Source organism: Coffea arabica, chromosome 1e, assembly GCF_036785885.1.
Source record: "Coffea arabica cultivar ET-39 chromosome 1e, Coffea Arabica ET-39 HiFi, whole genome shotgun sequence".
Classification (NCBI taxonomy): domain Eukaryota; kingdom Viridiplantae; phylum Streptophyta; class Magnoliopsida; order Gentianales; family Rubiaceae; genus Coffea; species Coffea arabica.
This window is the reverse complement of record NC_092311.1, coordinates 20419242-20491330: the sequence shown is the minus strand read 5'-3', so window position 1 is coordinate 20491330 and position 72089 is coordinate 20419242. Positions and strand designations below refer to the sequence as shown.

At 38.2% G+C, this 72089-nt stretch overlaps 3 protein-coding genes across 3 annotated transcripts; 2 read left to right on the top strand and 1 right to left on the bottom strand.

The window, feature by feature from the left end:
* Positions 1-20624: 20624 nt before the first annotated feature.
* Positions 20625-48779, bottom strand: LOC140008882 (zinc transporter ZTP29). The gene is made up of 12 exons (XM_072053787.1): positions 48447-48779; positions 28570-28628; positions 28223-28315; positions 28044-28133; positions 27847-27928; positions 26097-26152; positions 25933-25989; positions 22631-22671; positions 22409-22476; positions 22246-22302; positions 22031-22148; positions 20625-21127 (listed from the first exon to the last, which is right to left on the bottom strand). The coding sequence occupies exons 1-12, from the start codon at positions 48508-48510 to the stop codon at positions 21082-21084; spliced, it is 831 nt and encodes a 276-aa protein (XP_071909888.1). The 5' UTR covers positions 48511-48779; the 3' UTR covers positions 20625-21081.
* Positions 48780-63552: 14773 nt separating this feature from the next.
* LOC113723529 (uncharacterized) lies at positions 63553-64917 on the top strand. The gene is made up of 2 exons (XM_027246593.1): positions 63553-64164; positions 64303-64917. The coding sequence occupies exons 1-2, from the start codon at positions 63553-63555 to the stop codon at positions 64915-64917; spliced, it is 1227 nt and encodes a 408-aa protein (XP_027102394.1).
* Positions 64918-66562: 1645 nt separating this feature from the next.
* On the top strand, positions 66563-67881 carry LOC140016320 (uncharacterized). Its single transcript, XM_072069850.1, has 2 exons — positions 66563-67031; positions 67244-67881. The coding sequence occupies exons 1-2, from the start codon at positions 66563-66565 to the stop codon at positions 67879-67881; spliced, it is 1107 nt and encodes a 368-aa protein (XP_071925951.1).
* Positions 67882-72089: the final 4208 nt, after the last annotated feature.

Genomic DNA, 72089 nt, shown 5'->3' with positions numbered 1-72089 from the left:
CTAAGATTAATCAAGAGAAAATATTACAGTTCCTCCAGCAAAAGTTAGGTGAATCGAAGACAATTCAAATACTACTAGTATTTTGGACATATGATTTTGGAAGTGAAAAGAGTACATTTAAACCAAAGGACATAAGTAAAATATTTGGAAAACTCATGCTCACTCGTAAAACTTTGAAATATCCATTTGAGTCGAAGAAATGAAGAAAACGTATTTCTATTAGTCGTAAATTTCATTTTTTCCAAGTGTACAAGTTTCGGCCAGATTCGACCTTATATACCTCGATAAAAGAGGACGCAAATATCCTAGATGGTTCATATGGTATTTGCTCTCAAATCGTTACCTAATCCTCGAGTGTAAATTTGGGCAGCACACCCTTTGTATTTACCTATTTTTCAACCACTTATGGCTTCATTATTTTCCTCAATCAATCCCAAAGTCATACACAATATAAATTCATCACAATAGCTGTTCAATAGGCTCAAAGTCGTCCAAGTACAAGATTTAGCTAGGAAAATGACCGGAAATAAGCTTTAAGCTAAGGAACCAAAAAGGCAGATTCACCGCTACTTAGCCTATCGGACATAACCGAAACTACGCTTATTGGATTGAAGTGAAAGTTATACCGTTTCGAAGCTAAGATAGAGGGCTATAACTTTGATGAAGACTACTTAGTCCAGTTCTCATCCTAAATATGTCAAAGTTATTAAAACAACCCCAGATTTTCCAGTTCGAAGCTCACTGTGAAATTCAACTAGCAGTCCTGATTCATTCAATCATATCTCAGCACACACAACTCCGATTCAGGTAATTCCAAAGCCATTTGAAAGCTAATATACAAGGCTATAATTATTAAGAAGACATCGACACCAAATCAGTAGTATTTCCGGCCAAACTAACCAATTACAAAAGCTGATTATCAGTTTCGGACAGAAACAGGGCAGCAGGGGTATTTCAGTCTTTTCATAGGCTACGTTGCTCCGATTGGGCTGAAATTTTGTAGGCAACTATAAAAAATCATTATATACAACTTTCATGTTTTATACTAAGGCCAATTCGGCCTCTAACGAGGGGTAAAAGTACCAGGCAGAATAGGAGAAATGGAAACCCTAATCTGGAATTTTCCGCACAACATGGAAATTTTCCGCATTTAGCTACAATTTACGCACTATAGCTTCATTCTAGACTATCCCAAGCCATCATCCATGGCCACACAATATAAAACATATAAAGATAGAAAAATCAAGAATAAATATAAAATTCATCAAAGCTTCACTTCCAACCATAAACACACCAGAAAGCATCTTATTTAGCCACCAATGCCACTAATTTACCACTATTAAGAACAAAGAGAGGATTTCTTCACAACTCACCTTACAACTTAAGAAAGATAGCAACTTAGCACTTCCTCTTGCCAAATCACTCCACCAACTACTTCAATACCACTTAGCAAAGGGATTTTATGGAGAGTTTTGGAGTATAAACGGTTAAGTTGTGAGATTGGGCAAGATTAAGAAGAAGGAAGTTGGAGATTTTTTTCTCTTTCTTTGCTCAAGAAGTTCGGCCAAGGTGAGGAAAAAATGAAGATGTTTTTAGTCAATTTTTTGGTTAAATGGTAAAGTAAAAAAGTTGGTCAAACCATCCTCAAGTCACAAGGTGACACTTGTCACCCCTTTTTGTTTGAGCTTATCCTTTTGTCTTCCAAGGTTAATCCCTCTATGCATCCTCTACTTGGCTCATAATACCATGTAATATAATCTCTGTCTATATAACTTAACCTAATTGGCCGCATTTTATCAAACTTACCGTACTAGTGGGTCCCATAACCGGTATACGCTCTTAATTTCTCAAAAACTAATTAATACTAGAAAAATAATTTTAGAACTATATTTACTCATAAAATTATCTAGAAAATTTTTCTAATAAAGAAAATATAGAAAAGGCATGCAATTAAATAAAATAAAGTATAGAAAATAAGAAAATCCACGGGTTATCACAAATGGGCTCAAGTCTGCGACATTAAAAGTCGCGCTAACATTGTACTCCCCAGGTAGCTCTAATTTGTAGGCATTATCATTGACGCATTGGAGCACTCGAAAGGGTCCATCACCCCTTGGGGATAGCTTCCCTTCGCGTTGCTTGGGAAATCTTTCTTTTCTCAAGTGTAGCCACACCCAATCACCAGGTTCAAAGGTCATCTTGCGACGGTGCTTGTTAGCTTGCTGGATGTATTGCTGCGTACGCTACTCAAAAATTGCATGACCAGCTTCATGTAACCTGCGCACAAAATCAGATTTCTTTTTCCCATCTAACCTTGTGTGCTTAGAGGAAGGTAAGGGTGCCAAATCAAGGGGAGTCAGGGGGTTAAAACCATATACAATCTCAAATGGTGAGTAGTGTGCTGCACTATGAACAGTTCTATTGTAAGCAAATTCCACATGTGGCAAACACTCATCCCAAGATTTAAGATTCTTTTTAATCAAAGCCCTGAGTAATGTTCCAAGTGTGCGATTGACAACCTCAGTTTGGCCATCGCTTTGGGGATGACTTGTGGTTGAAAACAATAATCTAGTGCCAAGCTTAGACCACAAAGTCTTCCAAAAATAACTCAAGAACTTTACATCTCTATCACTAACAATGGTTTGAGGCATACCATGCAAGCGAACAATTTCTTTGAAGAACAAGTTAGCAATACGAGATGCATCATCAGTTTTGTGACAAGGGATGAATTGACCCATCTTAGAGAATCTGTCAACTACCACATAGATTGAGTCATTACCCCTTGGTGACCTAGGTAGGCCCAAGACAAAGTCCATAGACAAGTCTACCCAATGATGATGTGGAATGGGCAATGGGGTATACAAGCCATATAGGTTTGTTTTAGACTTGGCCTTGTGACAAGTGGCACATCTACCAACCATGCGCTCAACATCCCTACGCATATGGGGCCAATAGAAGTGTTCTTGCAACATTGCTAAAGTCTTAACAACACCAAAATGTCCCATGAGGCCGCCACTATGTGTCTCTCTAACCAAAAGATCACGAATGGAAGAATTAGGCACACACAACTTATCTACATGGAAGAGGAATCCATCATGCAAAAAGTATTTTCCATGCGGGTTCTTAACACAAGCAGCATATATGTCACCAAAATCATGATCATGTGCATAGAGTTCCTTAATCATTTCAAACCCTAATAACTTAGAATCAAGAAAAACAAGCAAGAAATGTCTACGTGATAAGGCATCAGCTACCACATTCGATTTACCAGTTTTGTACTGAATGACATAAGAGAAGGTGTTAATGAAGCTTACCCACTTGGCATGTCTTTTACTCAATTTTGGTTGCCTCTTGAGAAACTTCAATGATTCGTGATCAGTGTGTATCACGAACTCCCTAGGGCGGAGGTAGTGTTGTCAGGTCTCCAAAGCCCTCACCAGTGCGTACAACTCCTTGTCGTACGTGGGGTAGTTTAAAGCAGCACCTCCCAGTTTCTCGCTAAAGAAGGCACAAGGCCTCTTGTCTTGCATGAGGATGGTGCCAATACCTACACCAAAAGTATCACATTCAATTTCTGTGACAGCCCTACCTCCCCCTAAGGTGAACCAAAGGGATCGGCGGACCGCCTGTCCTGCTCTCGCCAGGACTCACTCACTCACTACAGTCCTCAAATAAATTACAAAGTAAATCCCAAATATACATCACCAAATCCTCCATGAATACATATCACAAGCGCGGAACGTACACATACACTCGTTCAATTCCAAACATACATACAATCCTAACTATTACACAAGATGAATTCCAAATCCAAACTATACACGAGATAATCCATCCAACCACACGAAGAACTTAATACAAGCGCTTCTCTTGCCTCGAGCCCTGTGGGGAGAAAATATATTTTTGGGGTGAGCTAGAAGCTCAGCGAGTATCCAATAAAATCAGTAATCAACCAGTTTCACAATAATGCATTAAATGAAAGCATGAATCAGTGATCAAATGTATATATGTTGCTCTTGTGAGCCAGTGAAATCATCGTACTTAGAACTCTAACGCTCAAATGGATCCAGTTAGTCAAACAGTACAAATGAGCCATTTGCTCCAAATAATCAGGGGTGGAGATGTTGGTTCTAAGCACACGAATTTCAAGTACACATTTGAGCCAAAATATGTCATGGTCCACATGCAAGCACTCATGATATGCAATCGAGTATGCAATGCAAGAAATAATTTGAAAAGTAACTTTGCAAATGGTTGAGGAATCACTCACCAGCCACGGCTCAGGAACCATCCATCATAGATCATTGCCTGGATCAAGTCCAAACCCTAGATCACAATTATCATGTCAAGCAAGAGGAATTCTAAAAGCATCAAGTTCCTACCACCTTTTGGCATTTTAATCATAATGGAAGCTACACTTATCTGATTGAAACGAATCTTATGGCGTTACGAAGCTAAGACATATACCAATATTTTTTATGAAGACCTCCAAGGTCAAATCATACATATTCATGGTCAAAACCGAGATCTTAGAGAAAAGTGGAAAACTGGCCGTGAAACAGGGCTTATAAGCAGTCAAGGGTATTTCGATCATTTCACATGCTACAGTACTCAAAATGATCTGAAATTTTATAGGCAGGTAGCTAACTCACATATCTACAACTCTCATGTTTAGTCCAACAACTGGTTTGGTCTAAAACATGGAGAAATGTGCGGTCCAAGTTGAGTCCAGAAACATGGTAAACGGAAATTACACTTCTAAACTAACCCTTGTATAGAACCACAAGTACACATATGAAATAGAAGATATACCACATATCTAATTAGGCCACAATGCCCCTTCAATATGAGCCAATTGATAGTTCCAAAACCAATCATAATTAAGCCCAATTCTAACCCCTAACATTGATATGGACCTACACAAGCTAGAATTTCCGTAGGCAAGTGAAACTAGCACATATAACATCAATATTTCACATAACAAAACTATCAAATGTTCTCAAAGATTGGACAGCACTTCCCCTTAAATTTTCTTATTTCCATCCTACAACAACACCAATACCATCTCAATTCAACCACATATTCACATACAAATCATAAGCTATAAAACACACCTAATTAGGGCCACAACACCCTTAAATCTTAACCAATTAAGAGCTCAACAACCAACCATAAGAAAGCCCCAAATTTGAAACCCTAATACTGAAATTTTCCGCACAAATCTAAAATTTTCCGCAAACCATCACACTAATATACACAATCTTCATTTTACACCATATCAAGTCATCATTCATGGCCAACCAATAATTATTATATAAAATCATAAAAATCACCAATAAAATCCAAAATTGGTTAAGCTTTACCCTAAACCATGAAATTATCCACAAAATAGCATATTTAACCTCTACAAACCACTAATTCCACATTAGTAGGAACAAAGAGAGAATTTCTTGATAACTTACCTTATAACTCAAAAAATATGGTAGCTTAGAGTTTTCCCCCTTCCAAACAACTCCACCAACTCCTTTATTTCTCCTTAGTGTACACTTGTACGGAATAGTTTGTGATTTCACCGGTTAAAACTCAAGATTTGAGCAAAGATTAAAGCTAGAAAAATGAAGAACTTTCTCTCTTTTCTCTCTATGATGCACGGCCAAGAGAATGAGCAAGAATGGAAGATATTTCAGCCAAGAAACAAGATAAGAATGAAGGAAAAATAGCCAGTCAAACCTGGCTGCAGAAGTGACACGTCACAATCCGGCCAAAATCTGGCCGGATTCCAGGCCAGATTCAAGGCAGTGGCGATTCAAATTTTTTTTCAAAACTCCAAGACAATCCGGCCAGGTATCCGGCCAAGAACTGGCGGGATTTCCGGCCGGATTCCCCAAAAATATTTCTAGTCAGAAATTTTTTCCTTTTCTTCTTCTTTCGGGCGTCACAATTTCAAAGGTCTTGTCAAAATTTGGTAATGCTAAAACAGGTGCATGTGTGAGTTTGTCCTTGAGGGTAAGGAATACTTGTTCTTGGGCTTCTCCCCAATGGAATTTATCATTCTTCTTTGTCACGGCGGTCAATGGAGCAGCAATGGTGCTGAAGTCTTTGACAAATTGCCGGTAGAAGCCCGCCAATCCATGGAAGCTACGCACCTCAGGGACGGATGTTGTAGTTGGCCATTTCTTGATGGCCTCAATCTTGGACTCGTCTACTTTGATGCCCTGTGAACTCATAACATAGCCTAAAAACACAAGTTCATTAGTACAAAAGGTGCACTTCTTAAGGTTGGCGTATAGACGCGCCTCTCGAAGTGTATTAAGAACTAATCTCAAATGCTCCATGTGCTCATGCTCATTTCGACTATATATCAAGATGTCATCAAAATAGACAATCACAAACTTCCCAATGAAGTGTCTCAAAACATGGTTCATTAATCTCATAAATGTACTAGGGGTGCTAGTCAACCTAAAGGGCATGACTAGCCATTCATAAAGACCATGTTTAGTTTTGAAAGTTGTTTTCCATTCATCGCCTTCTTTCATTCTAATTTAATGATAGTCACTCCTTAAATCAATTTTAGTGAAAATAACAGCACCATCAAGTTTGTCAAGTATATCATCTAGCCTAGGAATGGGATGACGATATTTAACAGTAATAGCATTAACGGCTCTACAGTCGGTGTACATGCGCCAAGTACCATCCTTTTTGGGGACAAGTATCATAGGCACAGCACAAGGACTTAGACTTTCCTTTACCCAACCCTTACCTAATAGGCCATCAACTTGCCTTTGAAACTCCTTTGTCTCCTCAGGACCCATGCGGTAAGCCAGTTTGTTGGGTAGTGGTGCTCCAAGAATCAGTTCTATTTGGTGCTCAATCCCTCGAATGGGTAGTAAACCATCAGGGACCTCATCAGGGAACACGTCCTCGAATTCCTGCAAAAGAGCAACCATACTCGAAGCAATGCCTTATCGAGCTCAGCAACATCTAAAAGCACATGTTTGCAAATCATGAGAAGTACAGGCTGATCAGAATTCAATCTTTCTAACATCCTTAACCTTAATGATCATGTTTTGCTTCCTAGTGGTGGGTTTAATGAGTGAATGGTCATGTGTAACACTAGGTGTGCTCACTTGACCCTTGGTCGATTGCTCACTTGTAGAAGTGGAGCATTTGCCAGCGTTGGCCGCCTTGTGTTTCCTCTTTTGCCGATCCATTTCGCACTCCCTTTGCAATTTAAGTTTGTCCTCATATACTTGTGCAAGTGTGAGGGGTGTTAGGACCATGCGTTTATCATTGTGCAAAAGAGTGTACTTGTTTGCCCTACCATCAAATGTGACATGTTTATCAAATTGCCAAGGTCTTCCTAGAATGACATGTGTCGCGCATGCATAGGTACAACATCACACACAACTTCATCAATGTAGTTGCCAATTGAAAAAAGAACACGTACCTGTTTGTAGACATGTACCTCACCTTCTTCACTTAGCCATTGGAGGCGGTATGGATGTGGATGTCTAGTGGTAGGAAGGCCCAAGCTCTCAACCATTAGTAAGCTTGCCACATTGGTGCAACTCCCACCATCAATGATGAGACTGCACACTTTATCACTTACTTTACAACGAATGTAAAATAAGTTTTCCCTTTGCAATTGCTCGTCCTCCTTGACTCGGGCGGTTAGCACTCGTCGGGCCATCAAACACCCTATTTCCCCTTGAGTAGGAGAACATTCTTCCTCAGCCGAGTCATCCTCCAAGCAATCGTCCTTGATCAATCCAGGTATATCCTCACAATCATCGTCATCGGAGACGATCTCTCCATTGTGAGTGACTAACATGATCCTCTGGTTCGGACATTGGGACTGGATATGTCCAAACCCTTGGCACTTGAAGCGCTTGATATCTCCACTCCTAGTCTTAGGAGTCTCATGACGTGCCATAGAAGTGGACCTGGATGCATCAACAACTTTGTTAGGGGTAAAATTAGAATTTCGATTAGGAGCATTACCTTGAGCTCGGCTAGATGAAGTTGGGGTAGCCGAATTTCCAGCTTCGTGGGTCGCTCTCCGTGGTTGGTTGCCCCTCCATGAAGTCGAGTTGGAAGTTTGGAAGGTACGGGCTCCTCGCCTCAATTTCTTTCCCCTCTCGGCCTTGATAGCGAGTTCAAGAAGATCATGCATGTCCAAATAATGTTGGAGCTCCAAGGCTTCTTGAAGGTCAGGGTTGAGACCTCTAAGAAACCTCGCCATGGTTGCTTCACTATCTTCTTGAAGGTTCGCCCTCATCATGGCCATTTCGTTCTCCTTGTAGTAGTCCTCCACACGCATGTTACCTTGACTGAGGGTTTGAAGTTTGGAGTGGAGATCATGATTGGAGTAGCTAGGGACAAATCTCCTACGCATCAATGCCTTGAGTTCTCGCCAAGTTCGGACTTGTGGTTCTCCCATTCTCCTTCTTTGGGTTCTCACTTGGTCCCACCAAACTAGGGCGTAGTGGTGAACTCAACGGTGGCAACTTTCACCTTTTGTTCCTCGCTATAGTAGTAACAGTCGAAGACCATTTTGATGCGGCCTTCCCATTCCAAGTAAGCCTCAGGTTCACTTTTGCCTTTGAAAGGGGGCACTTGAATTTTGAGTCCCTTGAGTTCGTTCTTAGGCGTGTCCTTTCCAGGCCTCTTGGTTCTCTCGTCATCTTCACTAGTCGAGTAGTCTTCACAATTTGCCTCCTTGGTGCCATGGTTACTCCGGTTGTGAGACCGAGAACGAGAGCCTCGTGTGAGACTCCTAGATAGCTCCACAAAACTAGTGTGCAACTCCTCCATTTGTTGCTCACTAATTCGCTTGAGCTCGTTCTTCATGGCGGTGAACATCAACGAGTAGTCTGTGGTCGGTTGATTTTGCTCCATGTCCCTCTTTATGCCCTACAAAAGGTTAGTAACAACAACACAAGTATATCCTCACTTCACTCCCTTAGTGTATCACTCAATCTCCTGTGTATCACTCAAAAGCACTCTAATGGACTTACCAAATACCTTTACCTGTTGGGTTAGATAATTGAGAAGGCCGCTCAAGTCCAATAATTGTCACCAACTTTTTCCACAAGAGTAACCAAGAAGGTAAGACACAAATGTGGGTGGAAAATGAAGTGGGAATGGACGAATTTGGAAGGCCAATAGTGGCGGACAGAAATGGAAGTGCGCTAATGGGAACACAAAAGAAAGAAACCCTAGCTTCCTAAAATGTAGGAGTGGGTTCCTAGAATGTAGGAGAGTAATCCTAAAATGTAGGAGAGTGTTCCTAAAATGTAGGAGAGAATGTAGGAGAGTAGCCAAGTGAAAACAAAGGAGTTATCCAAGTGTTTTACTTAGTTTCCTAAATTGATTTGGAAAACAAGTTAGTTTTGGAAACCGTTTAGAAAACCTTTTCTTGAATAACTTTGATTAGCTTCCAAATCCCAACCCAAGTCGGGTTTCCTTAGTAAATTTCGGTCCTCCCCCTAAACCCTCTTCCCAAGTCGGTGGAGATGGCTTATTAAAGCCCTCCACTATAGCCATCACTTACACTCTCGAAGAAGACCAAGTGCAATTCGGAATTTTTGGTCTTAGTGCTCAAGATAATTCGGCTAATGGTCAAGGCAAGAAGATGGCGTCTCAAGAAGATGCAAGCAATGTCACTCAAGCTTCCCCCCAATGGGCTGCTCAAGAGTTTCTCAAGAATTTTACTCTATGGTATTGCTTTGTTTCTTGCCACCCGAATGCCCTTTCTTTTTTCCTTTTCGTTTCTATTTTTTTTTTTATCGTATCAAACAAATAACACAAATAGCCTGACCGAACTGGAATAAAATTCCAGATTTGGTTCGGTCCACAATGCACAAGTAACGATCAACAATCCCTCAAGAATTCCCACGCAAGTTTCAAGAACTTCAAGAATTTCCAGTTTGATTTCAAGAGACTCAAGAAACCCTAGATTCTTGTAGATTTCCTTCATGATTCACAAACACCAACTAGTTTTAACAAAAATCAGTTTTGAAAATTAAGCAAAAAACACTTGGACAGATTTGAAACAAAGAAAAGACCCTAGCGCAAGACAAACCCTAGCCACCACTACTAGAGTCTCTTTTGTTTCCTTGTCGCTCACGGACAGTTTGGAACTAACAACAATAACACACGAGTTGGACAGAAATTTTGATGCAACAAAGGACACAAAGTACGGTCAGATTGTCAAGGCAACAACCGACGCATGCATGGACAGATTTGGCTCGATAACTTGAGCAACACCCGGACAGAATTTTGTTTCTCTTTTGATGAATACTAGCGACTCAATAACAAGGACAAGTGCAGCTACACGTGGAGATGATACGGGCAGCATGCACGACACAACCACACGAACAGAAATTGATGGCCACGAAGCAACAAACGACTCCGGTCAGATTTCAACCAAACGACTAACACGACAAGGGAAGAACAAGTGCGGACAGATTTTGTTTTTTTTTTTTTGAAACAATGCAGCGGAAAATAACACAAAAATCCTACGACACAACTACGAAAAACAAGGATATAACGAAAGATACCTCCACCTAAGTTCTGATACCAACTGATACGGTCCTCGATCAACACGTATCGAGACACGTAGTACGCTTGCCCAAGGATCTAGCGAGGTTGTCCAAGGCTTGGATTGCGCGACCTAAAACCAAAACGGATGACACGAATTGGTTGAAGGTGGTAGAACGACGACTCCAATTGAGGTGTTTACTCGAGTGGATAGGTCGGTAGAAAAATCTAGGACAATCGGTGAGATTGCTCAAGAACCCTTGCCTAAGCAAGTGAAAGGATAGAATGCTCTCAATAATTTGAAAAGAAACAAACCAGAATTTTATTATAAAAATTGTGTACCCGTTAACCGTACAAAGTGAGCCTTTATATAGGCTAAGGGGCTAATGAAACCCTAGGAAACTAGCTAAAGGAGTGTCGGCCATTCTTTGGACAAGGTGGGCCGGCCCATGATTCAAATGAAATAATCTAATCCAACTCTAAACAAGTGAACCTAACACTAGGCCTAAGGCCTAGTCGACCAACCCTTCATGGGCTCTCTTCGTGGGCTTGGATCATCATGTAGACAACTTGATTATCTCCTTCCAAACCTTCAATATCCCGATGGACTCCTTGTTGGTCTTGAACATTTCGCACAAGAGCTTGAAGGGACTCCTTGAAGCGCTTGGCCCGTGCACGTGTGACTAGGCCCAATGGAACTCGAACTGGATCATTACTTGGGTTAAGATCCGTGCATACATCGGTCCCCTCCATTTGAGGACGCCAAGGAATGGGCTCAAGTCTGCGACATAAAAGTCGCGCTAACATTGTACTCCTCTGGTAGCTCTAATTTATAGGCATTGTCATTGACGCGTTGGAGCACTCGAAAGGATCCATCACCCCTTGAGGATAGATTCCCTTGGCGTTGCTTGGGAAATCTTTCTTTTCTCAAGTGTAGCCACACCCAATCGCCAGGTTCAAAGGTCATCTAGCGACGGTTCTTGTTAGCTTGCTGGATGTATTGCTGTGTACGCTTCTCAATATTTGCACGACCAGCTTCATGTAACTTGCGTACAAAATCAGATTTCTTTCTCCCATCTAAACTTGTGTGCTCAAAGGAAGGTAAGGGTGCCAAGCCAAGGGGAGTCAGGGGGTTAAAATCATATACAATCTCAAATGGTGAGTAGTGTGTTGCACTATGAAAAGTTCTATTGTAAGCAAATTCCACATGTGGCAAACACTCTTCCCAAGATTTAAGATTTTTTTTAATCAAAGACCTGAGTAATGTTCCAAGTGTGCGATTGACAACCTCAGTTTGGCCATCGCTTTGAGGATGACTTGTGGTTGAAAATAATAATCTAGTGGCAAGTTTAGATCACAAAGTCTTCCAAAAATAACTCAAGAACTTCACATCTCTATCACTAACAATGGTTTGAGGCATACCATGCAAGCGAACAATTTCTTTGAAGAACAAGTTAGCAATACGAGATGCATCATCAGTTTTGTGACAAGGGATGAAATGAGCCATCTTAGAAAATCTGTCAACTACCACATAGATGGAGTCATTACCCCTTGGTGACCTAGGTAGGCCCAAGACAAAGTTCATAGACAAGTCAACCCAAGGATGACGTGGAATGGGCAATGGGGTATACAAGCCATATGGGTTTGTTTTAGACTTGGCTTTGTGACAAGTGGCACATCTACCAATCATGCGCTCAATATCCCTACGCATATGGAGCCAGTAGAAGTGTTCTTGCAACATTGCTAAAGTCTTAACAACACCAAAATGTCCCATGAGGCCGCTACTATGTGTCTCTCTAACCAAAAGATCACGAATGGAAGAATTAGGCACACACAACTTATCTACATGGAAGAGGAATCCATCATGCAAAAAGTATTTTCCATGCGGGTTCTTAACACAAGCAGCATATATGTCACCAAAATCATGATCATGTGCATAGAGTTCCTTAATCATTTCAAACCCTAATAACTTAGCATCAAGAAAAACAAGCAAGAAATGTCTACGTGATAAGGCATCAGTTACCACATTCGATTTGCCAGTTTTGTACTTAATGACATAAGAGAAGGTGTCAATGAAGCTTACCCATTTGGCATGTCTTTTACTCAATTTTGGTTGCCCCTTGAGAAACTTCAATGACTCGTGATCAGTGTGTATCACGAACTCCTTAGGGCGGAGGTAGTGTTGCCAGGTCTCCAAAGCCCTCACCAGTTTGTACAACTCCTTGTCGTACGCGGGGTAGTTTAAGGCAGCACCTTCCAGTTTCTCGCTAAAGAAGGCACAAGGCCTCTTGTCTTGCATGAGAACGGCGCCAATACCTACACCAGAAGCATAACATTCAATTTCAAAGGTCTTGTTAAAATTTGGTAATGCTAAAACAGGTGCATGTGTGAGTTTGTCCTTGAGGGTAAGGAATGCTTGTTCTTGGGCTTCTCTCCAATGGAATTTATCATTCTTCTTTGTCACGGCGGTTAATGGAGCAGCAATGGTGCTGAAGTTTTTGACAAATTGCCGGTAGAAGCCCGCCAATCCATGGAAGCTGCGCACCTCAGGGACGGATGTTGGAGTTGGCCATTTCTTGATGGCCTCAATCTTGGACTCGTCTACTTTGATGCCCTGTGAACTCATAACATAGCCTAAAAACACAAGTTCATTAGTACAAAAGGTGCACTTCTTAAGGTTGGCGTATAGACGCGCCTCTCGAAGTGTATTAAGAACTAATCTCAAATGCTCCATGTGCTCATGCTCATTTCGACTATATATCAAGATGTCATCAAAATAGACGATCACAAACTTCCCAATGAAGTGTCTCAAAACATGGTTCATTAATCTCATAAATGTACTAGGGGTGCTAGTCAACCTAAAGGGCATGACTAGCCATTCATAAAGACCATGTTTAGTTTTGAAAGTTGTTTTCCATTCATCGCCTTCTTTCATCCTAATTTAATGATAGTCACTCCTTATATCAATTTTAGTGAAAATAACAGCACCATCAAGTTTGTCAAGTATATCATCTAGCCTAGGAATGGGATGACGATATTTAACAGCAATAGCATTAACGGCTCTACAATCGGTGCACATGCGCCAAGTACCATCCTTTTTGGGGACAAGTATCATAAGCACAGCACAAGGACTTAGACTTTCCTTTACCCAACCCTTACCTAATAGGCCATCAACTTGCCTTTGAAACTCCTTTGTCTCCTCAGGACCCATGCGGTAAGCCGGTTTGTTGGGTAGTGGTGCTCCAAGAATCAGTTCTATTTGGTGCTCAATCCCTCGAATGGGTGGTAAGCCATCAGGGACCTCATCAGGGAACACGTCCTCAAATTCCTGCAAAAGAGCAACCATACTCGAAGGCAATGCCTTATCGAGCTCAGCAACATCTAAAAGCACATGTTTGCAAATCATGAGAAGTACAGGCTGATTAGAATTCACAATCTTTCTAACATTCTTAACCTTAATGATCATGTTTTGCTTCCTAGTGGTGGGTTTAATGAGTGAACGGTCATGTGTAACACTAGGTGTGCTCACTTGACCCATGGTCGATTGCTCACTTGTAGAAGTGGAGCATTTGCCAGCGTCGGCAGCCTTGTGTTTCCTCTTTTGGCGGCCCATTTCACACTCCCTTTGCAATTTAAGTTTGTCCTCATATACTTGTGCAAGTGTGAGGGGTGTTAGGACCATGCGTTTATCATTGTGCAAAAGAGTGTACTTGTTTGCCCTACCATCAAATGTGACATGTTTATCAAATAGCCAAGGTCTTCCTGGAATGATATGTGTCGCATGCGTTGGTACAACATCACACACAACTTCATCAATGTAGTTGCCAATTGAAAAAGGAACACGTACCTGTTTGTAGACACGTACCTCACCTTCTTCACTTAGCCATTGGTGGCGGTATGGATGTGGATGTCTAGTGGTAGGAAGGCCCAAACTCTCAACCATTAGTAAGTTTGCCACATTGGTGCAACTCCCACCATTAATGATGAGACTGCATACTTTATCACTTACTTTACAACGAGTGTAAAATAAGTTTTCCCTTTGCAATTGCTCGTCCTCCTTGACTCGGGCGGTTAGCACTCGTCGGGCCACCAAACACCCTATTTCCCCTTGAGTAGGAGAACATTCTTCCTCAGCCAAGTCATCCTCCAAGCAATCGTCCTTGATCAATCCAGGCATATCCTCACAATCGTCGTCATCGGAGACGATCTCTCCATTGTGAGTGACTAACATGATCCTCTGGTTTGGACATTGGGACTAGATATGTCCAAACCCTTGGCACTTGAAGCACTTGATATCTCTACTCCTAGTCTTAGGAGTCTCATGAGGTGCCTTAGAAGTGGACCTGGATGCATCAACAACTTTGTTAGGGGTAAAATTGGAATTTCGGTTAGGAGCATTACCTTGAGCTCGGCTAGATGAATTTGGTGTAGCCGAATTTCCAGCTTCGTGGGTCGCTCTCCGTGATTGGTTGCCCCTCCATGAAGTCGAGTTGGAAGTTTGGAAGGTACGGGCTCCTCGCCTCAATTTCTTTCCCCTCTCGGTCTTGATAACGAGTTCAAGAAGATCATGCATGTCCAAATAATGTTGGAGCTCCAAGGCTTCTTGAAGGTCAGGGTTGAGACCTCTAAGAAACCTCGCCATGGTTGCTTCACTATCTTCTTGAAGGTTCACTCTCATCATGGCCATTTCGATCTCCTTGTAGTAGTCCTCCACACTTATGTTACCTTGTGTGAGGGTTTGAAGTTTGGAGTGGAGATCGTGATTGTAGTAGCTAGGAACAAATCTCTTATGCATCAATGCCTTGAGTTCTCGCTAAGTTCGGACACGTGGTTCTCCCATTCTCCTTCTATGGGTCCTCACTTCGTCCCACCAAACTAGGGAGTAGTGGTGAATTCAACGGTGGTAACTTTCACCTTTTGTTCCTCGCTATAGTCATAACAGTCGAAGACCATTTCGATGCGGCCTTCCCATTCCAAGTAAGCCTCAGGATCACTTTTGCCTTTGAACGCGGGCACTTGAATTTTGAATCCCTTGAGTTCGTTCTTAGGCGTGTCCTTTCTAAGCCTCTCGACTCTCTCGTCATCTTCACTAGCCGAGTAGTCTTCACAATTTGCCTCCTTGGTGCCATGGTTACTCCGGTGGTGAGACCGAGAACGAGAGCCTCGTGTGAGACTCCTGGATAGTTCCACAAAGCGAGTGTGCAACTCCTCCATTTGTTGCTCACTAATTCGCCTGAGCTCATTCTTCATGGCGGTGAACATCAACGAGTAGTCTGTGGTCGGTTGATTTTGCTCCATGTCCCTCTTTATGCCCTGTAAAAGGTTAGTAACAACAACACAAGTATATCCTCACTTCACTCCCTTAGTGTATCACTCAATCTCCTGTGTATCACTCAAAAGCACTCTAATGGACTTACCAAATACCTTTACCTGTTGGGTTAGGTAATTGAGAAGGCCGCTCAAGTCCAATAATTGTCACCAACTTTTTCCACAAGAGTAACCAAGAAGGTAAGACACTAATGTGGGTGCAAAATGAAGTGGGAATGGACGAATTTGGAAGGCCAATAGTGGCGGACAGAAATGGAAGTGCGCCAATGGGAACACAAAAGAAAGAAACCCTAGCTTTCTAAAATGTATGAGTGGGTTCCTAGAATGTAGGAGAGTATTTCTAAAATGTAGGAGAGTGTTCCTAAAATGTAGGATAGAATGTAGGAGAGTAGCCAAGTGAAAACAAATGAGTTATCCAAGTGTTTTACTTAGTTTCCTAAATTGATTTGGAAAACAAGTTAGTTTTGGAAACCGTTTAGAAAACCTTTTCTTGAACAACTTTGATTAGCTTCCAAATCGCAACCCAAGTCGGGTTTTCTTAGTAAATTTCGGTCCTCCCCCTAAACCCTCTTCCCAAGTCGGTGGAGATGGCTTATTAAAGCCCTCCACTATAGCTGTCACTTACACTCTCGAAGAAGACCAAGTGCAATTCGGAATTTCTGGTCTTAGTGCTCAAGATAATTCTGCTATTGGTCAAGGCAAGAAGATGGCATCTCAAGAAGATGCAAGCAATGTCACTCAATCTTCCCCCCAACGGGCTGCTCCAGAGTTTCCCAAGAATTTTACTCTATGGTATTGCTTTGTTTCTTGCCACCCGAATGCCCTTTCTCTTTTCTTTTTCGTTTCTGTTTTTTTTTTATCGTATCAAACGAATAACACAAACAGCCTGACCGAACTGGAATAAAATTCCAGATTTGTTTCGGTCCACAATGCACAAGTAACGATCAACAATCCCTCAAGAATTCCCACGCAAATTTCAAGAACTTCAAGAATTTCCAGTTTGATTTCAAGAGACTCAAGAAACCCTAGATTCTTGTAGGTTTCCTTCAAGATTCACAAACACCAACTAGTTTTAACAAAAATCAGTTTTGAAAATTAAGCAAACAACACTTGGACAGATTTGAAACAAAGAAAAGACCCTAGCGCAAGACAAACCCTAGCCACCACTACTAGAGTCTCTTTTGTTTCCTTGTCGCTCACGGACAGTTTGGAACTAACAACAATAACACACGAGTTGGACAGAAATTTTGATGCAACAAAGGACACAAAGTACGGTCAGATTGTCAAGGCAACAACCGACGCATGCATGGACAGATTTGGCTCGATAACTTGAGCAACACCCGGACAGAATTTTGTTTCTCTTTTGATGAACACTAGCGACTCAATAACAAGGACAAGTGCAGCTACACGTGGAGATGATCCGGGCAGCATGCACGACACAACCACACGAACAGAAATTGATGGCCACGAAGCAACAAACGACTCCGGTCAGATTTGAACCAAACGACTAACACGACAAGGGAAGACCAAGTACGGACAGATTTTGTTTTTGTTTTTTTTTAAACAATGCAGCGGAAAATAACACAAAAATCCTACGACACAACTACGAAAAACAAGAATATAACGAAAGATACCTCCACCTAAGCTCTGATACCAACTGATACGGTCCTCGATCAACACGTTTCGAGACACGTAGCACGCTTGCCCAAGGATCTAGCGAGGTTGTCCAACGCTTGGATTGCGGGACCTAAAACCAAAACGGACGACACGAATTGGTTGAAGGTGGTAGAACGACGACTCCAATTGAGGTGTTTACTCTAGTGGATAGGTCGGTAGAACAATTTAGGACAATCCGCGAGATTGCTCAAGAACCCTTGCCTAAGCAAGTGAAAGGATCGAATGCTCTCAATAATTTGAAGAGAAACAAACCAGAATTTTATTATAAAAATTGTGTACCCGTTAACCGTACAAAGTGAGCCTTTATATAGGCTAAGGGGCTAATGAAACCCTAGGAAACTAGCTAAAGGAGGGTCGGCCACTCCTTGGACAAGGTGGGCCGGCCCATGACTCAAATGAAATAATCTAATCCAACTCTAAACAAGTGAACCTAACACTAGGCCTAGGGCCTGGTCAACCAACCTTTCATGGGCTCTCTTCGTGGGTTTGGATCATTGTGTAGACAACTTGATTATCTCCTTCCAAGCCTTCAATATCCCGATGGACTTCTTGTTGGTCTTGAACATTTCGCACAAGAGCTTGAAGGGACTCCTTGAAGTGCTTGGCCCGTGCACGTGTGACTGGGTCCAATGGAACTCGAATTGGATCATTACTTGGGCTAAGGTCCGTGCACACATCAATTGTCGACCAATTATTAAACATGTCCAGCAAATGATAATGACCAATGTAAAATTTCTCATTGGTACACTATCAAATCAGGATAGGAGCTAGAGAAAAACACGAATACCAACAAAAGAAAGAGATGTCATGATGGGTGCAACCCTAGCAACTGCACCAGCAAGTCATCGGTATGGAATAATCTGTGGAAACTTAATGTCAGGCATAAGAAAAAGCACTTTCTATGGAAATGTTTACAATACATGATACCCAACAATGAGACTTTGCATATAGAAGAACTAGGAAAGAGAGTCGTTTTAGCTAAAAGTGTGAAGAAAACCACTCAGCATTTGTTCTTTTATTATAGAACAGTCGAGGAGATATGGAAAATTTTTCCGCTATAACATGGATGGATTGAAATTTTTGGACTTGGTGGATGAGACTACAAGAAGCAGCAGCCAGGCGAGATGGAAGAATATGAATAAGACATTTTTTAACTCTAAAAGGCATACTAGAATTCTAGACTAGCTGTGCAACAATGGAGTGAATACAAAAATGCTGTTGGGGTAGAGAGCTCGATAGCAAAGGAGATTCATACTGCTGCAACAAGCCAGGCAACAGGAAGTCAACCAGGTCAAGATGCAATGAAATTATATGTAGATGGAGCCATTGATAAAGGGAAAAAGGGAAGATTAGTAGTAGTGTGGAATGGTGCAGAAAAACTAGTAACCACTTAGGCAATCCTCGTCAAAAATAGCTAATTCGATAATCATTGATGCCATGGGAATAAGGTCTACACTCACTTTTGCCATTGACAAAAATTGGGCCTCAATGTGCATCTTCTCGAGCAACAAACTGTGGTAGAAAGGATCAATCAACAATAAATGATTAGTCCATGCTATCTAGCATACTACGGGATGTATGAAAGCTGAAGGATTCATTATGTAAGTGCTAATTCCTTTCTGTTAATATGAAGGACAATAGTGTAAGTCATACTTTGGCAAAATTTGCCACCATACTTGATGGAGCCGCGCAAGCTGTCCAAGAGGTTCGAGAAGCTGAAGTCAATCCTGTGACCATTCCAGTTGGCCCAATGACACATCTCGTACCAAGAATCTCAAGGAATCGCTTCAAGCAATGGTTCGAGCTGTTCAAGATTCGATTGGGATGTCAAGTGCGTTTAAAGAGCCTAGTGAACAGAGTTTACCATTAGTGAACTTGCTTCAAATCAAAACAGAATTGGGGCATGAAGGCCTAGTTGTCCAACCGACTTGACCAACTTTACTGTTCAAATCAAACCAGAGTTGGAGGCACGAAGGCCGAGCTGTCCAACCGACTTGACCAACTTTAATGGCGCTTTTGTGGTGTTATTAATCGTTAGTAAGCAATAAACGGACCATTTTATGCAAGATTAGATCCACATATGATAGGGCCGAATTTGTGAGCCCATATTAGGTAATCGTGCGTTATTGCTTTCCAAGTGTGGTTAGGATTTCATTTTACAAAACTTATAAAAACTCTTGTTTCTATCAATAACATCACACAAAAAATTCCAACTTCACAGTTTCGAGTGCTAAGGCTCTCTTAGGCCTTAGCTCTTGCGAGCACCCTTGAACACTTTAGAAAATCTCTCAAGTGTTTATTCCATCTTATCAATCAAAAAATCATACTTAATTGTAGCACCAACTACCATTCTTATGGTTCACTAATTCGTTTAATTGTGGATCAAGATTGTACCAACATTCGTAACTAGAAGAATTAGAAGGATCTACGTAGGAAATTTCACTGCTAAGCTTGTGTCAATCACCAAAATCTGGGGCTTATTATTCACAAGTTTCGTCACACCGACGGCTCGTATCAATACTCATTTATGATGTTTAATGAAAATTGGACTTTCCTCGTGGCTTATCCGTGGGGCACAGATTATCGGTTGCGCAGTTGTCCCAAAATGCTTTGCAAAGTCTAATTTATATAAATACAAATCAAGTATAAGGGGAAAAAAACCTACCATCATAGGTCTGAACGGTACATGTCAACCACATTGGCAGCTAGGCAACCGTTTAGCACTTTTTAGTCAATATTTTCAATGATAATTTCCTCGCCTAAGTTCCTGATTTATTTTTTCTTTCAATATAATTTATTGAACAATTAGGCCTAATATTAATCCCCAATTCACGTTTATTTCTATCATCCTAATTGCATTGCAGAAACTAGTCGAGGTAATTCATCCAGTCCTTTGGATTGTTCAGTAGTTCTCAATTGCTTCAGAATTAGCAAAAGAGTAATCATTCAAAATTAATCAAAGCTATTATTAGATAAATTCTACATTCAACATTTTTTTGCCATTAAAAAATCTAGAACCTAGATGTAAAAGCAACCGATAACACATATTACAACACCAACCAAAAAAAAAACCCAAATGATTCAAAATGAAATCTAAATCAGCTAAAATAATCAATGCGAACTACCTGGAAAATGCAGAAATAAGACGAGGCTAAATACACTTTCCGTTCCATGTCTATTATGGGGAACAATTGATTCCAGGTAAATCTCCTGAACGTACATCTAAGGCTCTCATAAGCAGAGCAAAGTTGATCGAGATATGCACTAGTTATTTCAGGGCATTGTACTCGCTTGTACAAGCATTCGAATAAACAGTGATCAATGAAGCACAATTCCCTACAGTGCCGCTACTCTCTTACGGTCCAAACGTTCTCCGCAAAACACTTCATATTATGTGCAACAGCAATTCAGCAATTGTGTGCCGTATTCCCAATAATCCAGTTTATGTCATTATACTGTTAAAGGGGCCTCCTCTGCCAACAACTTAGTATAGAAAGTGTTGTGAAAGAGCTGACAAAGTTTACACATGAACTGCTACAAACTCATGTCTTTTGGCAAGCTGATCTCAAGAAAATACAGGCTGCAATATAAGAATTAAAAGATGATCTATGTAATATACCGAAGGGGACTTTCAAAATGATGTATAAGCAGGATACATAGAAGATTAAAAAAATCCAGAAATAAGTGAATTAAAGTTTTCTACAGTAATTTCTGGTTAACCATCTCTGGAAGATGTTATCAATATGCAAGTCTTTTATTTCTTCAATGCATGACTTATTATCTCTTTTTATGTTTGTTACTTAGATTTTGGGACACGCAAACCAGAAGCTAACAGTGCCATCCTAATGTCTACAGTGCCACAAGGGGAAATCATCCATAGAAATCCCATAGGCTTTGGCCATACAGTGTTTCTGGGCACTTTAAAGCTTCAAATGCCTTCTAACGGAGGATCATAATAGGACAAATGGAACAAAGGCAAACCATGTTTTGAGAACTTTGCATAATTGCATGTTTCATTTTTTGACAATTACTTTACAATCTAATTTAAGCAAGAGGCATTACCAGAGCTTGGACCAAAGCAATAAATAGCTCCATGAAGTTAGTGTCTAAAGCAAGAGCTAAGAGAGGTGGAGACATTTATATCATATCTTCTATTAATGCAAGGAACACATACCGAAAGAGGATGTCAAAATCAAAAGCTAAGACAAATAAAGGCATGCAAATCCTTGAATCTTGTGCAACTTTATTATCTCTTTTCCAGTCATTTAGAATCAGTATTTCCGTCTAACTATTTGTTCCTTTTTAGACTTGTTAACAATTTGTTAAGATTCTTCTCTATTGTCTAGACAAGTATAACTGAATTGTCACACGAGAATTCTGACAATTTCAAAACAGGAGCAAAACTAAAGGAACATTATAAGTAAACAAGGTCTAGTAGCTATCCTTTCAGAATGCTTTTAGTCTTAATAGTAAACTTTGTTACCTGGCAGACATGAACGCCATCCCAAAGAACACAGCTTTAACAGCTTGCTTTTGCCCTGCATAGTCAAATGCCAAAGGCAGCATCTCATGCAAGGTAAGAAAGGCCATCACTCCCCCTACTGCAATAACAAGAATTAACAGAAAATAATGATGCTAGATGGTAATCACATGTCATCCCTCAACCAGTTAAAAATACTCCAGGAACAGCATAAGAACCTGATCCAAGAAGACCCTCCAAAACTTCAGGATTTAAGCTGCTAGGGAATAAGTAAGCTGCACTAAGCTAAAAGGTAAGAAACTTCTAATGTCTTAACTCCTCTGCTACTTCAGAAGAGAAAATTATTAAATTAATCAATTCACAAACAAGAACGGAACCAACCTACAATAATTACACCAAGAGGCTCTGCGAAGCCAGAAAGAGTAGCCAGTTTGAATGCCTTCCATTTGCTGAATTTAAGACAAAACTATGCAACTTAAACAGAAATGACAGAATTCCAAGGATTATACTAATGACATAGAAGTATGCATTTGAGAAACTAGCAATCTCTTTTATCTGCCATTTCTAAAATAAAACCATAATGTTCACATTCAGTCATCTTACCTATGTGTTGCAAAATAAACTGGAAGTGCAACTGCAACACCCTGTAAAAATAGAAAAGAATGAATTCAGAATCCTTTGATTAAAGTGAGAAAATTATGCTTTCTTAGGTTAGTACAGATACATCAATACCACCCTTCCCAATATTTTCCCTCTTTCATTTTTTGAGAGAGACAGAGAGTCCAGTGCCAAGAAACATTAATGATATTCTTTCACGCAGCTTTACTCTTTCTTTTGGGTTTTATCTTTCCAAATTTTAGTTCTTTTAAATTTTGTGTACTATTCAAGTATTTTGAGCACAGACTAATACTTTCCATGACCAAGTACTGCCAAGATCTGGTAAAATTCTTGCTAATAGGGTAATAGGATCACTGTATCAATCTTGAGAATACTACATGGTTGCATCACTTACAGAATAGGCAGATACAACATGCAACCCCAGTGTTCAGCCCATGATTTATCATGCTAGAATCCAAAACCCAAATTTTGTCATTCCTAAGTATTTGTCTTCAGAGCACAAGCTAAAACTCCAATGTAAAATCCTTTTAATATTGAGACAAACTGTTAGCCTGCAATAAGAAATTGTGTCTATGTGACCTAATGAACAAATTCACATTACATAAATTATAACAATATGAACATCTCTAACAAATTTCACAAATACCATATTTCAGAATATGGAAATTTTAATGTTGCAGTTTGTTAAAAACATATGAAGGCAGATTACAAGAAAAATCCTGAATCATGGATGGTTTAATGGGTATGGCCTATTAGGATCTTCAAAACAAGGTCCTGCCCCATCTTCCAGAGAACTACTATGTGACCAAGTGACTTCTAAAGGATTGAGTAGGGGCTTTCAACAAATTGCAGAATTTTGAACAAGTGTTCAGTATGAAAGAGACGAAACCTGTAATTTCCTGCAGTTAGAGGTTGAGTAGAATTGCTGGAAACTAGATAGTTATTTAACAATGGTAACTTTCATATAGTCATCAGAACCACAAAAGAATCAATATAATCAAGTAATTTAGGAAACCCTTTTTTCAATTGCTTACAGGTCCAAAAATGGAAGATCATAATTTACATCTTAACAAGCATCTGCTGGTAAGGAATGAAAACTACCCTAAAAAACTGAATTAGATAAAGGATTGTTTGACCCAATTTGATATGTTCCTGCCACAGCAGAATTGAAACAAAAAAAGGTCCACTTTGGAGTAAAAAAATGAGTTTCATGGGCAGTGGCAAAGCCAAGACCTCATTGATAGGGCACAACAGCCCAACAGCCAAACAGCTGGCACAAGCACAACACCTTCCCATGATAAGTAGGTACCACCGTCAATGAGAAGGACCCATTTGTTTGATTACAACTCGTTGGGAATTCCGAAACTAACCCAAACTGATGCCATGAGAAGTAGCATAAACTAAAGCCCAAACAAACAAAATTCTATATCACTCCAAGCATAATTTATAGAAAATATTTGGATTTCTTGCCATTATCTTCTCTCTCCACTTTCTTTGGTGTGTTCCTCTTTCCTTCAAGCCCAATTCTTTATGTCCATATTTTCCTGGTTGCTAGCACCTTGTGATGTGCTTGCTTTTTCCCTAATTACTAGTAAGCTTTTGTTTCCTTTACTAACTAACTACTTGGACTCAACTTATAAAACATATCATTTTTCTATTTGGATGCGATAGCCAACCTCTTTTGGGTTGCGGTGATGCAATTGCAATCATTTTTGTTTTTTGGTTGAGGGTCTGCTGCAATAATTTACAAAGTTAGGTCTTAACGCATGTTAAGCATAATCAAAGGGAACTAATTCCAAAATTAGGGGGTGATGGGGAAGGTATGCAGCCTAGGCAATGTCATGCAGTATTCTAAGTTAAAAAACCTGTAAGTGGAGGAATCCAATCTCTTCTAACACAAAACAAAACAAAACAAGAAACAAAAAAACAAGCCCTCAGTGCAAAATATACAAAGGTTAAGGGTGAAAACATCAACTTCTAAACTCTCAGATGTATAATATTTCACATATTATAGGCAAAACATGTGATAGACAATCAGACACGATACCATCCGAGAAAATAGTACAGGGCCCAAGAGACAACTTTAAGACAGTGTTGTGTTTTACTAATGAAACATGGCTATGCAGGTAATCACACTACTAAAAGCATATTTCTGCCAATGGAAATGAAAATTGAAAACCTCAGTTTGGAAAGCAGAAATGACATTTTAAGGACATCATATTAGGATATACCATCAGTTTCAACAAAAGGAAGTGAGAAATATTGTTACATCTACTCCTATATCAAATCCAAACTCATGGGCTTTTGTCTGACTTTAGGTTGCTCAAGCTAAAGTACCAGTTCAATTTAAATTTGGCAAATTCATTTGTTGACATCACCTAATTTAGAATTTGTTTTCACCAGATATATCTGTCCGAAGTGTGTTGATAATGTGTACCAAACACATCCACAACAACACAACATGATAGATTTGAGAGACTAACATAACTTCATTCGAAGTCTAGAGCATGTATGTTTAAAAAGCAGTATGGATATTAGAACAGCAGAAGCAAAACCAACAGGCAGCATGATATGCCACGTCATTATTGTATCACACAAGCAGCTTGGAAAATGGAAAGACAGACACTAAATCCACCAACTGGCAACGAAAGATTTGTTTTGAAGACAAACATTAATATATTTTGATGACATCAAAAATCAAATCGAATCACTGCAACTAGGAAATTAAAAACATTTCTATTACTAAAAGCACCAACAAAACTCCGTGTCACTTCAGCATGCATCAGTAGCAGCGTGGACTGGTGTTAGCTATCATCAACCTTATCAATAAGGATCCTAATGGCAGTACAATCATAAGCTTTCATTAGGATCAGTGAGTAGCTCCTCAGTTTGTGTTCTATTTACATTGAAGATAAACATCTACTGCATCGACAATGACTTTTACAGGTAGCTTAGGAAGTAGCTTCGCTCCATATCATTTTCCTGAATGCAGTGAGACATGAGAACTATCCACAGAAGCTTCAAATTTCACTATTAGCCTTTCTTTGAAGCAGAGATTGTTTGGCATACGTATGATAGTCCGTTATAGACATAAGCTCGCTTACTCATGGGAAATATCATCAATAGAGTCAATAAAAGAAAGCATTAGTGGGAGATTAGTATCACAGATAAATCGCCAAATGAACTTGTTTTAGTGACACACGTTCAGAAGATTCTATGGATTGCTTTTCAAGCAAATCTAGTATCAAACAAAGTAAAGAATCAGCATGAGCAACACATGTAAGTACCTCCGGAATATTGTGCAATGCAATAGCAAGAGCCAGATTTAGACCAACTCGAAGACCCTAAGAAAACATACAAAAGATAACAAAATTGATATGTATCAACTGATCTTTCAGGAAAGAAGTCAATCATTAAAAAAAAAAAACGTATAATCCAGCAGCAAATGTACCTTGATTGATCCAAGAAAGACTGCCATTCCCTCTGGAAAATTGTGCAAGCTAATTCCTATTTACAGAGAGAAAGAAAGAAATAAAACTGAATCTTCCCATTTATAACCAACAGATATACCAGAACCAGGAACTTTCAGTGAGAGATTTGATGTGAAGGATTACTGCAACTCCCAATTGAGACATTTATGAATACATGGCTAACCTCCAAGAGGATAACTTATTGTTTTAACAGTGACACAAAGAATGGAAGTCTCAAACTACTGGTACTACTTAATCACAATAGATCAATGACAAAAGAAAATGCTGTAGAATACTTCACCATTTAAGATTAGAGGTACAAAAGAACAACTCTTCATGTATATTTATCCAAGAAAAGGGCAATGTTGTTTGTCTGCTTCATTGACTTAACTATAAGATGCAACTAAATGAGGGGTCAACAAGAAGACACAAGTTTTTCGGTAATGATGGAGAATCATCCAAACACCACAATGTCATCTTGAGGTTTTCACTAATTAGGTTTTCAGCTTCAGATGATACACCCAATTAAGTAAAATCATACTTTCAAGGATTTTTAAGTTCTGATGATAATCATGAGTGGTATATACAATCTTTGTGTGAGAGAGAGAGAGAGAGAATCAACTGCTTTATAGTAGATTAGCAGACCTACATAAAACAACACATGGGTACCCTTAAAAGTGTAGTTGGAGTTAGCATAAATAGGAAACTTTTGACCCCATCAATTGTTGACTTGAAATAAAACAGTGAGAATAGTGCATGGTTGTTTTCACAGAAAGTGTACAAGTACCAAGTTGCCTGTCTTTGCCTTTCATCTTTACATGAGAATGTACCTTATTTACATGACGGAGATTACAAAAATTAAACTGTGTTCCAACAAACATAAAAGTCAAACCTCTTTTTCAATTTAAAAAAAATGAGACAATGCAAAACCCACATTATGCCCAGGTTGCACCCCTCCAATATGTTAGTGAAGCTTGTTACCAGCATTGTCTTTGTTGTTTTGCTTTTTTCTTTTGTGTTTTTTGGGGGGGGGGGCGGAGACTAAATTCCTCCACAATACTTCATCATGTTGTCATGTATGTAGACCACCTAATTAAATGTGCAGTTCTCCTTACTGCTTATACTGCAATTTAATATACGAATGCTTGGTCTCATAATGTCCATAGTTAGAAACACACTTAGAAGATACTAAGTCTCACCTGGCTATGAGATGCAAGTCCATAATTGTCCAATTAACTGCTAAGCCAACCTAAATCCAGCATTGCTTCAATTGTGATACTGAAATGAATTTTCTAACCACCCTTTGTGCACATTCAAATTTTCTTGGGAGAAAAACCATTTCTCTGTCAGTGTGGCCTTATCATTTGAGGTCCAATCAAACAACCAAGCTATCAAAATTGATATCATTAATACACGAATTAGCAGCCTCCGTGACCAAAAAGAGCCACTAAATAGCAAAATATTTTTCCTTAAGAAATGCTTCTCCAACAGTTTGGGAGTGAACAAATCCCGAAAGGCACTCATGGTATTTAAAAATGTTTCAGACCATCATAAGTTCATTCAAATCATGTCTTCTGTCAACAGTAAGCTCGCACACTAAAAGCCAAACAAAGGAAACAGTTGTGGTGCAACCAGCTGGCATAATTGAATGCATTCACGCAGAAAGCCGTGCAAACAAATATGCTAAGGAAATCTTCAGTCAAAGTGAACAAAAATACACAGCAGACTGACCTATTGCTGTAACAATGCCACTAAACAAGACTTGGCGTCGGTGCTTTTTCATTATATCCTTGCCCCCTTCATCCCCATTTTTCTGTTTGCAAGCAAAATATATTATGTATTAAAATGAATTTCCAAACACACCAGTTGCACTAGAAAACTTTAGAATGAAAAATGCCACTAGAAAACTTTAGGAGAGAATACCTTACCTTACTGCTTTTCACATCTGAACTTGGAGCAAGTGTAGGTTCTGGGATGAAACCAGAAACAATTGCAAAGAATATTACACCTGCAAAGAACTAAGAGCAACAAATGGGGTAACAATTATTAACTTAAATAATTTTTGTGAAACAAGGAAAGAGAAGACAATCATTAGGTGATAGCTTACCCAGAGGTTTCCCCTTAAGAAACCAATAGAGTTCATAGCATTATGGGCCAAATCCAGGAATGATATGCTCAACATAAGACCTGCAGCAAAACCCTGCACAGAGATCACAAGTATGCCATTTTAATTTCATAAATGACTCAGGAAAACTAAAGAAAATAAAGAAGTAACAAATTAAGAATTTGAAAACATTATGTATGTTAATGTGCATTTCCAATGTATTATAATCAATCATACAAGGAATCCATATGCAGCAAGTTTAACAAGAATTGCTCAACCGAGAATCATAACCATGAGAGACAAAATGACAACCAATTTTCCTTAAGAAAATAGTAGCAGCTAATCATTACCTGTAAAAGCCCAAGCATCTTCACATTTGGAGCCTGATTCACAACCACAAACAGTGCACCTGTCCAGTAAACGGAAAATAGTTAGATTAACAATGGACTACCAACAATAGCACTTCAGTTGCTCACAAGTCAATATCAAAGATGGCAGCTGCAGAAGCAAACCACATCAGGCGTTTTAGTAAAGGAAATTTTAACAAATCAAGCTACAGATTATTCATTGTAACTTCCCCAATAGACCTCCAGGCTGTCACTTCTTACTACAGTAAAAATGGAAGACAAGAAAATAAAGACCTTCTCAATTTCAAAATAGATATCCTACTGGTCATACTAAAAAAGTAGTACCAGTTTCCATTTCAAATAAATCTTTATTTTAGCGGAAAGGTTAGAGGTTTTGTGTTGTCTCCACTCATTTAGACTTAAATAATCATGGTTCCTAGTTTGCTCTTCAAAATAGTATACAGTTTGAGCTCTTGCTGCAAATTAAAATGCACAGTTTGACATTGAGGCAATAGAGTACAAGGTCACAAGGAATATATCACAAAATTTTCCTAAAACAAGTGAAATCAAAATTGGAAAAAATGAAAACTAGTTAGTACTAAGGTCCTTGCCATTTGATAAAGACTAGATCATCACAGTTCAAAATGTTGCTTTAAATAGGAGCTTAGCAAAGAGATACCCAAAAACAGAAGTTTATCCTCAAAAGAATGAAGATGAGCTCCAGAAATAAACAAAACAGCAAAATCAAGATACTTTAACAACAATGACCCCCTTGTCAGAGTTCTTCTTATGCAGTCTTTTGCATTTATTGTTTTCTTATTTCAACACAAGAATCATCAGTTCTTTATGCCTAAATCACCAGGAGTAGCCAAACTTAAAAGCATCCTGCAAATGTCCCAATGGGCATACCTAAACCCACATGAATTCTATTACCACATGGCAAGAGTATGACAAGAACATGACATTATAAATTGTAGTGAGTTTATAGAGAGTTGTAGTCACAAAACACATAAACTACAGCACACAATCCCAGAGAAAGAGAGGCAATGCATGTTTAAGACAATTTCCTATCACAATCAAATAAACGAACTGCAGTACTATGGATAGATCATACCCATTCACAGCACTAGCAAAAAAATGACTGCAATGCCTGGGTGCAATCAAGTAGATGAAACAAAATCTAAATGAATAAAAACACAGGATTGGCAGTAGGAAACCACTCTATTTGCCATCAAATATTTGTGTTTGGATAGACTATTATTTGAAATATCATTTGGAATAATTACTGTAGCACTTTTGTGATGTTATGTATGTGAGATAAAAAGGTTGGGAAATGTGTTTATGATGCAAGTGAAATATTATTTGAGAAAACTTAATCCAAACAGTATCTTTTTCAGGATAACTAATATTTTTTTTCCAAATGTAGTCTACAATTTGGTAGAGTTTGCTTTGTCTACTTACCAAAATTTAAAAGAAGAAGAAAAAGAAAAATGAAAAAAGTATTTTTTTGCCAAGATTGTCTCACGGAAATTGTGGGCTTCAAATCCATGAATTCTAAAGATGTCTGTATAAAGTTTAGGCATTTCAAATGATTGATTGTGGAAATAACAGAAGCATTTTTAGTTAGACTTCATTGAGCAATGATTATCATTACTCCCTGAGCCAGTAGCTCATGGACCATATTTACAATGTTGCTCCTTTATTAATTCCACAAAATCAAGTTACAGGAATCGCACTTGACGAGGGACAAAGGGAAGCCGCATTTGACGACATAGTTTCTCTGTTCAGAACAAAATAGAAAAATTACCAGACAAGTGTAGACACCAAATTTTGAATAATTTGTATGTGGCATCTACTTCATGATTTTTATTTTAGATCGCTTGCATTTAGTTCATTGTTGTGTGTTTTGCATTTTTTAGTTGTTATTTTATTTTAGTTTTATTCATTTTGCCCTTTTAGTTTGTCTATTTGTTTTTATTTTGTCATTTTAGGTTTTTAATCACTTTTAAGTTTTAGATTTTAGTTTTTAGTTTTTAGTTTTTAGTTTTTAAGTTTATAGAGTTTTTAGAAAGAAAAGAAAAATCATTTTAGTCATTTTGTTTTTATTCAATGCTTTCTTGAAAGAAAAATGAAAATGCAAAATCATAAAAAGAAATTAAAGAAAAAGAGAAAAATTCAAAAAAAAAGTAGGCTTTAGTTGGATTTAAAAAATAAAAAAAAAAAGAGAGAAAAAAGGAAAAAGGAAAATTTGTTCACAAAAATATGTTTATTTTTTTTAAATTCAATCTTTGGGCACTTTAGTTATTTTTATTAAGTTATTTTGAGGAAAAGAAAATGATGAAAAAATGAAAAATTGGAAATTTTTAAAAATGGCCATTTTTGTTTAGTTTCTTTTGTTTAAAATTATTTTTGTTTTGTTATTATTATTACCTGGTTTGTGTAATTTTGTTATTATTGTTATTTATATTTTATTATTTATATTTTCTGTAATCTTCAAGTTGTTTTCTTTAAAAAAAAAAAAAAAAATAGAGCCGCGGCATGCAAACTGCAATTTTTTGCAGTTTGCAAAGGAGGACTTGTGCGGCTCCTTAAGCTGCAAATATGGTGGCAATGTTTTAAGGGTTTAGGAGGGGGGTTGATGATATAAATAGCAAAAAGAAAGGTAGCCGCAACAGAGGATTTTTTGGGGGAGCGAGGGTTTCTGGCTAAACCAAAAGAAGAAAAAGGAAAGGCAGCGAAAAGATAGAGTTTTGGGGGAAAGGACTAACGGCTGGGGTTTAAGAAGGTTGAAGGCTAGAGAAAATTCTGGGTGGAGGACATACGAGAGAGAGGTGACAGCCGAAACTTAGAAAAACAAAGAGAGAAAGCTAGAAGGGAAAAGACAGAGAGTGTGCGGCTGAAGAAAGCAGAAAAACAGCGACTGAGAAAGAGTGATAAAAGAGTGAGGAAGATTTACGGCGGATTAAGAGAAAAGCAGTGAGTTTTAGAGGTGTTGGTTCAGGAAACTTTGGGCAGCAAGAAGGTTTTGGATTCGTTGAAGCAAGGCAAAGAATCAGGAAGCGCATCTGCGGGAGAGACGAAGAAGCAAAGATTTCGTCTTCTGGAATACATCAAGCTTTCGGTCAAGGTTTAAAGGTAACATTTTTTTTACTTTGGATTTGTTTGTAAGTTGCTGAGTTATGTTTGTATGCTGAAAGTCTTAGTCTTTGCACTGGATTGCATTCTTCATGCGAGTTTCTATCCGTGAATCTGGTTTGTTCTTGGAGGAGAAGGGATTTGCGTTTAGCTGTGTTCGTTTCTAGTGTTCATGGCTGTTTTCTTTTGGTGATTTTTATGCACAATCTGGGTTGGAAATTTCTGGGAGATGCATGATTTATGGCTGGATTTTTGATGATAGGATGCATAAGATCGTATTTGTTTTGGGTTCGAAGAGGTTGCCGCTGGCTGCAAATTTTGTTGGCTATGTATGTCTTGGATAATATAGTGGGAAGTTGCGTTTTTTTACTTCCAGATTTGCATGTTTATTTTGAGTCTTTGTATTGAAAATGAATGGCAAGTCTGGTGTTTGATATTTTGATTCCAGTCTGTCTTTTGTTTTGCTCGGAATGCTAATTGTTGCCTTTTGAAAGGAGGACCGCATTACATAAGATTTCAATGTTGCAGAAAATTTGTAAACTTTGCTTGAAGTTGCTTGAATCATTTGGATTTTGCATGCTTGTTGCCCGGCTTTTGGTGTCTAAATCTGAAAGTTTTCATGATGTAAAGTAAGAGGTTTGCATAGTTGTATTTAGTTTTGATTGAGCATGGAGACTGATTCTTGCAAAGTGCCGAACTACAAAAGGTTTTGCTGCATTTTCGTTCCTTCTACGGCTGTTAGTTTTTTTTCCCCCCCCCTAATGGTCAACTCTATTTCTTTGTGCCAACCCTTCAGTGAAGTTGCGTGTTTAATTGAGGATGAATGAGTAGAAACTTGCTGTTTCATGAACTTATTTGCATGATAGAATGGATAGAAGCAATACCAGAAAATTTTTCAGAACATTGTATGCTTCCATTTATCCGTTTTTCTTTTTCTCCTTCGGCTGGTTTTGGGCGTTGATTGTTGTGTTTTGCTGTTTTGGAATCAAGGCATTTGATGTTAGGATAAAAATACTAATTTGGTCTGGATGAAAATGGCATTAAAATGAACATAAGAATGGCAGGAGACATGGCTGGAAAATTTGCAGAAAGCTTCAAATGCAGAAATCTTCAAAGTGCCGAATCATTCTTGTGTATTTTTCCAGAATGTTTGCATGATCTTTCCCTATGTTTTTGGGTTGTTTGACTGCCAAGTTTATGCTTTGTTGTTTGGTTTGAAGTTTGGAATGTTAGATCAAGAAAAGTTTTGGCTAAATCTGAATCACGATATTGGAAAGGGAAGCAAAGAATGCAGCAGTCTTATTGATCTCATTGCAGAAAATTTTCCTACGTGATTGCATGCTTTGCATGAAGAAATAAACCTGGAAAATTGCAGATCAACCCCTTGGCTTCTAACTAAAGCCATTAGGACCCAATCAATTAAATAATTTCATCAATTTGGTCCTTGGTAATTTTAATTTGTGCAACTTCATTGTTTGTTTGCTTCAATTAACTACCATGCTTTGTTTCAATTGCGCTTAAGTCATGACTTTAGGAACTTTATGATCAAATGAACTTTGTTTTGCACATTTCTTTTAATTTTTTTTAAATAAAGTGGTACCTTGACCCTTTTATTATTTTGGAGGGTAAGTTAGTAATTTCACTACGTTAGGGCGTCGCTTCAAGGGAGGTACACTCTATCCTTCATTTGCACTTCATTTGACCCTACGTGCTCCTACGTGTTATGTGAATACGCATGCCTACTCCGCTTTCCTTACCTCTTTGCGTGCATTTACTTGCTTTTACTTCTATTTAAGTTTTATGGGGTATGTGTACACCTCTTGGCTTGTAATAGATAGGGCTCGGAGAGCATTTGGTCCATTTCCCCTTCCCCTTGGTTGCTTTTATTTAAGCTTTTATGGGGTATGTGTACACCTCTTGGCTTGTAATAGATAGGGCTCGGAGAGCATCTGGTCCACTTCCCCTTCCCCTTGCTTGCTTGTTTTTGTTGCTACATGTTAATTGCTTTATTAGGCTCTTGCATCTAGTCGAGCATGCTAAATGCTATGTGCTATGTGTTTACGAGTATTTTGGCATGTCTACTTGCTTTCATAGCCATGAATGAATGGAATGGATGAATGTACGTTTCCGCTAGTCCAACGCTAGTCGGAATTCATAGAATGGGCTAGTCCAACGCTAGACCCTTAGGGATTTCCCCTCATTAGCATATCTTTTGCTTGTTCACCACATATCATGCATTTTTCTTAGTTTTATCACTTGGCATGCTCCTCGAACCCCCTTTCCCTTCATTTTAGGATTTTTGCATATCATGATAGTTGTAGGGTCCATTTGCTTGAGGGTCCCCTTCTGATAAGGGAAACGAGCGAGTGTGGCTACTCGATAGCCTTAGCACGCTAGTTTTGCCTTCTAATCAAAGGGAAAATCGAAGTCGACAAGTTAGGAGTCATTCCCATACCCGACCTGATGCATTCCCTTAGGTTCATTCATTCTCATTTATCACTCACTCATTCTTTTCAATTCACATTTTCCTTTCCTTATTGTTCATTTTGATTTCTACTTCACAAAATTGCATTTAATCACACCTATATGCACTTATCACTATATTTCATACACTTGCACACGAACACTTGGAATTTTCATACAATTGCACACGTGCACCTTTTCATACACTTGCACACAAACACTTGGATTTTTAATTTCTTTCATACACTTTCACACTTGCACATTTGAGTCTCATTTGCATTAATCGACCTCTATGGGGTTTTCCTTTGTTGGCCGCCACAATTCATGTGGTTTGGGACCAAAAGCCTCACGAGAGACATCGTAGAATTTAGGATTGCATTTTTCTTTCCGTTTTGCATTCATATAGTCATATCCAACGTGCGAACATATATTGGGTAGAAAATTAGGAAAGGTAAGGTTAAGTCGCGCAACTAGCCTTGGATAGGTCAAAGGGGTGCCTTGGATTCTATCCTTGCCTTCCCCTTTGTCAAACGTGACCCCCGAACCTTTTTCTTTGGCTTACGTGGACTAGGAGTCGTTTTAAAAAGGATTTTACTACTTTGTCTTTAAAAAACACTTTTTTGGGTGACTTGGTACACCCCAAATCTATACCAAGTGGCGACTCCGTTTTCATATTTTAAAAACCCTTTTTAAAATTTCATTTGGCCAAATCGTCGCTTTCCAAAGTCCCATGGCCTTTTTACTTTTCATTTTGCACACGTTCACACCACACTTCACACACACATCACATTCACACATCATATCAAAAAGTAGGGCGCGACAGTTGGCGACTCCACTGGGGACTTCCTAAGTGGGTCCAAGCATTTGATTTGGCCATTCTTTTCCCTTTTCTACCCTTTCTATGCATTGCATTTGGATATTAGGGTTGCATTTTTCATTTTTAGGGCCTTTTGCCTCGCGCGCGTATCCAACTATTCCCTCACTCACGTATGTGTGATTGGTTGATTGGATGTTGTTTACTTGATTATCTCGCGCTTGCATTGCATTTGGGGGGGTGTGTCACCTTTAGAGCCTCGCGTGGTTCTCACCCCTTCCCTCAAAATAGGGAAACACTTCATACGTGCATGTTTACTTGCTTTATCCCATTTTATTTTTATTTTCGTGGGCGCCATCCCACACCGCCTTGTAGGACTAGGACCGATTGCCTTGGGTAGGCGGATGGTGTGCTCTGCGCCCATAGCGCTACCTAAGGGATCACTCGAGCCACCGATCAAAGGCCCTGGGAGTGATGACCCTTCGCCTTTAGGTCTGAAGGCTTGGGAGCCGAAGCTTTATCGAGTCTAGGCATTAGTGAACCAAACCTCATGCATCCATAATAGCATTTGCCTAGGTTAGAGTCAGCCTCACCCCATTTTAAGCACAATTAGGCACGAGGGAAGGGGTTCCACCCCTTTTATTGGCTTTTATCGTATTTCTTTTCTTAATTGCTCCCAATGTGTTATGTGTACTATCAACTGCACTAACCATTTCATTGTTTTCTTGGATTGCATTCATATGCCTTAGCAATAAGAGGCCTTATTGGCACTCTTTTAGTGACTTACCCACTAGATAGCTCACATGTTTAAATTTCAGTCTTTGCACTTACTTTTCAATAAGTACATTTCATTTTAGCCCTTTTCCCCCCGTTGCATTATTTATGTCCTTTAGGTCATATTTGTCACATATTTACATCGCTTTAGTAAACTGGCATCATGCATAAACCCTAGAAAGGGAATGCCATTTAGGGGATCCCGCGTTAGGAATGAACCACCCCATGTCTCGGATATATAATCCAAATGAGACTTGCACGTTTACCTTTCTCGTACCATCCGAAGGGGTAGTGCACAAGGTAAGGTAAAGATCCGATCATTTTCATGAAGCAATTTTTGGAATATGAGCATCTAATAATCACTTTTTGGCCATTTTGTCAAGTTGGTAAAAATCCCTTGCGTAAAAGGACATTAATTTGAAGAAATTCACAAATGATTTTTCCTATTGAGACGATAAATAAACTGAGGCCAAAATTTGATTTTAGAAGGCTCATTGACTAATGCATCAAGCCATTCAGTCCATTGGATAATTTGATTCCTCAATTTCATCCAGTCCATTTTATCAATTTGTTCATTTTTAAGGCAACCTAGTCGATTTTGAATTCATTTGACTAGTTTATCCATTTTAGGGCAATCTAGTCGATTTTTGAATAAGATCACCGATTTCATTCATTTGACTAATTTACCCTTTTTAGGGTCATCTGGTCAATTTTGAATAAATCGTCAATTCATTTGACCAATTTACCCTTTTTAGGGTCACCTGGTCGATTTTGAATAAATCGTCAATTCATTTGACCAATTTACCCTTTTTAGGGTCACCTGGTCGATTTTGAATAAATCGTCAATTCATTTGACCAATTTACCCTTTTTAGGGTCATCCGATCGATTTTGAATAAATCATTCATTTGGCCGATTTACCCTTTTTAGGGTCATTCGGCCGATTTTTGAATAAATCATTCATTTGGCCGATTTACCCTTTTTAGGGTCAGTCGGCCGATTTTTGAATAAATCATTCATTTGGCCGATTTACCCTTTTTAGGGTCATTCGGCCGATTTTTGAATAAATCATTCATTTGGCTAATTTACCCATTTTTAGGGCAACCGAGCCGATTTTGAATAAATCAAGTTTCGTGCAATTTATTTGATCAATTTACCCTTTTTAGGGTGATCTGATTAATTTTGGAAAAATTAAATTTCATTCAATTCATTTGACCTGTTTCCCTTTTTAGGGTAATCCGGTCGATTTTTCATAAATTGTCAATTTCATTTGACCAATTAGGGTTTCAATGTCAAATTTCAAAATGGAAAACCTAGTCGATTTTGAGAAAAGCATCCATTGCATCCAGCCATTTGATCAGTTGGAGTTTTGCCCGTGCTTCACTGAGAAAAGTTGTCAAAACGAATTCCTTCGATAGGAAGCTCGTCAAGGTCAAACCCGTGCGTTTTTGCTAGTTCTTGTATCGATCAAAAGTGGTCAATCTCATTTTGACAAACGTCTCTTCTCATTCCAATGGGCCAAATTTTTCAAATCATTTTTCACTCAATCAAGTGATCGGATTCATCAGGTATTGTATAGTGCCTGCTCTGGAGGATTGCATTCTCATTCTAGGCCTACCCTTGGCATGAAAAGGGTTCCCCCATAGGACATGCATACCGATTTTGCAGTTTTGCCTACTAACTCGGGGTATTTTCTTTTGTTTTCCCCTCCCCTGCATTCATAAAAATATTTCAATAAGACGGAAATATTCTTCTATATCTGATGATAATTTTAATCCAATGAAGTTTGAAGATTACAAGTGTTGTTTGATTCTTGGGCGGATCCTACGATGAAAACCCTCTGAGAGATGTTGTAATTGTTTTCCAAAGGAAAATTTTGTATATTTGAAAAGGAAACAAAAAGTGTATATGTGGAGCTCTTTACAAGTTTCTCTCTTCTCACTTGTATCGTAATTGAATGAGAAAATTTGTTTCAAACTTTTTCAGCAATAAACTTTTTGGACAATCATTGTTTTGTGTATATTTATGTACATTTCATTCTTTATTCTTATTCATTGGAGATTTCATGATGAATTTTAAGAAATAAGACTAAATTGGGATTTTTTCAACCTCCGGCCTGAAAATTCATAATAAGAGTGTTCAGAATTAAAAGAGGTCACTCAAAAGGCCCTATGAGATACCTTTCTCCTTCGCTTAATTCCGAAATAAAATCAGTCACATTGATTGATAAATTGTAAATTGGGGCAACTTTTGCTTGAAAATGTTCAAGGTGTCTAATTCGATTCAATCACATCTAAGTGAAAGCAAAAATGGGCATTATTCTTGTTCGTTTTGAAAATTTGGAATGATACTTTGAGCATTTGTTTCACTACCTATACAGATTTTTATCACTTGCTCTCCCATTTGAGCCTATGAAAGAATAATTTCGTTTCAAATAAGAGCCCTAATGATCACCACCCTATATTGGAAAATTTTCAAATATCAAATAGGGGAATGGATTTTCAATAACCGTTTCGTTACTTTGGTTGTCATGAAGTGTAAGAATGATGCTTTGGCCGTCGTTTCTACAACCTAAACACTGATCACCCCTTGCATCCTCATTTGAGCCAAAATTACTGGTTCTTTTCAAAGCACTTATGATCGCCCCCACACTGGGGAAGAAGATTGGAGAATTTTCCAAAAGAGAGAGAAAAGCCAAAATGCTAAGGCTAAAAGGGAGAGAACCGCAAATTGGAAATTTGATTCCACTTGGGTTCCAATGTTGAAAAAAGAAAAGGAAGAATTTCATCTGGTGGATCGTCTATGCAAGGGTCTTCCTCAGTCAATTAATTCAGATACATGCCAAAAAATTCCCATTAATGAAAATTTCTTTTCAGAGTTAATGTAGGGAACGGAATTAAAGTCAGGCCCTCTTCTTTTCCGATCAAGCATTCTATCCCTAGTTATCCTTTTTGAGCCTTCAGAATAAAATATTTCGTTTGGCAACCCCTGAGAATCGCAAACCCCACACTGGGGGCGAGTTTGAGTTGAAAAGAAAATTTCAAAAGGTGAAAGGTGAAAAGCCACAAAATCAAAAACAAAAGAAGAAAAGAGAACCTCAGTCCACAAATAAACTGGGGCAAATTTCAAAAATGGCCGAAGGCCAAAAAAAATCAAAAAGAAAGAAAATGAAAGAGAAAAAGCCTCAATTGAGCAAAAACTGAGGCAAATTCTGATTTTACCCTAAAATAGGGTTGGCGCAACAATGCGATCTCAGATTCTTCAAACCAGTTCTGAAATCTGTTTTCAAGCCTTAACTTTTCTAAGCACCCCACCTGACCCCATTACAAAGCCGAAAGTCCTGACTTCTGTTCTTTGCACTGGCTTTGTCAAGGAAATCTCTGATGTCGAAAATTTTAGCTGTATTTCTGAATTGATTAGGTGTGAGGTTGACACTGCTCTTCATGTGAAACCCCGCGAGGTTATTTTTGAAAAGGGGGAAAAAGAAGAGAAAAACGAGCGAAATGAATGCAAAAAAAAAAAAAAAAAAAAAAAAAAAAAGAGATTTGATGCCGAAAGACCCTGTTGAGTGATGACAAAAAGTCAAACAAAGTCCAAGATCTTGGAGTCCAAATTGAGGGTAATTTTGAGAAAAACGCGATCTTCGGTGCAATGTCCTTGAAAATTATTTCTTTCTTTAGCTATCGTTTTCAAGCCAAATTACAAGCTGATAAAGTCCATCGTTGACTTATTCCTTCATGACAATCCAAAGTGGCGATTATGCTCGTAAGCCATCAATCATTTGTGATCATGGGAGTATAACCAGTTTTCACAGGTTTAGCTATCGTTTCTACCCATTTTATTGCAAGCCTATCAAGCTTGTATGTTGACTAAGTTTTCTTGGAAAATAAGGGTGACAAACTATTTTGCTTTCATGAAGACGTGATATCGAATGAGCACAAAATAAGACAAATCTTGGCCTCCCATTTCCAAGTCAGAAATAACGCCCATTACCCAAAGCTTCGATGCTAAGGTAAGGAAGAAATCCTTTGTAATTTGGTATTATTTTGAGAAATTCATCATGAAATTTTCTTTCTTATAGTGTTCGCATAAATGGAAAGTCATCCAAACCAATTGTTTGCAATCAAATGGGCCCATACTGGGGCAAAATTTTTATTCGCAAAATTTCGCAAAATAAGCCCACACAGGGGCAAATATTTTTGTAGTCCAATTGAGGATTTCGTCCAAGAAACAAAATAATGCATTTTTTTTCAAATCAGTCACGCTTATTTGAGTGCACGTAAGCCCTGTGCAGGTATTCACAGTTGAAGTCGACGAAAAGCATCTGGCGATGTGGAAGGCCAATGCCGAAGAAAGAGAAGAAAGAAGGGAAAAGGGCCCTACACTGGGGGCAAATTATTTTTTGAAAAAAATTCTCTCGAAAAATCAGAAAGTTCAAAAGTCAAAAATCAAAAATCAAAATCAAATTCTTGTTACTTGGAAAATCAAATTTCTTGATTCTTGACAAATCAAATTCAAGATCTTGACCAATTGGATGGTAGGACTGGGTCTTATCCCGCTGACCATTCACTTTATCACGTTGGGCCTGGATTTCGTGCCGCCAACATTTCATCATCACGTTGGACCTGGACTTGGTGCCGCCAACACCACATCATCACGTTGGGCCTGGATTTTGTGCCGCCAACTTCACGAAAGTCATGTTGGGATTGGTTTTAATTCAACCACCGTTAGCATCGAGTCTATCTCACTAGCGTGTGCGTTTCTTTCAACCACCGTTAGCATCGAGTCTATCTCACTAGCGTGTGCGTTTCATTCAACCACCGTTAGCATCGAGTCTATCTCACTAGCGTGTGTGTTTTACTTCAACCGCCGTTAGCATCGAGTCTATCTCACTAACGTGCGTGTTTTCATTCTACCGCCGTTAGCATCGAGTCTATCTCACTAATGTGCGTGTTTTACTTCAACCACAGTTAGCATCGAGTCTATCTCACTAACGTGCGTGTTTTCATTCTACCGTCGTTAGCATCGAGTCTATCTCACTAACGTGCGTGTTTTCATTTCAACCGCCGTTAGCATCGAGTCTATCTCACTAATGTGCGTGTTTACTTCAACCGCCGTTAGCATCGAGTCTATCTCACTAACGTGCGTGTTTTCATTCTACCGCCGTTAGCATCGAGTCTATCTCACTAATGTGCGTGTTTTACTTCAACCGCAGTTAGCATCGAGTCTATCTCACTAACGTGCGTGTTTTCATTCTCCCGTCGTTAGCATCGAGTCTATCTCACTAACGTGCGTGTTTTCATTTCAACCGCCGTTAGCATCGAGTCTATCTCACTAATGTGCGTGTTTACTTCAACCGCCGTTAGCATCGAGTCTATCTCACTAACGTGCGTGTTTTCATTCTACCGCCGTTAGCATCGAGTTTATCTCACTAACGTGCGTGTTTTACTTCAACCGCCGTTAGCATCGAGTCTATCTCACTAATGTGCGTGTTTTCATCCTACTGCCGTTAGCATCGAGTCTATCTCACTAACGTGCGTGTTTTACTTCAACCGCCGTTAGCATCGAGTCTATCTCACTAATGTGCGTGTTTTCATCCTACCGCCGTTAGCATCGAGTCTATCTCACTAACGTGCGTGTTTTATTTCTACTGCCGTTAGCATCGAGTCTATCTCACTAACGTGCGCGTTTTCATCCTACCGCCGTTAGCATCGAGTCTATCTCACTAACGTGCGCGTTTTCATCCTACCGCCGTTAGCATCGAGCCTATCTCACTAATGTGCGTGTTTTCATCCCACCAACACTCCATCTCACTTCAATTCATCTAATTTAAATTTCTGTTCGGGTCTATCCCGTGGGTCTATCCCAATTTTACATTTCTGTTCGGGTCTATCCCGTTTTTACATTCATGTTCGGGTCAGTCCCGTTTTTTTTAGAATTCTTGTTCGTTGGAATCATTTTGCAGCCCAATAACACAGGTAAGTATTTGGTGTCCACTTCTTTGTCTCAAGTTTTTTCAAAACTCAGACAAAGAGGGGCAAACTGTAGACACCAAATTTTGAATAATTTGTATGTGGCATCTACTTCATGATTTTTATTTTAGATCGCTTGCATTTAGTTCATTGTTGTGTGTTTTGCATTTTTTAGTTGTTATTTTATTTTAGTTTTATTCATTTTGCCCTTTTAGTTTGTCTATTTGTTTTTATTTTGTCATTTTAGGTTTTTAATCACTTTTAAGTTTTAGATTTTAGTTTTTAGTTTTTAGTTTTTAGTTTTTAGTTTTTAAGTTTATAGAGTTTTTAGAAAGAAAAGAAAAATCATTTTAGTCATTTTGTTTTTATTCAATGCTTTCTTGAAAGAAAAATGAAAATGCAAAATCATAAAAAGAAATTAAAGAAAAAGAGAAAAATTCAAAAAAAAAGTAGGCTTTAGTTGGATTTAAAAAATAAAAATAAAAAGAGAGAAAAAAGGAAAATTTGTTCACAAAAATATGTTTATTTTTTTTAAATTCAATCTTTGGGCACTTTAGTTATTTTTATTAAGTTATTTTGAGGAAAAGAAAATGATGAAAAAATGAAAAATTGGAAATTTTTAAAAATGGCCATTTTTGTTTAGTTTCTTTTGTTTAAAATTATTTTTGTTTTGTTATTATTATTACCTGGTTTGTGTAATTTTGTTATTATTGTTATTTATATTTTATTATTTATATTTTCTGTAATCTTCAAGTTGTTTTCTTAAAAAAAAAAAAAAAAAATAGAGCCGCGGCATGCAAACTGCAATTTTTTGCAGTTTGCAAAGGAGGACTTGTGCGGCTCCTTAAGCTGCAAATATGGTGGCAATGTTTTAAGGGTTTAGGAGGGGGGTTGATGATATAAATAGCAAAAAGAAAGGTAGCCGCAACAGAGGATTTTTTGGGGGAGCGAGGGTTTCTGGCTAAACCAAAAGAAGAAAAAGGAAAGGCAGCGAAAAGATAGAGTTTTGGGGGAAAGGACTAACGGCTGGGGTTTAAGAAGGTTGAAGGCTAGAGAAAATTCTGGGTGGAGGACATACGAGAGAGAGGTGACAGCCGAAACTTAGAAAAACAAAGAGAGAAAGCTAGAAGGGAAAAGACAGAGAGTGTGCGGCTGAAGAAAGCAGAAAAACAGCGACTGAGAAAGAGTGATAAAAGAGTGAGGAAGATTTACGGCGGATTAAGAGAAAAGCAGTGAGTTTTAGAGGTGTTGGTTCAGGAAACTTTGGGCAGCAAGAAGGTTTTGGATTCGTTGAAGCAAGGCAAAGAATCAGGAAGCGCATCTGCGGGAGAGACGAAGAAGCAAAGATTTCGTCTTCTGGAATACATCAAGCTTTCGGTCAAGGTTTAAAGGTAACATTTTTTTTACTTTGGATTTGTTTGTAAGTTGCTGAGTTATGTTTGTATGCTGAAAGTCTTAGTCTTTGCACTGGATTGCATTCTTCATGCGAGTTTCTATCCGTGAATCTGGTTTGTTCTTGGAGGAGAAGGGATTTGCGTTTAGCTGTGTTCGTTTCTAGTGTTCATGGCTGTTTTCTTTTGGTGATTTTTATGCACAATCTGGGTTGGAAATTTCTGGGAGATGCATGATTTATGGCTGGATTTTTGATGATAGGATGCATAAGATCGTATTTGTTTTGGGTTCGAAGAGGTTGCCGCTGGCTGCAAATTTTGTTGGCTATGTATGTCTTGGATAATATAGTGGGAAGTTGCGTTTTTTTACTTCCAGATTTGCATGTTTATTTTGAGTCTTTGTATTGAAAATGAATGGCAAGTCTGGTGTTTGATATTTTGATTCCAGTCTGTCTTTTGTTTTGCTCGGAATGCTAATTGTTGCCTTTTGAAAGGAGGACCGCATTACATAAGATTTCAATGTTGCAGAAAATTTGTAAACTTTGCTTGAAGTTGCTTGAATCATTTGGATTTTGCATGCTTGTTGCCCGGCTTTTGGTGTCTAAATCTGAAAGTTTTCATGATGTAAAGTAAGAGGTTTGCATAGTTGTATTTAGTTTTGATTGAGCATGGAGACTGATTCTTGCAAAGTGCCGAACTACAAAAGGTTTTGCTGCATTTTCGTTCCTTCTACGGCTGTTAGTTTTTTTTCCCCCCCCTAATGGTCAACTCTATTTCTTTGTGCCAACCCTTCAGTGAAGTTGCGTGTTTAATTGAGGATGAATGAGTAGAAACTTGCTGTTTCATGAACTTATTTGCATGATAGAATGGATAGAAGCAATACCAGAAAATTTTTCAGAACATTGTATGCTTCCATTTATCCGTTTTTCTTTTTCTCCTTCGGCTGGTTTTGGGCGTTGATTGTTGTGTTTTGCTGTTTTGGAATCAAGGCATTTGATGTTAGGATAAAAATACTAATTTGGTCTGGATGAAAATGGCATTAAAATGAACATAAGAATGGCAGGAGACATGGCTGGAAAATTTGCAGAAAGCTTCAAATGCAGAAATCTTCAAAGTGCCGAATCATTCTTGTGTATTTTTCCAGAATGTTTGCATGATCTTTCCCTATGTTTTTGGGTTGTTTGACTGCCAAGTTTATGCTTTGTTGTTTGGTTTGAAGTTTGGAATGTTAGATCAAGAAAAGTTTTGGCTAAATCTGAATCACGATATTGGAAAGGGAAGCAAAGAATGCAGCAGTCTTATTGATCTCATTGCAGAAAATTTTCCTACGTGATTGCATGCTTTGCATGAAGAAATAAACCTGGAAAATTGCAGATCAACCCCTTGGCTTCTAACTAAAGCCATTAGGACCCAATCAATTAAATAATTTCATCAATTTGGTCCTTGGTAATTTTAATTTGTGCAACTTCATTGTTTGTTTGCTTCAATTAACTACCATGCTTTGTTTCAATTGCGCTTAAGTCATGACTTTAGGAACTTTATGATCAAATGAACTTTGTTTTGCACATTTCTTTTAATTTTTTTTAAATAAAGTGGTACCTTGACCCTTTTATTATTTTGGAGGGTAAGTTAGTAATTTCACTACGTTAGGGCGTCGCTTCAAGGGAGGTACACTCTATCCTTCATTTGCACTTCATTTGACCCTACGTGCTCCTACGTGTTATGTGAATACGCATGCCTACTCCGCTTTCCTTACCTCTTTGCGTGCATTTACTTGCTTTTACTTCTATTTAAGTTTTATGGGGTATGTGTACACCTCTTGGCTTGTAATAGATAGGGCTCGGAGAGCATTTGGTCCATTTCCCCTTCCCCTTGGTTGCTTTTATTTAAGCTTTTATGGGGTATGTGTACACCTCTTGGCTTGTAATAGATAGGGCTCGGAGAGCATCTGGTCCACTTCCCCTTCCCCTTGCTTGCTTGTTTTTGTTGCTACATGTTAATTGCTTTATTAGGCTCTTGCATCTAGTCGAGCATGCTAAATGCTATGTGCTATGTGTTTACGAGTATTTTGGCATGTCTACTTGCTTTCATAGCCATGAATGAATGGAATGGATGAATGTACGTTTCCGCTAGTCCAACGCTAGTCGGAATTCATAGAATGGGCTAGTCCAACGCTAGACCCTTAGGGATTTCCCCTCATTAGCATATCTTTTGCTTGTTCACCACATATCATGTATTTTTCTTAGTTTTATCACTTGGCATGCTCCTCGAACCCCCTTTCCCTTCATTTTAGGATTTTTGCATATCATGATAGTTGTAGGGTCCATTTGCTTGAGGGTCCCCTTCTGATAAGGGAAACGAGCGAGTGTGGCTACTCGATAGCCTTAGCACGCTAGTTTTGCCTTCTAATCAAAGGGAAAATCGAAGTCGACAAGTTAGGAGTCATTCCCATACCCGACCTGATGCATTCCCTTAGGTTCATTCATTCTCATTTATCACTCACTCATTCTTTTCAATTCACATTTTCCTTTCCTTATTGTTCATTTTGATTTCTACTTCACAAAATTGCATTTAATCACACCTATATGCACTTATCACTATATTTCATACACTTGCACACGAACACTTGGAATTTTCATACAATTGCACACGTGCACCTTTTCATACACTTGCACACAAACACTTGGATTTTTAATTTCTTTCATACACTTTCACACTTGCACATTTGAGTCTCATTTGCATTAATCGACCTCTATGGGGTTTTCCTTTGTTGGCCGCCACAATTCATGTGGTTTGGGACCAAAAGCCTCACGAGAGACATCGTAGAATTTAGGATTGCATTTTTCTTTCCGTTTTGCATTCATATAGTCATATCCAACGTGCGAACATATATTGGGTAGAAAATTAGGAAAGGTAAGGTTAAGTCGCGCAACTAGCCTTGGCTAGGTCAAAGGGGTGCCTTGGATTCTATCCTTGCCTTCCCCTTTGTCAAACGTGACCCCCGAACCTTTTTCTTTGGCTTACGTGGACTAGGAGTCGTTTTAAAAAGGGTTTTACTACTTTGTCTTTAAAAAACACTTTTTTGGGTGACTTGGTACACCCCAAATCTATACCAAGTGGCGACTCCGTTTTCATATTTTAAAAACCCTTTTTAAAATTTCATTTGGCCAAATCGTCGCTTTCCAAAGTCCCATGGCCTTTTTACTTTTCATTTTGCACACGTTCACACCACACTTCACACACACATCACATTCACACATCATATCAAAAAGTGGGGCGCGACAACAAGTAGACATAATCTTGCCAAAAATTTTAACTTTTGTATGACTGAAAAAATTAAAAGGCTTATCATCAATCATCTGGAAGGTAGGGAAGAAACTACTTTTAAGGCCTAGGGAAGTCACATAGTCAACTCAGAGTCTTTCACATGCAAAATTTGCTTCACATATATAATTTGATTTTTTAAGAATCAGATCACATTACCAATGTTCCAGGAAAACCTCCAAATGTAATCTAATACTTGCTTCATCCTACAATGATAGCTAATCCAAGGCACTGAAAGGCCCCCCCTACAATGTTAAGTTTCTGGCATGTAAGGGACAAATGCAGCCAGTAATATGGCAAGTATAAAGGTTCAGCTGACAATCACTAGCAAAACTCATCATACCTCTCTTCAACTCTTTTGGAGCCAAATATCAATTTTCTTTTGTTTAATGTAACTTAAATTTTGCATTGCAGATAGCTGACAAAACTTTGAGTACCAGAAACAAGCTGTTTTGCCAATAAGATTTGCATGAGAAGCAAACTAGCAGCTGGCTCAAGATGATTAGAATGGAGAAAAACATCAGAATAAGCTTAGCCTAGGCCTGTCCTAGAATAATTATGCCATATTGTTAGACTGGGAGGTGATTATGCCCATCAATAATCCTTCATCCATAATAATTACACACTTAATCTTTGTTTCTATAGCCAAAAAACCCAATGAGGAGAAACCACATCATTTTGTGTACAAATTTCAGAAGGAAATACTCAGTCTGATTAGGTACTGGGTCAAGAAGTATAGACTTCATAGTTTCTGAGGATCTTTAACTTGAGATTTTATAAGTGTCAAACCCATTCCGCTGCAGCCCTGCCGCACATCCCTAGTGAACTATGTGGAATCTTCATATCACTCCCTTAACTTTCATTTGGAGTTGGATTAATCCACCCAACAAACTCTAATTTCCAAGAGGTGTACAAAATCCTTAATATGCAATCTCATCACAATTTTTGTAAAGTTAAAAGCAAGTTTACATCTTAAAACTACACAAATTTATGTGCTCATGTCAAACTGCACAGCATATATGAATATGCCTCTTGCAATATCAATGGCAGGTAAGCAACTTTGCATCTGATATAGTTTAAAATAAATCTAACAAGTAATTTATGTCATTCATGAATCACACAGTCAAATCACCCTGAAGGATAACTGTCCATTTAAGACGAACTCAGAAGCACCATATACCTATTTGAATGTGAATATAATGGTGAAGTTGAAATACATCAGAGGATCAGAAAGCAGATTAATATGACTAATTGACCATGGCATGCAACGCCAAATCAAGCTAAGAAAAAAGGAAGCAACATGAATCAAACCTTGGAAATCAGGCATGCAATGCCAAGAAAGAGGTTATGCAAGTTGCATAACACAGAGATCAGTCAGCTCATTGACTTCTGTACCAGAAACATATACCCCTATATGAGCAGCCGAACATTCTTTCACCAGTCTTATTTGTAAGCCTATTCCTATGCAAACAATCCTTTTGAGAACATCCGTAAACAACCGAATTTTGGTTCCACGGCAAATAACCAGATGCCATTCGCCTGTAATGTTAAGCATTTTCTTATGTGCAGTAGTTTCTTCTTCGAGAGGAATATCCTGTATCATACCCTGCCCCGGAAACAACCACTATCCTTACCCAGAAGTGCAGATGAATAGTTAATCATGTTCCCTAGATTCTGCCATACAGAAAAGCAATGCCCCCGAATATTGAAACTCATATTCTAAACTAATAATTAAACCTACAAAAACAAAATTTTTCATATATTCTAACTTTTGATGCATAACACAAATGTAAAAGCAATTTGAAATCAAACAAATTGTGGAAACAGTTCCCGATATTGTAAATAAATTTTCATTCATCAACAACTGAACATGTAAGTCTACATTTCAATTCGAATTATGAAATCCAACAACACACAAGCCCCAGGCTGCCTCAACTGAAACAATTATACATAACTTACATAACCCATTTCCAAAATTTGCAGAGGTAAATAATTTTTCAATGGCTGACCTATGGATGTACTTAAGCCACCTATGAGTGAGAGTCCAAGAGCAACCAATACTTGAGAATCCATCAATCCGTCTTCTCCAATCCAAACCCCAACGAGACTTTTTCTTTGGTTCTTCCACTGTACAGCTACTAATAGTCAAAGGGTTTACAGAAGATACAGGATAAAGAAACTTGGGTAATGGTTTAAATAGAGCTGAACAAGTGTAGAAAGAATCATTCCATACAAAAATAAGCAAGTTTCAGACGAAGTTTTTTTTATTTGGTTTTGCACAAAATCAGCTGACTCAGAAAAACACCGAAAGTGTGTTTCTTGTCTTAGTTTTGGTTGGCTGTAAAAAGGGGTGGCAGTTCATATTAAACTTAATATTAAAAACTTGGATACCCAATTACCCATTATTTGAAAAAAATTATTTATTATAATATTGTAGCTTTTTTGTGATGGATGTATATGAGATAAAATAAATAAATAAATAAATAAAAATATAGTTCAAAAATGTGTTTATGATATAATTTAAATCTTTTTTTTTTCAAATAATATAGTTCAATCACTCACATACGTACTAAATTTGGGTCTAAAGAGGAACTCGATAAAGAAATGGTTCAACGGATTGTTGGTTCAGTAAATGGATGGTTGACACAACGGGGCATTATAATTAATTTAGATATAAAATCTCATGATTTTAAATACAAGATATATGATTAGACAAGAACAAAATATATTACAACAAATTTTTATTGAATTTTTTGTAAGTTTTAAAATAATTTATTTCTAGAGTAACGACAAAATAAATTTAATAGGTAGTTTATCAACTTTTAAGTACAAAATTACTTTTTTTTTTAGCTTTACCATATTTTTGTGGCACAAAATTTGAAGTGCTAAATTCTATTTGGAGTGATTTTTGTCCTCGGAATAAAATATAGTTATATAGCATTTTAGTCTTCAATTTTTAAGTTTTTAGAATAATGGGGGTGAAGTACTAAGGTTTAAAGCATTTGAAAGGAGCGTTTAAAAAGAAAAATAAAAGTGAAAGCGCAGGAAAAATGAAAGATTCGTAACATTTGTTGAGTTGAAAGATGCGTAAGCACATCGTCTACTATACTGGTTTTTCTGTGATTCTTATAAAAAATGTGGGTTCTTGTTTGTCCTCCGCTTTGGTTAATTTTTTTTCCAATTTGTTTCCACTCTTTCCCCTGCCTTTCTTTGCTTCAATCTCCTTATCATTTGCCATTCATTCCCTAGCAATTATTTCCATTATGCCTCTGTCTCATTGGACATGGATATTGTAGCCCGCCGGATTATGATAAAAAAAAATAAAGGAGCTTTCCGTGTAACCAAAAAAAAAAGACGATACAGCATACACAAGCTTCAGAAGAATGCTTGTGATGAAGAAAAAGTTAATGGATCTCATATACGTACGTAAAATACAATGCAGTGTGCAATATGAAAATCATGCTTATTGTCTTTTGACTGATTTTCCACCAGTATCCTACTGGATTATATCACCATTAAATACCCTCTTCATCAAATTACACTGACTATTTTTTGGGTAATTTCCCTTTGTTGCTCCTATTTTTTTGATTAATTTCCTTTTGTTGACTCTTCTTTAACTTTTACTCCAATTTGTATACAAAAACAATATTACACTTAATTTCTCTTGGCTAATTTTGTTTTCCCAACTATTGTGACCCCTACTTGTTTCAATTCAATTGCATTCTACCAATAAATTACACTAATTTTATACCACTTCACCTTTGTTATCCATTGGCTTATTTTATTTTGTTAACTTCTGTCACAAATACTATCTTCAATTCAATTATATGTATTCTACCAATATCCTGCACCATTAGACTACAGTTAAGCACACTCTGGAGAAAATTCCACTTACTATTTGTTTGTTCGATTTCCTTTGTTAATTCCCCTAAAACTATTTACGATAAGATTTCCTTTGTTAACTCCTCTAAAATTAATTGAATTGTACCAATATTTTACAAGATTAGGTAGCCATTTAAATGTTCTCTAGACAGATTAAATATCTCAAGTTACTTTTTTCCTACCAGTCATTTTACTCGAATGACACTTTCCAAGGTAACGTTTTAAACCACTAACTTTCTTCCTTCTTCATTATCACTCGTTGTTTAAGCCTTCAAATACATTTCTTCCCGTTGACTTTGTACGAATTTTGTCCCAAATTTTTTCCGTTGCTCATTAAACCACTTCTTTCTGATTTATGCCTCACATTTGAAGCTACTGCTCCTGTTTACTGGTTTTCCTCTCTTTGGTGAGTTATCATCTAAGGTTTGCTTACAATCTGCATTTATTCATCTAATTTCCATCAATTGAAACTTTGTTATACTAGTGTATTTATTGCCATGCTTATAGTTTTTTACTTGTCTTTTATACACACTTTTTTACCTGTCTTTTTATGCTTACAATCTGCATTTATTGCTCATGTTATTTATGCATTTTTACATGGCAACTTCATTTTCTTACAGATTTCCTACCATGCAGTCATTGATAATTCTCCTCTCCATGCTTTTATTTGCTTAGAAATTAGTATACAAATTCTAGCACCCTATATTTGAAGATTCATATGTGATTATAGTTATTAGTGCATAATCATATAAAAAAAAACCACTACCTGTGACGCCCCCATTTCTCCCAAGGGTGAACCTAAGGGTATCCGTGGGACGCCTGCCCAACTCTCGTTAGGACTCGAGACAAATCCAATTCAAACCTAATCTAATACTAACAATGAAAGTCGGAATAAAGGTACGAAGTCATTTCCATACATAAATATCCAGTCTTACATCACAATTTCAAATTTACAATCACTTTCCCCAAAATATACAACATCCAAAAGTGTCTAGTCAATTACAATTAAAACACTAATACAAAAGTGCCTCAAGTCGGCATTTGCTTAACTTCTTCCAATCGGGTTCCTGTTAAGGAGAACAAACTAATGGAATGAGCCAATACTCAGTGAGGTCAAGAAACACACATGCAAACACATAATCCAAGTAGTGACAACAATTACATTGTAAGTAAAGCTATCAAGTTCGAATGATTCGCATTTCGAATAGGAAAAATAAACAGAAACAATTCAAGGATACTGTAACTCTCAGGAGCTAAATTCCATGTAGTCGAGTCAAAATCTTGATCACAACTCATGTTGACACTCCGTCAACCACATAAGTATTAAATCCGTAGATACACCACTTTTCTTCGAATCCCGTCACCGTTACACCCCCTTACCGGGCCCGCTCATCAAATTTTTGATAATACTCGAGTATATCATGGCAATACTGCGCGAGTAATGCCGAGCAAGATCTCTCCAATAGATCATACTCTACGAATATCTCATGATTTGCTAAGCTTATCGACCAAGCCCATACTGGCTCGAATCGCAAAGTTAACCAACGAGTTTGGGCGTCCCCCGAATACGAATACAAATACGAATACGAATATAAGTTGATGAGCAAAGCTCAAATCGACGATTCCAAAAGGAATCACAAATACGAATCACATATACGAATCACAAATACGAATCACATCCACATTACTATGTACAAGTCGGATATGCATTCACATAGCAAAATACGAATATAATTTCATTTGAAAGAGAACGAGTGCGGTAAAGTACACACTCGTCACAAAATTTCAAATTCACATAACGGATAAGAAACAATTAACCACTTAGCAACAAATTCATGCACTTGACACTCACCAATCGAAATAAGAGAGTGAGTGCGTAAACAAGCCCTTAGGTGTTCCTCTTGAGATTCTCGTGAAGGTCTCCTTGAGCACCTGAGCAAATAATAGTTATCTATTACACACTATCACTTGAAAATCCTTTCTTATCAAGAGAGGGATTGTACACTCGTACAATCTAGAATATACCATGGAATGGGGTTTTACTTGCTCAAAATTCAAGGTTCAAAAGTAGTGTTTATTAACACAAGGAAAAACTGATTTCCTTCATGAAGACAAGTACAAAATGGTCAATTAGTATTGTGAGAACCCAAAAATTTTCATATTTTCTCAGCATTATTTTATTTCTTTGCCTACATTTTATACTTTCCTTGGAAATATTAACATTTTTATGCATTTTACAAGCAAGTACAGTTTTAAATTCATTTTCCTAGTACGAGTTAGTGTACGTTAAATTTGAAACACATTATCGATGTGGGACCCGCTAGTGCGATAAATGTGGTGATTAAAAGTGAGTTTTAGATGATATTAAGTGTGGGATTAGAGGTGATAATAATAAGTTAGTGAATTCTAAGTTCAAACCTTAGTATACGCGATTTAAGAAAAACCGGCTCGAACCGGCGGGTATCGCTCACTACCGATTGAACACACCACTTGACTACCACTTCCCTACCACCACATATCCTTGATATTGTTGCAAAATATCTCCCTCATCCTCAGTCCTTATAGCCGAAATATTTGACCCAAAATGCAAGGAAAAAAAAACAAAATTTTAGTTGGTTTTGGTGGTGACAAATGTTGGCCACCTATGGTTCCTTGACCAAGCCAATGTCTTACCTTCTTATCTTTCATTTGAGTTCATTCTTCACCATTTTTTTTCTGTTTTGGCCGAGAGCAAGGAGAGGAAAAAGAGTGAAGAGAGTTTTCAATTTTCAACCTTGAATCCAACCTTTTGAGTGCAAACAAGAAAAACTAAACCGATTAATCACTAGTTTGGAAGCTTGAGAAGCTTGGGGAACCAAAAAATTTCAAGAAGAAGTGGAGGATTCTTCTTGCAAGCTCTTGTCTTGAGGTATAATGGTTGATCAACCTTTCTTTCTCCATGAATCATGATTAAGTTGGGTATTAATATTAGAATTGTGCTTGTGATGCTTGTTTCAAATGGTTTTGATGATTGGAGTGATGAATTTTGAGTTAGGGTTTTGATTGATTCACTTAAATTTCTTGTGGGTTAGGTGTTATATGCTGTATATATTTGGTATATGATCTTGTAAAGGAGAAAGTAGTGGTAGTTTTAAGGTAAAAATGTGAATTATAGCTTGAATATAACAAAATTCCAGATTTCTGGAAATTGTAGCTTCAGTTCTGCCTGGTTCCAGTTCATTATGTTAGAGGCCGAATTACACTTAGTATAAAACATGAAAGTTGTAGAGAATGATGTTTTATAGTTTTCTACAAAATTTCAACTCAATCGGAGTAATGTAGCCTGTGAAAAGACAAACATACCCCTAACTCTCATAGGTTTAGTCCAATGGACAATTTTGATATTTCACAACACTAACTGTGTCTGTTAACCCTGATGTGTACTGAATTAGCCTTTAGCCAAAACACAAAAGTTTCAGTGCTATGTCTTATCTTTCCAACGCCCCTAGAATCACCTCATTTGGACTTTAGAAGCCTGAGTTATGGTTGTTTACGCATAGTGCGGTTAACTAGCCTGAATGTGAGATTCTGGTTCTGTAAATGGCAATTTTGACTTAGATACACTACAAACTGGACTGACTGTCTTCATCAAAGTTGTAGGCCTTTGTCTTAGCTTCGAAATGGTATAAATTTCACCCCAATCCGATAAGCGTAGCCTCGGTTGTGTCCGTTACGCAAAACAACGTCAAATCTGTCTTTTATTTCTTGACTCAACCTTCATTTCCGCACATGCTCCTAGCTTGATTTTGTACTTGTATGACTTGGAGCCTATGGAATGGCTATTGAAATGAGATGATGTTGTGTATGAATTTAGGATTGATTGAGGAAAAGAATGAAGCCATAAATGGCTGGAAAATGGGTAAATACAAAGGGCGTGCTGCCCAAATTTACGCTCAAGAACTAGGTAGATATACTTGTGACTTGAGTAAGGCTTGAGAGCGAATACCACGTGAACCATCTAGGGTATTTGCGTCTTCTTTTATTGAGGTACATAAGTTAAAATTCGGCCGAAACTTGTACCCTTGGAAAAATGAAATTTTCGACTAATAGAAATACGTTTTCTTTGTCACTTCGACTAAATGGAGATTTTAAAGTTTTATGAATGAGCATAAGTTCTACAAATATTTTACTTATGTCCTTTGATTTAAATGTACTCTTTTCACTACCAAAACCATATTTATACCTTGTACTAGTACGTATTTGAATTTTCTTTGAATCACTTACATCTTTGATGGTTGAAGCATAATGTGTTCTTTTGATTATATTAGGGTTCCTTGGTGATTGAGGGTGTTATCCGAAAGGATACTTTGGACGTTATTTTGCGTAAATAGGTGATTGTTCCTTGTTTGTTATATTTTCATTGACTATGTGGCTTGTTCTTGATTATATGACTTGTTATGAACGAATGATAACATGTTAAATGTTTTCAATGATTGCTTAAAATGAGTTTTCTAGGCGAGTGTGTACTTTATTGCACTCGACCTAAATGAATGTGAAATTTTCAATGATTAAATAATTAAATGCTAGTTGCGCATGAATATAAGCCGTTTGGCTGAATTGGGTCCTTGCCCTTCGTTACTGATCGACTCGAGTCAGAAGCGGACTCGGTCGGGCGATTTAGTGACCCTGGGTGAACGTTTGGTATACTCGAGTATTACCTTGTAGTCTGGTGGAGCCTGGCCAACGTCCAGGAGGGGGTGAATGAAATGAATGAATGAATGTCAATGCAAATAATGGTTTTACTTATCGAAATGCATTTTCAAATGATTGGAGGAATAAGGGAATGAAAGGAGAATGAACGAATGAAGGAACGAATGGCTCCCTGTGAGCCCGTATCCTTTTAATGAATGTTATTATCGCTTTATATTGTCATGTTTCTTGAATTACTTGCTATCTATGGTTAATGTATTCAACTGTTTGTTTGTTTGTGTGTTTGGAACCTCACTGAGCTTCTAGCTCATTCCGTTAGTTTTGTTTTCCTTAACAGGGGATGCGAGCAAGGACGAGAGTTCTGTATAGACTAGCATAGTCTAGTTCTTTTGATCCTTTTGTAATGGTTCTCGCCCTAGCATTTGGCAAGAGTTGGATGTATGAAGAATTGAGAACTTTTGTACATTTGATTTTGTAATTCCTTTTGAGATAGAAATGTCTAAGTATATGTTCTAAGCTTGGAATCGTTATTATACTTTGCCTTGTGGTTTTGTTTCGATTTTATCTGAGATGAATGACTGAGTCCTGGCGAGAGCTGGGCAGGCGGTCTGTCGAACCCTTTGGTTCGCCTTAGGGGAAGGTGGGGCTGTCACAAGTATCAAAGGTTAGGGAAGAGTTTCAAAAACTCAATTCCCGTCAAGTTTGAAAATTTCTGATTTGAGGTTCAATTTTTGAAAAATCGTATCTCACTCTTCGTATGTCCAAAATTGGAAAATTTGGTACCGTTGGAAACTTATTCCAAAGTACTAAAAGTTCCTAGAATACACTTTCCCATGATTCCCAACGGAAGGCATTCAAAAAATGGCTCAAAGTTACTGTTTTAGGCTTGCGAGACAGTTTTAAGGTTAGTTTTTCGCCAAGTTTGGAAATTCGGCAAAATTCACAGAATTTGAACTAGCCTCTCAGGTTTGAAACTCAAATAGAGTTACAATCAAAGTTTAAAAAAAAACAAGCGGAACAAGAATTGGAGTTCTGAGCACCAAAATATGGCGGCTCAAAATTGCTGAAAAATGAGACCGTTGGGTCAATTTTTCAGATTTAAATCGCCGACTTTGGAACGTTGGTTGAACATCGAAATAGACTCGGAATGGCACCAAGTTGGCAATATTATCCTACCATATAAGGGCTATTCCTCTACCAAATTTCATAGGAAAATTCATTCGGAAAGTTGGTTAACAAAACCTTCAAAGTTTCTAAATCTCCAAGGCAAAGCTGCCTTGCACCTCTAATTTTCTTTTTCTCAAACCTTTGGCTAATAAAATGCCTAAAACATATCTCATTTATGATAACCAGGTCTAATAAGGATCCAAGAAACATTTGGTAGGTGATTTACACCAAGAATTTCGAGTAGAAAGTCTCAAATCAAGATTGGTTACAAATCTGTCCAACATGATGGTTTTCTCCCACAAATTCAGTTTCGAAATCTGGTCATTAATCACTCAATTCAACTCGGAATTGAGCGTGGTGTTGGAGTTGAAAACTAGATTCATTATGCTAAAAGTTCTTAGAAGAAATCGTTTTCAAAATCTGTCCACAACCAGCTCATATGTGAGCATCAATTCGCTGCTCAAAACAGAGCTCCCAGTGTAGACGTGAAACAGGACAGTCATGTTCAAACGATTGGTATGGACGGCTCAGGTGGAACCAGAATGTGCATTTTATACTGTTAGAAATTTGGGAATGTCTAGTTTCCAGTGCTACAAATGGAACTCGATTTCAACATCGGAGCAAAAAGTTATAGCCAAAACAAGAACACTGCCAGAGCAGTTACGGGAAAAATTTCCAGTTTTGCTGATTTCTGAAAACACAACATTTGGCCAACCAAATCACGTTATTTTTTGATGAAACTTTGTACACAACTTATATTACACATATACATCAGAAATAAGTCATTAGAACCTCAAAAATTTGCACTAAAGTGCACGAAATTCACAGGGGCAGAATCGGAAAAATTTCCCTCTTCACATCCTTTGAGTTTCCACTAACAACACAACATTATTCCACTAAATTAAGCACTAAACCAACATTAATAACACCATAATTCATCAAATCAGTCCATCCAACCATAGTGAGAATTCATAGAGCCCACACAACATTTTCAACATAAATAAGACTACCCACATGCATGCATGAGCTTATAAATGCTATATTACTTCCATAAGACAAGATTTGAGTAGTGGATCATCACTTACTTCCTTAGATGAACCAAGCAGAAATTTTTGGTCCTAAGATGCTCAAGAAAATAGTGGAAAGCAGCCCTCTTTCCTAGCTTGATTTGGTCTCCAAGTGATTAGCTAAGTGTGGTTAAAATTTGGTGTGATTTGGTGGAAGATTTGAGGTAGAAATAAAGAGTTTTCTTTCCTTTCTTTTCTTTCTTGTTTTGGCCGGCTCTTGAGGTGAGAAATGAGAGTTTCAGCCGTGCACTTGAGGTGAGAAAAGAAGGGTTTTGATCTGGTGTGATGCTTCCATGAGAAGCTTAAGAATGTGTGGCCAAAATTGCTCCAAAAGTCAACTAAGGATAGTGCACGTACGCGCGCGTTTCGTGCTCGATTCCTCTCGAGTTTGTTTCCCTTGTGCTCTAAACCTCTAATGCACTTGTATTCATACTATTATTATTCACTCTTAATGGTCTAAAAATAAAGGTCTTAAGTCCCTCAATTAATCGCACGCGTAAAAACGCGTACTTCCGATTTGTGCGCGATAAAGTGGAAATTCCAATAAATTCTTATAACGATAGTATCACTTACTAATAATTGAACACTTAAATATAAAAATACCTATTTCAAGACTAATGTACAAGTCTCCAATTTTTCAAACTTATTGTATTCTCGAATCGATTATTATTTCCAATCGCATATTCACTATTCTCACTTTACGAGTTTTCAAAAATTAAATTTTGAAACGAGTCATTTTAAAAATATAAGTAAGTCATAGTTCCATGTAATTGAGTATAAAGAGGTTGAAATAAAATATTCGAGGCAAACGGGCAATTAAATATTGAAATAAGCTAGTAATAGGGGCTTAAAATAGGAAATTTTGCGAGTTCTCACATAAGTCGAGTTTTAATTCCTCAAATCTCCAATTAATTTTTCTTAATCTACTATTGATCATTCTTACTTCTCCAAAATTAATACACTCTCGATTCAAATATAGCCTCAAAAAACGTGTACTCGTTGTTCCGAACTAAACGAGTTTTCAAAAAGTAAATTTTCTAACAAAACGCTTTAAAAACATAAGAGATGTGTTTTTCCATATAAATGGATTTTAAGTAGTCGAATTAAATAATTCGGAGAAAAAAAAGTGAATAACTATTTAAATAAACCAATAATATTTGACAAAAGTAAGAAAATTTTCGGATCCTCGCACTACCTATTCATGCTGATCATATCTCATTATTAATTCATATCTATTACCATATTATATAGTGATGTTTCTTCCTTTTTTGTAATGTCTAAGATACCCTTCCTCATAATGCTCATCTAATCTAATCTTTCTAATGCTTCTATTTGAGTCCTACATGGTTACAATCTTCCTTAACAAATGATTGAAAGAGATTATAATTATTTGTTATATATTTTGTGTAGTCCCCCAAAATAATCTTTCTAATCTAATCTTCCTAAACAAACGATTATGATCTTTCTAACCCTTCTTTAACAAACCACATCCAAAACATATTACACCAACAATAACTAAATTCATACTTCTCATCTTTTGAACCAAGAACAACATCTTTTGGGGTCTTGCCTGTAAGAAACCTTTTGCTGCATTTCTTTCACTTGTCAACTGGCATAAGTGAAGCATACAGGGTTTCTCTATTTTCTCTATTTTTCAGTATAAACAACTAGAAAAAAATCAAGAAATCGGTGAAAGAAGAAGTCCCATCTAAGAAAATCACTTTAATTGCTCTTCATGTGCCTTGTTGATGTCCTTTAACTCGATGATCTTTTGCTTTGAGTCTCTCTCCAAAGAATTCATCCCCACAACATCATCAATATTAAGGTTCATATCTCCTTTCTATTAAATTATAAAGTTTCCATAGAGTTTTACCCTTTTTGAGCTTTATTATAATCTAAGACTAACATACCAGAACATATAAAATATTGGCTCACCTTGAATTCAACAAATGATGCATGATTATTATATGGTTTTTTTGGCTCTAGAATCAGGAATTACTCATTGTTATAGGATTGATGAATTTTTTTTTAGTTTCAGAATTTTGAAAGATCATCCGTGAGAGAATTTATTACAGCTCTTAACTCATGATGTTGAACTTATTGCTTTCTTTGGCAACGCGTTATTTTGCAATTTATCCTTCTAGGCCCTACCAACACACATAAGATGGATTATGGATGGTTTATGCATATTGGTAGCAACACGTACACGATGTACAATAAGATCTCTAAATTTAAAACTTAATTATTATGTAGCATATCAAAAGAAATCCTATATTTTATAACTTAACTTTGCAAGTTGTTTCTTTACATTGTTAGTTGTATAGCAGAAAATTTTTTCCTTTACATGGTTAGTTGTATAGTTGGATTCTTTGTTTAATTGGACAATAGGTTTTGTTTTTGTGTCTCTTTTTGACTATTAGAATTTAGTATTTAGCAATATAACTACGTAGCCAATAGCCATGTGAATGTTTATTATTAAAATCTCAAAAGAATATTAATTCAAAAAATTTTGTTAGCACTTACAGGAACTATAGGGCATAAAAGATAACATCATTTTACCAGTCCCTATTAGTGTAATGATTTGGGTAAACACACTTCCATACTATTTAATACCAACTATGTTTGTAAAGACACATCAAAGACTAAGGAACTAGATTAGAAATATTGAACCCTGAGGTTCCAAAGATTTAGGGGTGGTTTGAATAGCAAAGGTATCTAGATTGGAGTATGACTGGTTATCCCTAGTTACTAAACTATTTTAGACACATTTTAATAATATTGGTAGCTAATAACTATTCTCCATATGATGCATCTTTGTTGACAATGGAATTTTAATTAAATTCTAAAAAATTACCATTGGTCTATAAATTATTTTTGTGGCTTATTTCTATCCAATCGGATATTGCCATATGTCACATACACTTGGAAAAAAATTGGTTATTAAATGACCAATTATATTTTGTCACGTGTCAAGTTGGGACGTTCCAATCAATTGAAATTGCGAGGATGTCTCCACCAACCAAATCATTCTACGTGACTCAAAAATTTTTGGATAAATATTTAAATATTTATTTCGTATTAAAGAGATAATATTTAGGATTGTTTAATCCACATATATTTCTTATATACTGCAATAGCTTGGCCAGTCAAACGGCGCCACGTCACGTGTCCCCACGAGTTTGGCCAATCGAGAAATTACTTATCTCTTTATTAATAAATATAAAATGCAGAGATAATATTTAACTGGCACAGTCCTAATATGACTGCACGTCTTGCAAGACAAGTAGAGTGGTATACATGGTTTCAACCTTTACCTCATACCACAACTATAAATAGGGGTCTCTCTACCAAGTCGACACACAGAGACACATCAGGAGGCATCTCATACGCTCAAGTATTGAAGCTCCAAGTTACGAAGGTCTGGGTCATCAAGCTCTCCAAGTCTTCCATATATCAAGGCTTGAGTCTTCAAATATTTTCAAATTCTTCAAATCTTTCATATCAAGATTTGAAGGAATCGGTGGTTGATCCAAGTACAAGCTGCGAAGCCCTTGGATTGGCGTTCGAGGAGAAGAATCGAAGGAAACTCTCTATAAGTTCAAGAAAATTCCAGAGATTGTACCCACATATTTTCTTAAATTTATATATTACATATTTGTTGTGTATTTCTTTCTCTTGTCGTTTTGCAGACTTGAAATTTTATCGTGTACAAAATTTTGGTATGCCCAGTGGGACCATCTCTGCCTTCCATCTCTTCTCCTTGAATATTCAACTACATATATCACCAATGTTACCAAAGAACAACAAGTCCATGACTGATCGTTCCAAAACTGCTAATGTCAAACCTGTTCAGGAAACTGCACATGTTGCCACCAATACTCGGACTATTGGTCCTGTGACAAGGAATATGACGAGAACTTCCACCCAAAGTAGCATGGAAGCTCCATCGGTGCCAACTCCCGTCTTTGGTTCAACATCACCAATGAGCTATTCTTCCACGATGGGAATCCAAGACGTTCCTGCCTCGATTGAGAAGGCTCTTGCCATGTTCGAATCTGGATCCGAATCCAAATTTTCTAAGCATGATGATGATTCATCAAGCACTGATCAGCCTCTTCACATGAAACTCTTCAATCAAGATTTTCTATTGAAGATTTTGCTGCTTCTTCTGCTACAATGCCTGCTATGTTGACAAACACTTTAAGCCTTGAAGAACAAGTTTCGAACATGTCCAAAATGATGGAAACCATGATGAAACACATCAAGGACCAAATGCTCTTATCGCTCAACTGCTCACCCAAAAAGATCACGCTCCTGAAGGAAGCCATATGAACTCTAAGGAGCACCAAGAGCGTGAAATTCCCTCATCTAAAGGCAAAGACATGGTGAAGGAAGTATATGTGACCGCCGAGGGAACTATTCCCGTAGAACAATTGAAGGAACTTGTTGAAGGCGTGATCAAAGACAAAAATGGGGGTAGTTTAAAGTCAAGTTTTACCTACTCCAAACCTTCCACTGCTAGAATTGACCACCTAGCAATGCCTGCGGGATATCAACCGCCTAAATTTCAACAGTTCGATGGGAAAGGTAGTCCAAAACAACATGTGGCCCATTTTGTCGAAACCTGCAATAACGCTGGAACCTATGGTGACCTGCTAGTCAAACAGTTCGTCCGATCTTTGAAGGACAACGCGTTTGATTGGTACACTGATCTCACTCCGGGGTCCATCAACAGTTGGGAACAGTTGGAGCAAGAGTTCTTGAATCGCTTCTACAGCACTAGAAGAACCGTTAGTATGCTGGAGTTGACTAACATTCGTCAATGGAAGGATAAACCTGTGGTCAACTACATTGATAGGTGGAGAAGTCTGAGTCTCAACTGCAAGGACAGGCTGTCTGAACCCTCTGCCATAGAAATGTGCATCCGAAGAATGCATTGGAGCTTAAGCTACATTCTACAGGGTATACGTCCAAACACATTTGAAGAATTAGCTACTTGTGCTCATGATATGGAGTTAAGCATCATGGCCAATGCAACTGATGGGCTTCCTATTCAAGCTCTGCGAGTGCAACTGCCTCGTCAAAGCAATGAAAGGCAAGAATATAAAAAAGGGGGCAAGCCTCCTTCAAGATTCAGTAATAAGGAGTCCATGGCAATAAACACAACTCCCATGAAAATTGCTACCAAGGTGAGCCGAAAGGTCACCGAAAAGGTAGACTCCCCTCAAAATAGGTTAGTATGAAGACCCACTCTAAAAGAAATGCAAGAAAAGGAATACCCCTTCCTTGAATCCGATTTACAAGGGATGTTTGATGATCTTTTCAATGAGAAGCTCCTTGAACTTCCCAACATGAAGCGCCCAGAGAAAGCCGGTCAAGTCAATGATCCAAATTATTGTTGTTATCACCGCTTGATTGGCCATCCTCTCATTAAATGCTTTGTCTTTAAAGACAAAATTATAGAATTAGCCCGTCAAGGAAAAATCCTTCTTGAGGAGAATAAAGTATCGGCAAACCAAACAACAATAATGTTTGGGTTTGTGTGTTGCCCGATAGAAGTTTTATCCACATCAAATAGTGCTTTGTCTAAGGAGTTTGAAAAATTCTCAATTGAAGACGTTATTGAAGATGATAACAAAGGATGGACTTTAGTCGCTCGAAAGGGGACTTGCAAGCCAAAAATAAAGAAGTACATCTTTTTGAAAAGCATTCGTTCAACAAAAGCTGAAGTGACAATGAAACAACGAAATGCAACAAAGAAACGAAAAGAAATGGTTGTAACACCAGTCTCTTCAAATCATTCGCTCCTTCGAGAGGTTCGACAACCTGTGACACTGAGGGAATTTATGCCTAAGGGGTATTTAAGTGACGACGATGATAATTCCACTTCTTGTAATGTCGTCAAAGCTAAAAATCCTCAAGTCGCACAAATTAGCACTGAAGTTGAGAAAAACTCAAAGTAGATGATAAACCACCGGTGGATTGTGCAACGGCTATCATTTTTTATGATGACGATTTAACAGTTGATTTCAAAACCCACAATCGACCTTTGTTTGTTAGTGCATATGTCCAAGAACAGAAGATGAATCGGATACTCATCGATGGGGGATCTGTTGTCAATATCATGTCCGTACGTGCTATGAAAAAACTACGAATATCAAGCGATGAACTCTCCTAGAGCCGCCTCATGATCCAAGGATTCAACCAAGGGGGGCAAAGAGCGATTGGCCTCATAAGGCTTGAATTGCGTATTGGTGAGTTGTCTTCGAGTACGTTATTTCATATTATTGACGCCAGAATCTCTTATAACATGCTCTTGGGAAGACCCTGGACTCATGAGAATGAAATTATACAGTCTACTCTTTATCAATGTTTCAAATATTATCGAGACGGTGTAGTTAGAAAAGTTACTGCCGATGATAAACCTTTCACGGAGGCCGAGACTCACTTTACCGACGCCAAATTTTATCTTAAAAAAGAAGCAAAAGGAAAAGAGTCAGCAAGGGAAGAAAGTCAAGATTCCAAAGTACCCATTTTGCGTTATATTCCAAGATCAAAGAAAGAAGAAGGTCAGTCTTCTTTTATCAGGAATGACACATTAAATGTTCTGCTCACCAAAATAGAGTCGGTTAAAAGTGAGAAAGTGAGCTTGCAAGGTTTTGTCCGTCCCAAAGAAGAACCGGCAGTAGAACATTACTCACTACCAACTAATCGGACTCAAGAAGGTTTTGATCCAAACGCATATAGACTTGTTGCTAAGGTGGGTTATAACCCAAATGAGAAGAATGCATTAGACAAACTCCCTCCTGAAGTGACTGGCGAGAAGACCCACGGATTGACACCTACGCAGAAAATGTTGAAAGAAAGAGGGTATAACATTGAGAATTCATCGATGGGTCTTGGTTATCAACCGCCCTCTCCGGTTCGTATAATGATCAAAAGGGCAAGGTGTAACTATGTGAACGAAGAAATAGAGGTCACAAGCCGAAAGAGATCGATTTTCGACAGATTGGAAAATAAGTCAAAGCGTACTTCTGTGTTCGACTGACTCGGCCTGCAGCCAAAAAATTTGAAACCGCACGTCTATGAGAAATTGGGCAGCAAAAAACAAGGGTACCAAATTGTCAAGGAAGAAGATTTTACTCCAATAAAGAAGAATGGTGTGAGGAAACGAGTTTCCAATTTCTTTATGCATTATGGAGACTTGTTTAACGTAAGGATCGAAACTATTTTTGAAGAACAGGGTCAAGAAAGTATTGCTTTTTGCCATCATATTACGATCAGTGATCCTGAAGAAGAAGAAGATGATGCAGATGACGCTCCCGTTGAATTTGAACAAGGAGTAAAAAATACAGTCGATGCGCTAAAAGAGATTAATCTTGGCACAAGTAACGACCCTCGCCCAATTTACATAAGTTTTTGTATGACTCCTGAAGAAGAAAAAGAGTATGTTGATTTGCTGCTCGAGTTCAAGGATGTGTTTGCCTGGAATTACTCAGAAATGCCTGGTTTGGATCCAAGAGTCGCTGTTCATAACTTGTCGATCAAGCGAGGAACAAAACCTGTCAAGCAAACTCAGAGACGTTTTCGACTCGAATTGATTCCTTTGATAGAAAATGAGATAAATAGATTGATTGAATCTGGATTCATACAAGAAGTAAAATATCCAACATAGATTTCAAGCATCGTCCCTGTAAGAAAGAAGAATGGGCAAATCCGAATTTGTGTTGATTTTCGAGACTTAAATGAGGCCTGCCCCAAAGATGATTTTCCACTCTCCATCACAGAATTGACGGTAGATGCTACAACTGGGCATGAAGCACTATCTTTTCTCGATAGATTATCTGGCTACAATCAAATACGCATGGCGCCCGAGAATGAGGAGCTCACTGCCTTCCGCACCCCCAAAGGAATTTATTGATATAAAGTAATTCCGTTTGACTTGAAAAATGCTGGAGCGACATATCAAAGGGCAATGCAAAGAATTTTTGATGATATGCTCCATAGAAATGTGGAGTGCTACGTAGATGACCTTGTGGTGAAATCGAAGAAGCGAGAAGATCATATTCAAGACCTTCGAAGAGTTTTCCAACGCCTTCGGAGATACCAACTGAAGATGAATCCTTCGAAGTACGCATTTGGAGTCACTTCTGGCAAGTTTTTCGGTTTCATCGTTCATCAACTGGAGATAGAGGTCGATCGATCTAAAATTGATGCCATTGTGAACATACCTGAACCGCGAAATATTCATGAATTGAAGAGCCTTCAAGGGAAGTTGGCTTATATCCGGAGGTTTATCTTTAATTTAACCGGACGATGCCAATCCTTCAATCGACTGATGAAGAAAGGGGTACCCTTCGAGTGGAATGAATCGTGTAGGAATACTTTTACAAGCATCAAAATGTACCTCATGAATCCCCCAGTATTGGCTGCGCCCATTCCAGGAAAATCATTGATTCTCTATATTTTCGCTCAAGAACGATCGGTTGGGGCCTTACTTGCTCAAGAAAATGATGAAGGTAAGGAGAATGCGCTGTATTACTTGAGTCGGATGATGACATCTAATGAGTTAAACTACTCACCCATCGAGAAGTTGTATTTGGCACTTATATTTGTCATTCAGAAGTTGAAACATTATTTTCTAGCACACACTATTCGACTCATATCTAAGTTTAATCCCATTAAATATATCATGACAAAACTTGTACTATCTGATCGGCTCGCAAGATGGTACCTCCAGTTTCAACAATTCGAAATTATTTATGTACCTGCGAAGGCTGTCAAAGGATAAATATTGGCAGACTTTTTAGCCGACCATCCCATACCTGCCGAGTGGGAGTTGACTGATGAACTCCCCGATGAAGAAGTGTTTATGATCGAATCCCCATGGTCGATGTATTTCGACGGAGCTGCGCACCGTGACGAAACTGGTGCAGGAGTTATCTTTTATACTCCTGAATCAGATATATTGCCATACTCTTTCACTTTAACACGTCGGTGTTCAAATAATGTGGCCGAATACCAGGCATTGATTCTCGATCTAGAAACGGCTGTAGACATGAAGCAGTTGCATCTTAGGGTCTATGGTGGTTCCAAATTAGTGGTAAATCAATTTCTTGGTATTTATGATGTCAAGAAGCCTGAATTGATCCCATATTATAAGTATGCAACTCATGGGATATTTAGATAATGTCACTATAGAATATATCCCTAGTAATTTCAACCAACAAGCCGACTCTTTGGCAAGGTTGGCGTCCATGATCACTCTACCTTCTCATCGAAATCAAATTTCAATATGTCAAAGTTGGTTCATACCCCCGATGTTTGATGAAAAAGATGGTGGTGAGGAAGAAAATACTTATCATATTTTTGTCCATGAGATCGAAAAGGAGGATTGGCGTCACCTCATCATTGATTACCTTCATCATGGGAAGTTACCAGAAGATCCAAAGAAAAAGGTTGATATACGTCGTCGAGCGCCACGTTTCATTTACTACAAAGGGACGCTTTACCGAAGATCATTCGATGGGGTGTTTCTACGATATCTTGGAGAAGATGAGGCCATGCAAGTAATGGAGGAGGCTCACTCTAGGATATGTGGTGCTCACCAATCTGGCACAAAATTACATTTTCACATTAAGAGAATGGGATACTACTGGCCAAAGATGGTAAAGGACTATATCGATTTCGCTAGAAGATGTCAAGCTTGTCAATTCCATGGCAATTTCATCTGTCAATCTCTTGAACCATTGCATCCAACTGTGGCTTCTTGGCCATTCGATGCTTGGGGTTTGGATATAGTTGGACCACTCCCAAAATTTTTTGGAGGACATATTTTCATCTTAGCAGCGATGGATTATTTCTCAAATGGACCGAACCGGTTCCTCTAAGAGAGGTCAAAAAGGAGAATGTAGTAGATTTCATTCGCTCGCACATCATTTATCAGTATGGAGTTCCGCGTTATATCATCACCGATAATGGTAAGTCTTTTTGCAATGTAGCAATGAACAAGCTTTGCGAAAAGTTTCATTTCAAACAATACAATTCGTCCATGTACTACACTACTGCAAATGGACTCGCTGAAGCATTCAACAAGACCTTGTGTAATCTGTTGAAGAAAATTGTGGATAAATCGAAAAGGGATTGGCATCTTCGAATTGGAGAAGCACTTTGGGCATATCGAACTACTTTTCGAACTCCCACGCAAGCGACCCCATACTCGCTTGTTTACGATGTTAAAGCTATTCTTCCACTTGAGTGTCAAATACCTTCGCTAAGAATTGCGACTCAAGAAGGGCTCAGTGAAGAAAATAATGTTCGTCTTCGCCTTGAAGAGTTAGAAGCACTCGACGAAAAGAGATTGGAAATTCAACAACGAATTGAGTGCTATCAAGCTCGCTTTTCAAAAGTATTCAATAAGCATTCCCGGCTACGCTCTTTCCAAATTGGAGAGTTAGTACTCGCTGTTCGGAAACCGATCATTCTCACTTATGGCGGACAAAGAAAGTTTACTCCTAAGTGGGATGGCTCATATGTTGTTCGAGAAGTGTATACAAATGGCTCATACAAATTGGTTGCTGAGGATGGATTAAGGGTTGGCCCCATCAACGGCAAATACCTAAAAAGGTACTACGCATAATCGGAACAACACGATGCTCCTGACCCGCACGAGCTAAAACTGTGAATGGCAACCACCAATAGTGTAGTATGTGGTTAAACTGCTGAAACACTCCACCAAGTCTAAGGTGGTAAACAAATAGATACTCCTGATCCGCATGAGGTTAAACTGTGAACGGCAGGAACTACGTGTGACTTGATTCCCTTGTTGGGATACGTAAGCAGCTTAGAGGGCAATTTCTAAGTTTAGTTACACCTCCTAATCCAAACCCTCTTTCTTTGCAAAAAAAAAAAATCGTCTCTTTTTCTTTGAAATAAAATGCTAAATTTAAAAGTTATTTTCTCTTAGAAAAAAAAATATATAATAAGAGATAAGAAATGAAAAGCATTTTATTATTCATAAAAAAAAAATTCATTACAGGGGGAAAAAAAAGAAAAAAAATTCAGAAAAAAGACATGGTGAAAAGTCTAAATATTAAATTTGTAATCTACTACAACTATTTTGCATGATTCAAGTGCAGACTTCATGTCTTCAAGTTCTTTCACTGCGTCATCAGTCAAGATGCTGGTACTTTCAATAAAAGAGAGCTCATCATGTGCCCGGGTTATTTCGGTATGGATCTCTTTGAAAGTTTCATACTTTTGATCGATAGTTGAGCTGATTTTCAGACCTTGTTTCTCCAAATTGATAAGTTCCTGTTGCAGAACTTCCTTCCTGTCTTCAATAGACTGCAACTTTTCTTCAAGACTTTGCAGATGACGAGTTAGTTCTTCTTCATTCGCCTTAACTCTCCTGAGTTAGGCGGTCACTTTGGAAAGGAGTTCTGTATGTGTTTCTTTACTCATCTTTTCCGATGACGAAGATGCCAAAATATCATATGCCTCTGCCTTGGCAAACAATTCTATCAAGAAGTCCTTTAAAAGGAGACCATTGGTAGGATCCGTTCTTGTGATTTCCGCAATAATTTCCTCTGCGCACTCTTTTAAAGAAGAGATCTGCTCAAAAGAAGTGTCAAGAAAAATCCATCCACAAACGCTGCAAGTATCTATGTCGATGCGCTTGGATCAATTTTTGCCCGTGAAATTCTGAAACCAATGCTGGTTTAGGTCTCTTTCGGATCTCGCGCGAACCAGTTAACTCCTTCTTACGCATTGACGAGGTACCTCCACTGGGGGCAAATTGTTTTGGAGTACTGATAGCTACTTCGTCACCTTTGTTGTTTGAAATTATATCATCAGCTTCGAGTTCAGGTGGTGAATTGTTACCAACATCTTCTTGACGGAATTCAAGAAACGAGGGCTGAAAAGAAAAAAAATTACTAAAAAAAGAAAAAAAAATGGAGAGATGATTACCTTAAGTGGCGACACTCCAACTGACGGTGGTGTAAAGGAAACCTCCTCCAAATCAGAAGATGTTCTCTTCTTTGATCGGTTCTAGTGACGGTCTTGACTACTACTATCGCTCGCCAATGAATGGGCTCCTCCTTGGGTAGATCCGATGCCCTGAACTTGAGTCCCTTCCTTTTCTATAGCCTCGATAGAATCACGATCGTCCACCGTTTCAATTTCGACATCTTCTTCTGTGCGAGTCATCGATAAGGATTTTGAAACTTTGGGCGGCGTCTTCTTTGCTGGAATCACTAGTTGCGCCTCTTTGATGGCCTGTCAAGAGTTCTTGGAAGACTTATTTTTTGTGACAATGTTTTTGGAGGGACTGCGAATAATTTTGTTCTTCAGCAAGGTGGATGAGGTAAGACCCGTTACAATCTCTATAGCTCTATTATGATGCACTGACTCGTTGGCAGAGGTAACCTTACCCTTCTTCGATGATTGCTGAGGGATTTTAACGGTGAATTTAAAGGAAGTTGAAGAGACACTATTTGATCGAGTCGACCACCAGGCGTCATAGTCTTTTGTGATCAATGGATGCTTCCTGTGCGTGGGTATAGTCATCCGAGATCTCATCTGCGTGCGAACTGAGATATCCCATAATTGAATAGCCTAACCCAAAGTACAAGTATGAGTGATCTCTTTCAAGTTGTTGGGAATGTCCTGACAGAAGCCAAATTGTCTGCTAAACCTGCAAGGATTATATTTTTCAATAATGAAAGTATTGTCCTTACGTAGAGTTAAATGGCAAGAGCGTTGACTAATGAAGTAGCTCATAAGTCTTGATGATAAGGATCTATCATTGATCAACACATTTTCTTCATTCTCAGTCCAACACAATTTGGGAAGCATCAAAGGATTCACTTCTTTGAAGATTTCCTCAGCTTCTGATTGGCCATAAAATATTGTCATTTTCTTTTCTTTTCCCCCAAAAGTAATGTAGTGAATAAACGCAGTGAGTTGACTAACTAAATTCTGGCACACCAAATACACAAAAGACATATACACACATAACACACCATATATCAAGGAGACGTATCACATTAAACAAAAAATCAAATGCGGTCAATGGATAACACACATTAGACCTGTATAGATGTTAACATACCACAAACAAGGACAAGGAGTAACAGTATAAGGACGAATCAAAAGAAAAGGGGGTATATCGTCCCAGTCCCAGTTAAAATAACCCCGTCCGGTCTCTCACGTCACTTTCTATTCACTAGATGTCCGCAGACCTCTTATACTCATTCTAGTTGGACAAAGCCTGTTCATGTTTCTAAAATACAAGTCTCAAGTACCTAGTAGCTAGCATTGCCTCAACTCTGGAGTACTCGGGCACAGGAATCCGAAATAAGATAACTCACATCTCGAGCTGGCCAGTCCCAAGAGTGAACTATCTACAATTGAAATTCCTACCTGACGTACCTAACTATGGTCCTCAAATACCACAAGAAAATGTAAGGCCTATAACATTCACAAGTCACAGCTTATGCTCGAACGAGCACTTAGTCCTTCATACTTATTCATCACTTAGTCCAGGCTCACTCCGCGCAGAGACCACGCGAAGCAGGCTCTCACAACGTTGGAGGCGGTTAGCCGGGCTCCAACGTACGACGGCCCCTCTTGGCCAAATCTGGTACTTAATCGTCGGGAGCACTCCACGGGGTCGCTCACCAGTAGGGCTACCACTAGGCCCACCAAAAAAAAAAATAATCATAAATAATCTTAAGGGACACAATCAAAGTAATCCTCAAGTCGAGCATTTCTAACACGCCCAGGCCAATTCAAACCTAGGTTCTGATACCACCTGTGACAGCCCCACCTTTCCCTAAGGCGAACCAAAGAGGTTAGCGGACTACCTGCCCAGCTCTCGCCAGGACTAACGGTGGAATCAAACACGATCTAAAACGTTTCGGGAACATAAACGCGCGTTCAAACTATACAAAATGGCAAAATAAAAACACAAAAATCAAAACCGCCAATGAATAGCGGGTGCCATGTCACATAACTCGGAAAAACAGTTCCAAACCAAATATGATACATGAACAGGGTCAAACGGTGTTATACACATACGTTTATAATTTACAGAACAAAAGGAAGCTAATTAGATCCAAATACATTTAGGGTTTTCCAACTATCGAGGAGCTTGGCAAAAATATATGAAAACGAGCTCAACTCGTGCTTCAAAACATCATATTCCCCAAAAGTGGTTCCCTGTAAGGAAAACAAAATTTAATGGAGTGAGTTTACGCCCAGTGAGATACTTTCACTCAAGCCAGGAAGTTCAATTATACATGGAGTCAATCAATCCCAAATTATTCAAGAAGAAAACTAAATAAAGTCACATATCAATAACAATGGTAAAAGGATACGGACGGCTCTCAAGAGCCCATTTCCTCGCTCGCCATACTTGATCGTATCTCATTGACCCTCCGTCAATGTACAAAGTGTAACCAAACGTAGACTCCACGATACCTCCCAAGGAAAATCTCGAATTGGATCCCAAATTGACGGTGAGTTTATCCATGCGGTTATGCACTCTTCGAATAGGAATCCGTTTTCTGAAAGATCCTGACTTTCACTTTACTTCCATTCCTTCCACCCAACATACCCCTACCGGGCCCGAACTCCAAACAGTTTAAATTTGGTAATACTCGAGTATACCGAAATCGAGAGTCTCATACTACAAGATTTCATATAACAGTCCCCATGTCTCGTCAATTTTCACGACCAATCCCTCGCCGGCTCGATTCAATCGACTACCAATGGGGTTGAGCTCAGTAGTAACAGTAATGGCCTTTGGATACTCGTCCAAACGACACCAAATCCAGTATTTCA

Coding starts and splice junctions, on each gene's coding strand:
- LOC140016320 (XM_072069850.1), top strand. CDS start 66,563: ATGTTTGATGAAAAAGATGGTGGTGAGGAAGAAAATACTTATCATATT. Junction 67,032..67,243: donor TTGGCCATTCGATGCTTGGG/GTTTGGATATAG, acceptor TTTGCAATGTAG/CAATGAACAAGCTTTGCGAA.
- LOC140008882 (XM_072053787.1), bottom strand. CDS start 48,510: ATGGATTCTCAAGTATTGGTTGCTCTTGGACTCTCACTCATAGGTGGC. Junction 25,990..26,096: donor TCTTTCTTGGATCAATCAAG/GTACATTTGCTG, acceptor ATGTTTTCTTAG/GGTCTTCGAGTTGGTCTAAA. Junction 22,149..22,245: donor GGAGGGTCTTCTTGGATCAG/GTTCTTATGCTG, acceptor TTGTTATTGCAG/TAGGGGGAGTGATGGCCTTT.
- LOC113723529 (XM_027246593.1), top strand. CDS start 63,553: ATGCTCTTGGGAAGACCCTGGACTCATGAGAATGAAATTATACAGTCT. Junction 64,165..64,302: donor GTTATCAACCGCCCTCTCCG/GTTCGTATAATG, acceptor CTCGGCCTGCAG/CCAAAAAATTTGAAACCGCA.